The 71698-nt window shown below is 46.1% G+C and overlaps 4 protein-coding genes across 4 annotated transcripts; 2 read left to right on the top strand and 2 right to left on the bottom strand.

Annotated features, from left to right (window-relative positions):
* The first annotated feature begins 3790 nt into the window (after positions 1-3790).
* Positions 3791-6670, top strand: LOC109735036 (uncharacterized). Its single transcript, XM_020294228.4, has 3 exons — positions 3791-4299; positions 4972-6060; positions 6160-6670. The coding sequence occupies exons 2-3, from the start codon at positions 4989-4991 to the stop codon at positions 6375-6377; spliced, it is 1290 nt and encodes a 429-aa protein (XP_020149817.2). The 5' UTR covers positions 3791-4299; positions 4972-4988; the 3' UTR covers positions 6378-6670.
* Positions 6671-29818: 23148 nt separating this feature from the next.
* LOC109735039 (uncharacterized) lies at positions 29819-36157 on the top strand. The gene is made up of 12 exons (XM_020294231.3): positions 29819-30159; positions 30518-30792; positions 30905-30985; positions 32156-32251; positions 32375-32458; positions 32545-32614; positions 32690-32772; positions 34747-34826; positions 34915-35013; positions 35246-35342; positions 35669-35758; positions 35857-36157. Exons 2-12 carry the CDS (start codon positions 30541-30543, stop codon positions 35893-35895), a joined length of 1071 nt encoding a protein of 356 aa, XP_020149820.1. The 5' UTR covers positions 29819-30159; positions 30518-30540; the 3' UTR covers positions 35896-36157.
* A 3172-nt stretch (positions 36158-39329) lies between these two features.
* On the bottom strand, positions 39330-40384 carry LOC109735035 (protein SMALL AUXIN UP-REGULATED RNA 51). The gene has a single exon (XM_020294227.3). It carries the CDS (start codon positions 40259-40261, stop codon positions 39887-39889), a length of 375 nt encoding a protein of 124 aa, XP_020149816.1. The 5' UTR covers positions 40262-40384; the 3' UTR covers positions 39330-39886.
* Positions 40385-53783: 13399 nt separating this feature from the next.
* LOC109735034 (transcription initiation factor TFIID subunit 14b) lies at positions 53784-57418 on the bottom strand. The gene is made up of 7 exons (XM_020294225.4): positions 57108-57418; positions 55632-55714; positions 55266-55487; positions 55001-55188; positions 54796-54920; positions 54220-54298; positions 53784-54100 (listed from the first exon to the last, which is right to left on the bottom strand). Exons 1-7 carry the CDS (start codon positions 57306-57308, stop codon positions 54072-54074), a joined length of 927 nt encoding a protein of 308 aa, XP_020149814.1. The 5' UTR covers positions 57309-57418; the 3' UTR covers positions 53784-54071.
* Between the last annotated feature and the right edge of the window lie 14280 nt (positions 57419-71698).

Below are 71698 nucleotides of genomic sequence, written 5' to 3'. Positions count from 1 at the left end.
TTGTTACTTTAGCATAAGAAATTATATGGCATTATATGTTGTTGTTCTAAAGATGAACATGATGCCCTCATGTGCGTATTTTATTTTATCGACGCCTCTATCTCTAGACATGCAGACGTATTTTTCGATTTCGGCTTTCGCTTGAGAACAAGCGAGGTCTAAGCTTGGGGGAGTTGATACGTCCATTTTGCATCATGCTTTTATATTGATATTTATTGCATTATGGGTTGTTATTACACATTTTATCACAATACTTATGCCTATTCTCTATTATTTTATAAGGTTTACATGAAGAGGGAGAATGCCGGCAGCTGAAATTTTGGACTGGAAAAGGAGAAAATATTAGAGACCTATTTTGCACAACTCCAAAAGTCTTGAAACTTCACGGAGCATGTTTTTGGAATATATAAAAAATATTGGGCCAAGAAAGGACCAGAGGGGGGCCACCAGCCAGCCACAAGGGTGGAGGGCGCCCCCCCCCACCTTGTGGGCCCCCTGGCAGGCCTCCGGTGCCCATCTTTGGCTATATGGTGTGTTTTGACCTGGAAAAAATCAGAAGGAAGCTTTTAGAATGAAGCGTCGCCATCTCGAGGCGGAACCTGGGCAGAACCAATCTAGAGCTCCGACGGGGCTGTTCTCCCGGGGAAACATCCCTCCGGGAGGGGGAAATCGAAGCCATCGTCATCACCAACGATCCTCTCATCGAGAGGGGGTCAATCTCCATCAACATCTTCACCAGCACCATCTCCTCTCAGACCCTAGTTCATCTCTTGTATTCGATCTTGGTCCCAAAACATTGGATTGGTACCTGTGGGTTGCTAGTATTGTTGATTACTCCTTGTAGTGGATGCTAGTTGGTTTATCCGGTGGAAGATTATATTTTGAGATCCTTAATGATAATTAATACTCCTCTGATCTTGATGATAAATATGTTTTGTGAGTAGTTACGTTTGTTCCTGAGGACATGGGAGAAGTCTTGTATAAGTAATCATGTGAATTTGGTACTCGTTTGATATTTTGATGAGATGTATGTTGTCTTTCCTCTAGTGGTGTTATGTGAACGTCGACTACATGACACTTCACCATTATTTGGGCCTAGGGGAAGGCATTGGAAAGTAATAAGTAGATGATGGGTTGCTAGAGTGACAGAAGCTTAAGGCCTAGTTTATGCGTTGCTTCGTAAGGGGCTGATTTGGATCCATATGTTTCATGCTATGGTTAGGTTTACCTTAATTCTTCTTTCGTAGTTGCGGATGCTTGCGAGAGGGGTTAATCATAAGTGGGAGGCTTGTCCAAGGAAGGGCAGCACCCAAGCACCGGTCCACCCACATATCAAATTATCAAAGTAACGAACGCGAATCATATGAGCATGATGAAAACTAGCTTGACAACAATTTCCATGTGTCCTCGGGAGCACTTTGTTTATATAAGAGTTTGTCCAGGCTTGTCCTTTGCTACAAAAAGGATTGGGCCACCTTGCTGCACCTTAGTTACTTTATTTACTTGTTACCCGTTACGATTTATCTTATCACAAAACTATCTCTTACCGATAATTTCAGTGCTTGCAGAGAATACCTTGCTGAAAACCACTTGCCATTTCCTTCTGCTCCTCGTTGGGTTCGACACTCTTACTTATCGAAAGGACTACGATAGATCCCCTATACTTGTGGGTCATCATCGTAGCGCCCCCGCCTCCCTTGACCTAGGCTTTATTGAGAGTGATATCAGTATCTCTTGGATGCCCGGTGTGCTCTCCGGAGGCGCGCTACATTTAATCTTTACGCACAATGCTCATCTTGGTGTACTTAAGTATGACTTGGAAACGTCTTGCCTACTAGAGACTGAGCCGCCGTTTGAGATCCAGATCGCCCGCTTTGACTCTCATGCCCTGATTGCGCTGGAGGACGGTCAGCTGGGGATTGCGAGGCTCAATGGCTTCAATCTCTCCGTGCACTAGAGGGGGTTTGCCACGACCAGGTTGCAACATGGACAAAATCTGAAGTCATTGACCTAAAGAAGCATCTCCTTTGCAGGCGATCCCATGATCCCACATACTGAGTTGGTTGGCTCTGTTGAAAGAATGGCTATCATCTTTGCAACCACAAATCTTGGCACCTACATGATCGATCTCAAGTCACTAAGGACGAAGAAGCTCATGAGCGAGCTTCGTCTTTTCAACAATCCATGGGCTCTATTCCCCTATTTTAGCTTCTACAATCCAATCGGTATGTAATTCATTTACCTCTAAGTCGTCTATTGTAATACTACCAGTTGTTATTTGCAAGAAGGTGTTAGTAGTAAGAAACTATTATATTTTTCTCAGTGGGACAGGTTAACAACATGGCTGGTTTAGGAGAAAGTGAAATGGGAAGCATTGATGAGGAATCGGGAGAGAGTGCTGGAAGTAGTGACAGTGAATCAGGAGAACATGATGCTGGAAGCAGCGTCGTGGAAATGATAAAACTAATGATGGAAGCACCGATGATGAAGCAGAAGAAGCCGAACCTAGAAACAACAATGACGAAGCATAGACCTTGAGCAAGGGCTTGAAGTAAGGTCATTCTGGCTACCATTTTGATATTGGTTCTCGTTCAAGGCCCTACCAGTCAGTAAGTAAAGTGTACTTATAAACCTGGAAAGTTGTTGCCTGAATCCCAAATAAGTAGACTTGTCGTGGAGTAGTTGATTGTTGTTTTGTGTCAGAATCGAAACAGGGTGCTTTCAAATAGAGTGGGCTTGCATTCATATAAATTATGTTCGTGTGTGGGCAAGTATATAAATCATCTAATCCGATATTACTCTATAGATCATATATAATTAAATAGGTATTTTGCAATAATTATTATCTCTTAATATGTAAACGTACTATCTGAACATAGAACCATGAATGAAAATGGCCTATTTCAGTATGCAACCATGCATGGTAAAAGGACCATCACAACATGATATTCATATTCAACAAACATTTTACAATTATATAATAACTAACAGAGTGGCCCTCGCACGTGCGCAGGCAACGTCTTTAATTGCCATTAATTGTATTTCCTAAGAAGGGCCTCCCTTGATGCATATAAATGCCTCAATATGCTTCCAAATTACTTAGTTGCACTAAACAATCACTAAATATATAAATATAAATATAGTGGATTATATATAGGTGAATCAAAATTTAAAATGGGCTAAGGATAAATGAGCATTGTACAACAAAATGAAGATGGCATTTGATAGAAAGAAATGAATGATAACCATGAACGATGACGAAGGTGTGTTTGAAGTTTGCATTTTGGAAAGGACTGGGGACACATAAGTAATGTACACCATTTTGGAAATTTCCAGGAATCAATGAAAATTTCGTGTGCCATTAATAACTTAGTTTCCTATGTGGCATAGCTCATAAGAGAGATAACTAGTGTTTTGTACCTAATGGAAGTAAAATAATGTAGTTCAAATTATTATATTTAAATCTCTGAGCCAAGATGCCAACAAAGGTTGATAGAAGAGATATATCTAACCTCGATGAATATAAGTTTTCTATATGCTAATAAAGGTTGATATAAGGGATACAACAATAAAATCTAGCAGGAATAACAGTACTTCTGGTTTACAAATTTTAGGGCCAGAGATTCCTTTTATTGCTTCATAGTTCACAAATTCTAGTAACGATAAAAAACAAGGAAAATACAAAGACAATATCAGCCCATGCCATCGACGCACGGCCCGGTAGTCTCACACAGATCTTCCTCATAAACCCAAATCCGCCGCTGCGGTGCCCTAGACACTTAGGTTGTGTTTCGTCCGGAACCCCCTGCTCGATCCCCATACACCCGAGCGGCCGCTAGGGTTCCTAGCCGCCGCCGCCCCTCCACCGCCGCGTGCCAAGCCGTCGGTGCCGCTTCCCCGCCGTGACCTCCTCTTCCTACACTGCTCGTCGGACCTCCTCCCTTCCCCCACCTCAAAACAGGAACACAACAAAAATCCCCATCCTACCCATCGTCGAGCGGCTCGTTGCCACCGGGGCCGCCTGTGCCACGGGAGTACTACGCTGGAACCGCCGCAGCCGTCGTGACCGCCGCGACCTCCACTGCCATCCCACGCCGCGCCTCTTCTTCTCTTGTCCCCGATCTCGAAGGTGGGATTGTAGTGGGCGTAGTGAAGTAGAGGGGAGATCTGGGCGTCAGAGCGGAGGAGGAGCAAGGTGGACCAGGCCACACACAAAGCAGAGGTCATCCTACCCGCGCCAGGCATACCCATGTCTGGTTGCTGTTGATCTGACGCCATAGTGCACACAAGGTGTTTGAGGTAATGTCCCTTAATTATTGTAGTTCATTCTGCTTTCACTTTTTCTTTGTGCTAGATGGTCTACGGGAAGAATCATTTTGCTATAACATCATGGAGTGTGCTACTTGTCCTGTTGAAATTTGAGCTTGTTCGCTGTGTCCTTCTATGTATGGTGAGCCTTCTGTTCATGTTAGAAAAATGCACACCAGGAGTAAGCTATATATACACATTGGTAATCAATCTGCGGGGGAATTTGGCATTTATATATAGAACATCCCTACATGTTATCTAGTGTACTTGATCTTATCTTAAATCAATAAACTAATTGACAACTTTTGGCATTTCTCCTTGTCTATTATTATATAGATTCTTCAAACATTCCATAAAAAAAATTGAAGGCAATTTGAAAAGCGCCACAAAACTTTTTTGGAGGCGGCCTGAGAAAGGCCACATTTGAACTTTTGAGGCATTCTTTATAATGCCACAAATTATGCTTGTAGGCATTCTGAAGATGCCTCCATTGTGTGTTTCTGAGGTGTTTTAGAAAAACGGCTCGAAAGGTCTTTGCTTTCATGAGTATCTCCACCATTATTTAAAACACCTTTAGTTGTATAGGCTAGCATTTTATAGGCCTTTGGAGGCATATGAGAATATCCGCTAACAGTTTACGTGTTTTGGTGCCAACACCCGCAGGCTGCCGGTCCAGCCATATGGAAGATGCGTTGGAGATCAAGGACGTGGAAGAAATCGTAGAGGCAATCCTCATCCGCCTCCCGCCTGGTGAGCCTGAGAATTTCGTCCGTGCATCCCTCGTCTGCAAATTGTGGTGCCGCCTCCTCTCCGACAATGGCTTCCTCGGCCGCTATCGAGCCTTCCATAATATACCACCTATGCTCGGCCTTCTCCATAGTTGGTTCTGCAATGACCCCTTCATCCCCATCACCAAATTTATCCCCCGTGGTCACCCTAAACACAATAATGTGGCCGACTGCCGCCACGGCCGTGTCCTATTTTCAGATTGGGTCATCTGGTTCCCCATGACGGGCAACACTAGGGAGCTACCAGCACCACAGAGAGGCGACAATTGGAATACTGATGAATGTGCAGCTGTGCTTTGTGCCGTTGACGGTTGCGACCATGGGGCTTGCCAATCGGGCCCATTTTTTGTGGTCTCCATCAGCCTTGATGAGGAGAAGGTGGCCACGGCGATCGTGTATTCTTCGGAGACGAGTACTTGGAGCGCCCCAACCTCCCTCGACCTAGGCTTTATTGAGAGTGATATCAGTCTCTCTTGGATGCCTGGTGTGCTCTCCGGAGGCGCGCTACATTTTATCTTGATGCACGATGCTCGTCTTGGTGTACTTAAGTATGACTTGGGAACATCTTGCCTATCAGAGATTGAGCCGACGTTTGAGATCCAGAGCGCCCGCTATGACTCTCATGCCCTGATTGCGCCGGAGGACGGCCAACTGGGGATTGCGAGGCTCAATGGTTTCAATCTCTCTGTGTACTGGAGGGAGGTTTGTCACGACCAGGTTGCAACGTGGAAAAAATCTGAAGTCATCGATCTAAAGAAGCATCTCCTTGCAAGCGATCCCATGATCTCACATACTGAGTTGGTTGGCTCTGTTGAAAGAACAGCTATCATCTTCGCAACCTCAAATATTGGCACCTACATGATTGATCTCAAGTCACTAAGGCCGAAGAAGCTCACGAGCGAGCTTCGTCTTTTCAACCATCCATGGGCTCTGTTCCCCTATTTTAGCTTCTACAATCCACCAGGTATGTAACTCGTTTACCTCTATGTTGTCTATTGTAGTACTACTAGTTATTATTTGCAAGAACGTGTTAATAGTTAGTAACTGATATATTTTTTATCAGTGGGACAAGTTGAGAACGTGGCCGATTTAGGAGAAAGTGAAATGGGAAGCATTGATGAGGAATCAGGAGAGAGTGAATCTAGAAGCAGTGACAGGGAATCAGGAGAAAGTGATGCTGGAAGCAGCGAGGGGGAAATGAGAAAACTGATGCTGGAAGCACCGATGATGAAGCAAAAGAAGCCGAAGCTAGAAACATCATCGACGAAGCATAGACCTTGAGTGAGGGCTTGAAGCAAGGTCATTCTGTCTACCATTTTGATATTGATTCTCGTTCAAGGCCCTACCAGTCAGTAACTAAAGTGTACTTATAAACCTGGCAAAGTTGTAGCATGAATCCCAAATAAGTAGACTTGTCGTGGAGTAGTCAATTGTTGCAACTAAGCCATGACTTCAGGTTTTGTGTCAGAGTCGGAACAGGGTGCTTTCAAAATAGAGTGGGCTTGCATTGGTACAAATTATGTTGGTGTCTGGGTAATTATATAAGTCATCTAATCCGCTATTACCGCTATAAATCTTATATAGTTAAATAGGTATTTTTGACCAATTATTATCTCTTAACATGTAAGCATACCATCTCAACATACAACCATGAATGGAAAGGGCCTATTTCAATATGCAACCATGCATGGTAAAAGGACCATCACAACATGATATTCATATTCAACAAACATTTTACAATTATATAATAACTAACAGAGTGGCCCTCGCACGTGCGCAGGCAACGCCTTTAATTGCCATCAGTTGTTTTTCCTAAGAAGTGCCTCCCTTGATGCATATAAATGCGTGAATATGCTTCCAAATTACTTAGCCGCACTAAGCAACCCCTAAATATATAAATATAGTGGCTTATATATAGGTGAATCAGAAATTTGAAATGGGCTAAGGATAAATGAGCATTATACAACATAATGAAGATTACATTTGATAGAAAGAAATTAAAGATAACCATGAACAATGACAGAGGTGTGTTTGAAGTTTGTGTATTGGAAAGGACTGAGGACACATAAGTAATGCGCACCATTTTGGAAATTTCCTGCAATCAACGAACATCAATAAAAAAATTGTGTGCATCATTAATAACCTAGTTTCCTGTATGGCATAGCTCATAAGAGAGATAACCAGTGTTATTAACCTGATGGAAGCAAAATAATTTAGTTTTTAAATTACTATATTTAAATCTCTGAGCCAAGATGCTAGCAAAGGTTTTTTCTCGAATATGCACGAGTGTGCATATTATATATTAAAGAAGAAAGGCAAAAGAGTGCCTCCACCAAGATTACACTAGTTTCTTACACTTACTCCTCACTACTCGTCCACCTATGCAAACTATGGAAGAAAGGGTCGACATTCCCTTTAAACTTCCCAGCTACCGCCCATGACAAACCTTCGGTACGAACTCTACCTAGAAGCACCTCCCTCGACGGTGATGCTCCATTAAACACAATAGCATTACGATGCTTCCACAGTTCCCAGAGCGTAAGGATAAAGATGGTATGGAGATCCTTGCGCCGTAGGTTATTCGGCCCATGCTTATCTCGAAGCCAAGTGTGCAGGGAGTCTTGCACCGTCGGCGTCCACTCCGGTTTTCCCAACGCCGCACATACCACCGCCCATGTTGATCTAGCAAACACGCAAGTAAGAAGCACGTGGTTGATCGTTTCGTCCTCCTGGTCGCACAGGGGGCAAGCATCTTGATGAGGCAGCCCTCTCCTCGCAAGCCTATCCGAGGTCCAGCACCGGTCTCGAAGGGCCAGCCAGGTGAAGAACTTACAAGTGGAGGGCGCCCTAGAAGTCCAAGTCATCTCCGCCATTGGCTCCACCGTACGGCCCCAAAACTTTGCCGCGTATGCCAACCTCATTGAATAGTTACCATTGTTCTCCCAAGCCCAAGATATCTTATCTGGCACGCCCACGTCCGGCACCCACATGCTCACTCTAAGCCATAGAGAGAGGAACTCCGTCAGTGCCTCTTCACCCATTTCCGGTCCAATGTCTAGCGCCCATGATCCTTCCTCGACTGCCGGGGCAACAAGCCTCGTAGATTTTGCGCGCGGCGGTACCATGGCATAAATCCTTGGCGCCAGGTCTTGCACCCTCATGCCATCAATCCAACGGTCCTCCCAAAAGAGTGTGGTAAGACAGCAGTGCACGTCACTCGTGGTCGCAGCCTGGAACAAAAGTCTTGATTCCGGTGGAGCCCTAATCCTGAACTCGCTCCATGGTCTGCTCGTGTCTGCTACCTCTTGAGCACTGCGTTGGTTTTCCCTTGAAGAGGAAAGGGTGATGCAGTAAAGTAGCGTAAGTATTTCCCTCAGTTTTTGAGAACCAAGGTATCAATCCAGTAGGAGGCCACGCTCAAGTCCCTCGCACCTACACAGACAAATAAAAACCTCGCTACCAACGCAATAAAGGGGTTGTCAATCCCTCCACGGTCACTTACGAAAGTGAGATCTGATAGATATGATAAGATAATATTTTTTTGGTATTTTTATAATAAACATTGAAAGTAAAATAAAAGGCAATAAAAATAGCTAGGTGTTGGAAGATTAATATGATGGAAAATAGACCCGGGGGCCATAGGTTTCACTAGTGGCTTCTCTCAAGAGCATAAGTATTACGGTGGGTGAACAAATTACTATTGAGCAATTGATAGAATTGAGCATAGTTATGAGAATATCTAGGTATGATCATGTATATAGGCATCACGTCCGTGACAAGTAGACCGACTCCTGCCTGCATCTACTACTATTACTCCACACATCGATCGCTATCCAGCATGCATCTAGAGTATTAAGTTCAAAGGAACAGAGTAATGCTTTAAGTAAGATGACATGATGTAGAGGGATAAACTCATGCAATATGAAATAAACCCCATCTTGTTATCCTCGATGGCAGCAATACAATACGTGCCTTGCTGCCCCTGCTGTCACTGGGAAACGACACCGCAAGATTGAACCCAAAGCTAAGCACTTCTCCCATTGCAAGAAAGATCAATCTAGTAGGCCAAACAAAACTGATAATTCGAAGAGACTTGCAAAGATAACCAATCATACATAAAAGAATTCAGAGAAGATTCAAATATTGTTCATAGATAAACTTGATCATAAACCCACAATTCATCGGTCTCAACAAACACACCGCAAAAGAAGATTACATCGAATAGATCTCCATGAGAATCGTGGAGAACTTTGTATTGAGAGCCAAAGAGAGAGAAGAAGCCATCTAGCTAATAACTATGGACCCGAAGGTCTGAGGTAAACTACTCACACATCATCGGAGAGGCTATGGTGTTGATGTAGAAGCCCTCCGTTATCAATGCCCCCTCCGGCAGGACGCCGGAAAAGGCCCCAAGATGGGATCTCATGGGTATAGAACGTTGCGGTGGTGGAATTAGGTTTTCGTGGATGCTTCTGTTGGTTTGGGGGTACGTAGGTATATATAGGAGGAAGAAGTACGTCGGTGGAGCAACATGGGCCCCACGAGGGTGGAGGGCGCGCCCAGGGGGGTAGGCGTGCCCCCTGCCTCATGCTCTCCTGGTTGATTTCTTGACGTAGACTCCAAGTCCTCTGGATCACGTTTGTTCCGAAAATCACGTTCCCGAAGGTTTCATTCTGTTTGGACTCCGTTTGATATTCTTTTTCTGCATAACTCTGAAATAGGCAAAAAACAGCAATTTGGGCTGGGCCTCCGGGTAATAGGTTAGTCCCAAAAATAATATAAAAGTGTATAACAAAGCCCATTAATCATCCAAAACAGAATAGATATAGCATGAAGCAATCAAAAATTATAGATACGTTGGAGACGTATCAAGCATCCCCAAGCTTAATTCCTGCTCGTCCTCGAGTAGGTAAATGATAAAACAGAATTTTTGATGCGGGATGCTACTTGGCATAATTTTTTAATGTAACCCTCTTAATTGTGGTATGAATATTCAGATCCGAAAGATTCAAGATAAAAGTTTAATATTGACATAAAAGTAATAATACTTCAAGCATACTAACTAAGCAATTATGTCTTCTCAAAATAACATGGCCAAAGAAAGTTCATCCCTACAAAATCATATAGTTTAGTCATGCCCCATTTTCATCACACAAGAATGCTCTCATCATCACAACCCCGATGACAAGCCAAGCAATTGTATCATACTTTAGTAATCTCAAACTTTTTCAACCTTCACGCAATACATGAGCGTGAGCCATGGATATAGCACTATGGGTGGAATAGAATATAATGATGGGGGTTATGTGGAGAAGAAAAAAGGAGAAAGTCTCACATCAACGCGGCTAATCAACGGGCTATGGAGATGCCCATCGATTGATGTTAATGCAAGGAGTAGGGATTGCCATGCAACGGATGCACTAGAGCTATAAATGCATGAAAGCTCAACAAAAGAAACTAAGTGGGTGTGCATCCAACTTGCTTGCTCACGAAGACCTAGGGCATTTGAGGAAGCCCATTGTTGGAATATACAAGCCAAGTTCTATAATGAAAAATTCCCACTAGTATATGAAAGTGACAAAACAAGAGACTCTCTATCATGAAGATCATGGTGCTACTTTGAAGCACAAGTGTGGAAAAAAAAGGATAGTAGCATTATCCCTTTTTATTTTCTCTTTTTTTCTTTTTCTTTTTTTGGGCCTCCCTTTTTTTATTTGGCCTTTCTCTCTCTCTCTTTTTTTATTGGGACAATGCTCTATGAATGATGATCATCACACTTCTATTTATTTACAACTCAATGATTACAACTCGATACTAGAACAAAGTATGACTCTATATGAATGCCTCCGGCGGTATACCGGGATAGGCAATGAATCAAGAGTGACATGTATGCAAAATTATGAACGGTGGCTTTGCCACAAATACGATGTCAACTACATGATCATGCAAAGCAATATGACAATGATGAACGTGTCATGATAAACGGAACGGTGGAAAGTTGCATGGCAATATATCTCGGAATGCTATAGAAATGCCATAATAGGTAGGTATGGTGGCTGTTTTGAGGAAGATATAAGGAGGTTTATGTGTGACAGAGCGTATCATATCACGGGGTTTGGATGCACCAGCGAAGTTTGCACCAACTCTCAATGTGAGAAAGGGCAATGCACGGTGATACGTCTCCAACGTATCTATAATTTTTGATTGCTCCATGCTATATTATCTTCTGTTTTGGACATTATTGGGCTTTATCATACACTTTTATATTATTTTTGGGACTAACCTATTAACCGAAGGCCCAGCCCAGAATTGCTGTTTTTTGCCTATTTCAGAGTCTCGCAGAAAAAGAATATCAAACGGAGTCCAAACGGAATGAAACCTTCGGGAACGTGATTTTCGGAACGAACATGATCCATAGGACTTGGACCCTACGTCAAGAAAGCTACCAGGAAGCCACGAGGTAGGGGGCGCGCCTACCCCCCTGGGCACGCCCTCCACCCTCGTGGGCCCCACGTTGCTCCACCGACGTACTCCTTCCTCCTATATATACCTACGTACCCCCAAACGATCAGATACGGAGCCAAAAAACCTAATTCCACTGCCGCAACCTTCTGTACCCGTGAGATCCCATCTTGGGGCCTGTTCTGGAGCTCCGCCGGAGGGGGCATCGATCACGGAGGGCTTCTACATCAACACCATAGCCTCTCCGATGATGTGTGAGTAGTTTACCTCAGACCTTCGGGTCCATAGTTATTAGCTAGATGGCTTCTTCTCTCTTTTTGGATCTCAATACAATGTTCTCCCCCTCTCTTGTGGAGATCTATTCGATGTAATCTTCTTTTGCGGTGTGTTTGTTGAGACCGATGAATTGTGGGTTTATGATCAAGTTTATCTATGAACAATATTTGAATCTTCTGAATTCTTTTATGTATGATTGGTTATCTTTGCAAGTCTCTTCGAATTATCAGTTTGGTTGGGCCTACTAGATTGATCTTTCTTGCAATGGGAGAAGTGCTTAGCTTTGGGTTCAATCTTGCGGTGTCCTTTCCCAGTGACAGTAGGGGCAGCAAGGCACGTATTGTATTGTTGCCATCGAGGATAACAAGATGGGGTTTATATCATACTGCATGAGTTTATCCCTCTACATCATGTCATCTTGCTTAAAGTGTTACTCTGTTCTTATGAACTTAATACTCTAGATGCATGCTAGATAGCGGTCGATGTGTGGAGTAATAGTAGTAGATGCAGGCAGGAGTCGGTCTACTTGTTTCGGACGTGATGCCTATATACATGATCATGCCTAGATATTCTCATAACTATGCTAAATTCTGTCAATTGCTCAACAGTAATTTGTTCACCCACCGTAAATACTTATGCTCTCGAGAGAAGCCACTAGTGAAACCTATGGCCCCGGGGTCTATTTTCCATCATATTAATCTTCCAACACTTAGCTATTTCCGTTGCCTTTTATTTTACATTGCATCTTTATCACAAAAATACCAAAAATATTATCTTATCATATCTATCAGATCTCACTCTTGTAAGTGACCATGTAGGGATTGACAACCCCTTATCGCGTTGGTTGCGAGGATTTATTTGTTTGTGTAGGTGCGAGGGACTCGTGTGTAGCCTCCTACTGGATTGATACCTTGGTTCTCAAAAACTGACGGAAATACTTACGCTACTTTGCTGCATCACCCTTTCCTCCTCAAGGGAAAACCAACGTAGTGCTCAAGAGGTAGCAAGAAGGGTTTCTGGCGCCGTTGCCGGGGAGGTCTACGCAAAAGTCAACATACCAAGTACCCATCACAAACCCTTATCTCCCGCATTACATTATTTTCCATTTGCCTCTCGTTTTCCTCTCCCCCACTTCACCCTTGACGTTTTATTCGCCCTCTCTTTTCCGTTTGCCTTCTTCATTCCTTTTTGCCCCTCGCTCTTTCTGCCGTTATGTCTGAAATTGGGGAAATTATTGTCGATATGGACAATAATAATATCATGGAAAATTCTGATGCTCCTGCTGAAGAACCCCCTACCTTGCATACAAAAAAAATCGAATTGGCAATGGTAATATTATTGGAAAAGGGGTTATTCAAAATTTCTTTACTTGTGCCGGTGCTTTGCCTTCTATGGGCAGTTCCATTCTTCATAGAGCTAGTAGTCTTGCTGATGCTATTGCCATGCTTATAGTTGAACTTGAAAGGCAATTTATGCACTTGCACCCTTGCATACAAAGGATTTTCCTAGAATTTTCTAATATAGAGCATTCTTCTGTTAAGCGTGCCGCTACTATCTTTTTGGCTCATGAGTTCAGATTTATAATAAAAGAGGCCAAGGAAATCTTTGCGCATTATAGGGTGGACGCTGGCCGTCCTCCCATAGAGGCTATCCTCTTTGATCAAGAAGAAATAATGCGTTTTCAATCTCTAGACTATGTTGCTTTCAATGAAAACCTTAGAAAAAAGGTCCCTACCAATGTTCTAGTTGATAGAATTTCTGAACTTAATGATGAATTGGTTGTGCAATATGAAGGGCCGAAGGAGGAACCGATACCTCCTAAAATTGATCTTGGGGACTTTTGTCCCATTAAATTTAGCCCTTTTGGTTACTTTTGCTTGCCTCAAAGGAAACTTGTTGCTGAACGTAGAGAATATGAAATGAGTTTTAATGATCTATCCTATTACGATGGCAATACCTAGATCTATCCTTGCTTTTATGCCTAGCTAGGGGCGTTAAACGATAGCGCTTGTTGGGAGGCAACCCAATTTTATTTTTAGTTTTTTTGCTTTTTGCTTCTGTTTAGGAATAAATATTTGTTCTAGCCTCTGGTTACATGTGTTTTTATGTTTTAATTAGTGTTTGTGCCAAGTTAAACCTATAGGATCTTCTTGGATGATAGTTATTTGATCTTGCAGAAAATTCCAGAAACTTACTGTTCATGAAAATAATTGTTAAAAATCACCAGAACGTGATAAAATATTGATTCCAATTGCTTCTGATCAATAAACAAATTGTCTAGGTCGTCCTATTTTGGCTGATTTTTTGGAGTTCCAGAAGTTTGCGTTAGTTACAGATTACTACAGACTGTTCTGTTTTTGATAGATTCTGTTTTTCGTGTGTTGTTTGCTTATTTTGATGAATCTATGGCTAGTAAAAGAGTTTATAAACCATAGAGAAGTTGGAATAAAGTAGGTTTAACACCAATATAAATAAATAATGAGTTCATTACAGTACCTTGAAGTGGTCTTTTGTTTTCTTTCGCTAACGGAGCTCACGAGATTTTCTGCTGAGTTTTGTGTTGTGAAGTTTTCAAGTTTTGGGTGAAAGATTTGATGGATTATGGAACAAGGAGTGGCTAGAGCCTAAGCTTGGGGATGCCCATGGCACCTCCAAGATAATCTAAGGACACCTAAAATCCAAAGCTTGGGGGTGCCCCGGAAGGCATCCCCTCTTTCGTCTACTTCCATCGGTAACTTTACTTGGAGCTATATTTTTATTCACCACATGATATGTGTTTTACTTGGAGCGTCTTGTATGATTTGAGTCTTTGCTTTTTAGTTTACCACAATCATCTTTGCTGTACACACCTTTTGAGAGAGACACACATGATTCGGAAATTATTAGAATACTCTATGTGCTTTACTTATATCTTTTGAGTTATATAGTTTTTGCTCTAGTACTTCACTTATATCTTTTAGAGCACGGTGGTGGATTTCTTTTATAGAAACTATTGATTTCTCATGCTTCACTTAGATTATTTTGAGAGTCTTAAATAGCATGGTAATTTGCTTAAATAATCCTAATATGCTAGGTATTCAAGAATAGTAAAAACTTTCTTATGAGTGTTTTGAATACTAAGAGAAGTTTGATGCTTGATGATTGTTTTGAGACATGGAGGTAGTGATATTAAAGTTGTGCTAGTTGAGTAGTTGTGAATTTGAGAAATACTTGTGTTGAAGTTTGCAAGTCCCGTAGCACGCACGTATGGTAAACGTTATGTAACAAATTTGAAACATGAGGTGTTCTTTAATTGTCCTCCTTATGAGTGGCGGTCGGGGATGAGCGATGGTCTTTTCCTACCAATCTATCCCCCTAGGAGCATGTGCGTAGTGCTTGGTTTTTGATGACTTATAGATTTTTGCAATAAGTATGTGAGTTCTTTATGACTAATGTTGAGTGCATGGATTATAGCACTCTCACCTTTCCATCATTGCTAGCCTCTTCGGTACCGTGCATTGCCCTTTCTCACATTGAGAGTTGGTGCAAACTTCGCCGGTGCATCCAAACCCCGTGATATGATACGCTCTTTCACACATAAACCTCCTTATACCTTCCTCAAAACAGCCACCATACCAACCTATTATGGCATTTCCATAGCCATTCCGAGATATATTGCCATGCAACTTTCCACCGTTCCGTTTATCATGACACGTTCATCATTGTCATATTGCTTTGCATGATCATGTAGTTGACATCGTATTTGTGGCAAAGCCACCGTTCATAATTTTGCATACATGTCACTCTTGATTCATTGCCTATCCCGGTATACCGCCGGAGGCATTCATATAGAGTCATACTTTGTTCTAGTATCGAGTTGTAATCATTGAGTTGTAAATAAATAGAAGTGTGATGATCATCATTTTCTAGAGCATTGTCCCAAGTGAGGAATAAAAAAGGGAGAGAAAGGCCATAAAAAAAGAGAAGGCCCAAAAAAATGAGAGAAAAAGAGAGAAGGGACAATGCTACTATCCTTTTTTTCACACTTGTGCTTCAAAGTAGCACCATGATCTTCATGATAGAGAGTCTCTTGTTTTGTCACTTTCATATACTAGTGGGAATTTTTCATTATAGAACTTGGCTTATATATTCCAACAATGGGCTTCCTCAAATGCCCTAGGTCTTCGTGAGCAAGCAAGTTGGATGCACACCCACTTAGTTTCTTTTGTTGAGCTTTCATGCATTTATAGCTCTAGTGCATCCGTTGCATGGCAATCCCTACTCCTTGCATTAACATCAATCGATGGGCATCTCCATAGCCCGTTGATTAGCCGCGTTGATGTGAGACTTTCTCCTTTTTTTCTTCTCCACATAACCCCCATCATTATATTCTATTCCACCCATAGTGCTATATCCATAGCTCACGCTCATGTATTGCGTGAAGGTTGAAAAAGTTTGAGATTGCTAAAGTATGAAACAATTGCTTGGCTTGTCATCGGGGTTGTGCATGATGAGAGCATTCTTGTGTGACGAAAATGGAGCATGACTATACTATATGATTTTGTAGGGACGAACTTTCTTTGACCATGTTATTTTGAGAGGACATAATTGCTTAGTTAGTATGCTTGAAGTATTATTATTGTTATGTCAATATTGAACTTTTATCTTGAATCCTTCGGATCTGAATATTCATACCACAATTAAGAAGAATTACATTGAAATTATGCCAAGTAGCATTCCACATCAAAAATTCTGTTTTTATCATTTACCTACTCGAGGACGAGCAGGAATTAAGCTTGGGGATGCTTGATACGTCTCCAACGTATCTATAATTTTTTATTGCTCCATGCTATATTATCTTCTGTTTTGGACATTATTGGGCTTTATTATACACTTTTATATTATTTTTGGGACTAACCTATTAACCGGAGGCCCAGCCCAGAATTACTGTTTTTTGCCTATTTCAGAGTTTTGCAGAAAAAGAATATCAAACGGAGTCCAAACGGAATGAAACCTTCGGGAACGTGATTTTTGGAACGAACATGATCCATAGGACTTGGACCCTACGTCAAGAAAGCTACCAGGAAGCCACGAGGTAGGGGGGCGCCTACCCCCCCTGGGCGCGCCCTCCACCCTCGTGGGCCCCACGTTGCTCCACCGACGTACTCCTTCCTCCTATATATACCTACGTACCCCCAAACGATCAGATACGGAGCCAAAAAACTAATTCCACCGCCGCAACCTTCTGTACCCGTGAGATCCCATCTTGGGGCCTGTTTCGGAGCTCCGCCGGAGGGGGCATCGATCACGGAGGGCTTCTACATCAACACCATAGCCTCTCTGATGATGTGTGAGTAGTTTACCTCAGACCTTCGGGTCCATAGTTATTAGCTAGATGGCTTCTTCTCTCTTTTTGGATCTCAATACAATGTTCTCCCCCTCTCTTGTGGAGATCTATTCGATGTAATCTTCTTTTGCGGTGTGTTTGTTGAGACCGATGAATTGTGGGTTTATGATCAAGTTTATTTATGAAAAATATTTGAATCTTCTGAATTCTTTTATGTATGATTGGTTATCTTTGCAAGTCTCTTCAAATTATCAGTTTGGTTTGGCCTACTAGATTGATCTTTCTTGCAATGGGAGAAGTGCTTAGCTTTGGGTTCAATCTTGCGGTGTCCTTTCCCAGTGACAGTAGGGGCAGCAAGGCACGTATTGTATTGTTGCCATCGAGGATAACAAGATGGGGTTTATATCATACTGCATGAGTTTATCCCTCTACATCATGTCATCTTGCTTAAAGCGTTACTCTGTTCTTATGAACTTAATACTCTAGATGCATGCTGGATAGCTGTCGATGTGTGGAGTAATAGTAGTAGATGCAGGCAGGAGTCGATCTACTTGTTTCGGACGTGATGCCTATATACATGATCATGCCTAGATATTCTCATAACTATGCTCAATTCTGTCAATTGCTCAACAGTAATTTGTTCACCCACCGTAAATACTTATGCTCTCGAGAGAAGCCACTAGTGAAACCTATGGCCCCCGGGTCTATTTTCCATCATATTAATCTTCCAACACTTAGCTATTTCTGTTGCCTTTTATTTTTCTTTGCATCTTTATCACAAAATATACCAAAAATATTATCTTATCGTATCTATCAGATCTCACTCTCGTAAGTGACCGTGTAGGGATTGACAACCCCTCATCGCCTTGGTTGCGAGGATTTATTTGTTTGTGTAGGTGCGAAGGACTCGTGTGTAGCCTCCTACTGGATTGATACCTTGGTTCTCAAAAACGGAGGGAAATACTTACGCTACTTTGTTGCATCACCCTTTCCTCTTCAAGGGAAAACCAACGCAGTGCTAAGAGGTAGCACACGGTACCGAAGAGGCTAGCAATGATGGAAGGGTAAGAGTGCGTATAATCCATGGACTCAACATTAGTCATAAAGAACTCACGTACTTATTGCAAAAATCTACAAGTCATCAAAAACCAAGCACTACGCGCATGCTCCTAGGGGGATAGATTGGTAGGAAAAGACCATCGCTCGTCCCCGACCACCACTCATAAGGAAGACAATCAAAGAACACCTCATGTTTCAAATTTGTTACATAACGTTTACCATACATGCATGCTACGGGACTTGCAAACTTCAACACAAGTATTTCTCAATTTCACAACTACTCAACTAGCACAACTTTAATATCACTACCCCCATATCTCAAAACAATCATCAAGCATCAAACTTCTCTTAGTATTCAACACACTCATAAGAAAGTTTTTTTACTAGTCTTGAATACCTAACATATTAGGGTTAATTTCCCAATTTAAGCAAATTACCATGCTGTTTAAAACTCTCAAAATAATATAAGTGAAGCATGAGAGAATAATAGTTTCTATAAAACAAAACCACCGCCGTGCTCTAAAAGATATAAGTGAAGCACTAGAGCAAAAACTATATAGCTCAAAAGATATAAGCGAAGCGCATAGAGTATATTCTAATAAATTCCGAATCATGTGTGTCTCTCTCAAAAGGTGTGTACAGCAAAGATGATTGTGGTAAACTAAAAAGCAAAGACTCAAATCATACAAGACGCTCCAAATAAAATACATATCATGTGGTGAATAAAAATATAGCTCCAAGTAAAATTACCGATGGAAGTAGACGAAAGAGGGGATGCCTTCCGGGGCATCCCCAAGCTTTGGGTTTTTGGTGTCCTTAGATTATCTTGGGGTGCCATGGGCATCCCCAAGCTTAGGCTCTTGCCACTCCTTGTTCCATAATCCATCAAATCTTTTACCCAAAACTTGAAAACTTCACAACACAAAACTTAACAGAAAATCTCGTGAGCTCCATTAGCGAAAGAAAACAAAACACCACTTCAAGGTACTGTAATGAACTCATTCTTTATTTATATTGGTGTTAAACCTACTGTATTCCAACTTCTCTATGGTTTATAAACTATTTTACTAGCCATAGATTCATCAAAATAAGAAACAACACACGAAAAACAGAATCTGTCAAAAACAGAACAGTCTGTAGTAATCTGTAACTAACGCAAACTTCTGGAACTCTAAAAATTCAGCCAAAATAGGACGACCTAAATAATTTGTTTATTGATCTGCTGCAATTGTAATCAATATTATATCACGTTATGGTAATTTTTAACAATTGTTTTCGTGAACAGAAAGTTTCTGGAATTTTCAGCAAGATCAAATAACTATCATCCAAGAAGATCCTATAGGTTTAACTTGGCACAAACACTAATTAAAACATAAAAACAAACCTAACCAGAGGCTAGATCAAAGATTTATTCCTAAACAGAAGCAAAAAGTAAAAAAAACTAAAAATAAAATTGGGTTGCCTCCCAACAAGCGCTATCGTTTAACGCCCCTAGCTAGGCATAAAAACAAAGATAGATCTAGGTATTGCCATCTTTGGTAGGCAATCCATAAGTGGCTCTCATAATAGATTCATAAGGTAATTTAATATTCTTTCTAGGGAAGTGTTCCATGCCTTTCCTTAATGGAAATTGGAATCTAATATTCCCTTCCTTCATATCAATAATTGCACCATCGTTCTAAGGAAAGGTCTACCAAGAATAATAGGACATGAATGATTGCAATCTATATCAAGAACGATGAAATCTACGGGCACATAGTTCCTATTTGCAATAATAAGAACATCATTAATTCTTCCCATAGGTTTCTTAATGGTGGAATCCGCAAGGTGGAAGTTCAAAGAACAATCATCAAATTCACGGAATCCTAGCAAATCACACAAAGTTTTTGGAATCGTGGAAACACTAGCACCCAAATCACACAAAGCATAGCATTCATGATCTTTAATTTTAATTTTAATAGTAGGTTCCCACTCATCATAAAGTTTTCTAGGGATAGAAACTTCCAACTCAAGTTTTTCTTCATAAGATTGCATCAAAGCATCAACGATATGTTTAGTAAAAGCTTTATGTTGACTATAAGCATGTGGAGAATTTAGCACTGATTGCAACAAGGAAATGCAATCTATCAAAGAGCAATTATCATAATTAAATTCCTTGAAATACAAAATAGTGGGTTCATTAATATCTAGAGTTTTGATCGCTTCAATCCCACTTTTACCAATTTTAGCATCAAGATCTAAAAACTCCGAATTTTTGGAACGCCTTCTAGGTAAAGGTGGCCCATAATCAGTCCCATCATTATCAAGATTCATATTGGAAAACAAAAATTTAATAGGGGACACATCAATAACTTTTAGATCTTCATCTTTATTCTCAGGAAAAAATTCCGGTTTAGCGGCCATCTTATTAACTAAGGTAGCCTGCTTATCCGAAATTTCAGCAATTAATTTCTCGAGATGAGCAATCTGGGATTTCAACCCATAAAATTCCTTAGACATATCGTCGAGCTCTTTATTCATGTAACCCATAAAGCTTTTTTTGTTCTTTAAGCTCGTTTCTAAAGAAATTGTTATGCTCAAATTGTAAAGTCATGAAACTTCTAACGTTGTTTTCAATCTCCTCTAACCTTTTAAGGTGAAGATCACCAAATCTAGGTAGAGCCATAGTGGCAAGCAAGCAATCCAACACACGAGCAAACAGAACGCAAGCGAAAAAGAGGTGAACGGAAAAGAGAGGGCGAATAAAACGACGAGGGTGAAGTGGGGGAGAGGAAAACGAGAGGCAAATGGCAAATAATGTAATGCGGGAGATACGAGTTTGTGATGGGTACTTGGTATGTTGACTTTTGCGTAGACTCCCCGGCAACGGCGCCAGAAATCCTTCTTGCTACCTCTTGAGCACTGCGTTGGTTTTCCCTTAAAGAGGAAAGGGTGATGCAGTAAAGTAGCGTAAGTATTTCTCTCAGTTTTTGAGAACCAAGGTATCAATCCAGTAGGAGGCCACGCCCAAGTCCCTCGCACCTACACAAACAAATAAAAACCTCGCAACCAACGCAATAAAGGGGTTGTCAATCCCTTCACGGTCACTTACGAAAGTGAGATCTGATAGATATGATAAGATAATATTTTTTGGTATTTTTATAATAAAGATGCAAAGTAAAATAAAAGGCAATAAAAATAGCTAAGTGTTGGAAGATTAATATGATGGAAAATAGACCCGGGGGCCATAGGTTTCACTAGTGGCTTCTCTCAAGAGCATAAGTATTACGGTGGGTGAACAAATTACTGTTGAGCAATTGATAGAATTGAGCATAGTTATGAGAATATCTAGGTATGATCATGTATATAGGCATCACGTCCATGACAAGTAGACCGACTCCTGCCTGCATCTACTACTATTACTCCACACATCGACCGCTATCCAGCATGCATCTAGAGTATTAAGTTCAAAGGAACAGAGTAATGCTTTAAGTAAGATGACATGATGGAGAGGGATAAACTCATGCAATATGAAATAAACCCCATCTTGTTATCCTCGATGGCAACAATACAATACGTGCCTTGCTGCCCCTGCTGTCACTGGGAAAGGACACCACAAGATTGAACCCAAAGCTAAGCACGTCTCCCATTGCAAGAAAGATCAATCTAGTAGGCCAAACCAAACTGATAATTCAAAGAGACTTGCAAAGATAACCAATCATACATAAAAGAATTCAGAGAAGATTCAAATATTGTTCATAGATAAACTTGATCATAAACCCACAATTCACCGGTCTCAACAAACACACCGCAAAAGAAGATTACATCGAATAGATCTCCATGAGAATCGTGGAGAACTTTGTATTGAGATCCAAAGAGAGAGAAGAAGTCATCTAGCTAATAACTATGGACCCGAAGGTCTGAGGTAAACTACTCACACATCATCGGAGAGGCTATGGCACTACTAGGAAAAGGCCTACCAGTGGCACACCAGTTTTGCCTACTAATGGCGCACTACTAGTGCACCACTAGTACCACGCCACTAGTATTTTTTACTAATGGCGCACCAGGCAGTGCGCCATTAGTATAGGCCACGGTGCGCCATTAGTATGCCTCCCAGGGGGCCATATTTACCCGTGTGCTTTGCCATACTAATGGCGCACTGCAGGGTGATGCGCCATTAGTATCCTTTGGCATACTAATGGCGCGCGTTGGGGTGATGCGCCATTAGTATGTATATTAGGGATTTTTTTTTATATTTGCACAGATTACAAAATATATTATTGGACAGAATATAAACAGCACCACACAGCAACAGCAGATTCATCGAATACAATAGAAGATTAGTCTCCGAATACAATTCACCATATTAGTCTCCGAATTCAAAAGACCGAACAAAGATAGAACATTACAAGTCTCGAGACCGCGAGTAGCGAGTTTGTCGAAAGTAATACTAATCCTAACAAGTCCTACTAATCATCATCATACAACTTCTACTCGTTATTAATAACAAGTCATACGATCATCATCCTGATAGTCATCGAACCAACCCTACTTAATTGTTCTTAGCACATGATCATCAGCATTAGGTAGGACCTAAATACCCTATTTAAGGTAAAATAGCATAAAACAATATAGACCCTGACTCTCCATTATGGAGAATGGAGATCATCCTGTCTCCAATTCTTGCGCGGCGCTTCCTTTTGCTTCCAAGAACCTCCTTACGACTATCCATACATTTTTTCCATTCTCTGATTAGCATGTCTCCACTTCTTCTAGAAATCCAGTATGGACAGTTGAGATTCGTAGGATGACCTGGATATAAGTTCAAAACACGAAGGCTGCCATTCTGATACATAAAATGAGGCACACAATCCTCTGGGATTCTCTGTTGAAAAACATAGTAATAACTTCATAGTTAGCAACGATGTACTAGTTTTAGAAGTATGCAAAAGATGCACGGATGTCGTAATAGTAAAAAATCTTACCAGGGTATCTCCATGGTAGTTACCGTAGTTCAACACGTGCACTAGTGGCACGTATTGACCATAATGTTGAGGAGTTTGATTGTAGATATTGTAATTCTCAAGATCAGTACAAAATCCGACCAGATGATTTTTCTCCTGATAAGTTAACTCGGAGCCATCGGTGTAGTGGGTTTTGTCTACCATGTTCCGGACATTTTTTGAACAATCAAAATAAGCTGTCAATGGAAATAAGTTGTCAACTATTTTGAAATAAACAATATAAATTAGTTAATAATTAACTATGTTTGAGAAACTCACATAGCGGTAGAACTCGAGGCGTATCAACAAGGACCCAAATGTCCATACTGTCTTGGTCGATGTCAGGATCACCAAGATCCATGGTGACAAGCATACCCTCATCAAAACCATACATCTTGCAAAATGCTTCCCAATTTTTGCAACCAAAATGGGTTACGCTCTCAGCATTATACAAATTTACTTCAAAATCCACATCATGATGTGTCCTTAGGTGAATTTTCTTCGTTTCAAAATTTTCATGATCTTCAAAATCCATCCTCTCCAAGACATAGCGTCTTGCATGGCATGGGATAAACTATACTCGAATTGTAAAAGATGAAATTACACGTTGAAATAGTTGAAGTCATGCTTAATTATGAAAAAAACACTTGTCGTCGTTGCGTACCGTTTCAACTTCGAAGGTCTCCTCGAGCTTAATGCTGAAGCGCCGATCATCATCCAGGTGAGGCCTGTCGCACAGACCTCGACCGTCGTGGCACCAGTCGCACTCCCCCGGGAGACTTTCGTCGTCCGATGACGACATTTCCTATGTTCATAATTCAAAACTACATCATCTCTGTTGGGTCCAATAAGATAATCCACAGTGTGGTGAAAACATGCCCTTCGAACTGGTTTGAGCAATTGGTGAATGGAGATGGTCTAAGATTTTCAGTAGTAAGCAGTGAAGTGGTAATTTTGAGAGCAAATGGTTAGGATGAGTGGTTCCTCTTTCCTGTTTAGCTTTACAATAGAATATTGTTAGTCATGCATACTTGTGCATTTTCAGCCAGGCCCAGTGGAGTTGGCCTAAAAACATTTCTTTCTTTAAGCCTGCTACATCCATCTCAAGTATTTATGGTCAAGGGTTAGCAGGGCCATCCAAATAGAATATGTGGTATGGGCTTTTTTAGTAGGTCATCCTACCAGATTAGGGTTTATCAATGACGAGCAACTAACATTAGTAATAACTATGAGTAGATATCACACTTCTATATGTATAACACAAGAGGCAGTTGATCCTACTTAATTAAGTACTAAGACCCCGACCCATGCATTAGTCACAAGTACCCCATATGTCCTATTTTTAGCAAAGTCATGCTAAAATTCATGGAAAATTTCAGCATGACCTTTGCTGAAAATAGGACATATGGAGTACCCGAATTTGCCGGAACGGAAGTTAATCGACATTCCAGCAAACTCAAGGGCCTCTCGGGGTACAGCAGCAGCATCACAAGTTGACAAAATTCCCAAGTAGTACAGTAGCAGCATCACAAGTAGTACCAATGAACATATAGTCCCGCACATTCTGAATTTCGATAAATGACAGCAAGTTAACTCATGCTGACAGCAACAAACTTATAACAACATAAATGAAATTGCAGTTGTACGATCATAAACTTATAACAACATAAACTCATGCTGACAACAACAAATTGCAATGATCAAGCTATCTGAAAACAGAGTACTTGTTGATTAACTATCAAGCTATCTGAAAATAGAGTACTTGTTTATTAACTGGCAGGGTAGATAAGAGACTGCAAATTAAATAGCCATATATCCATCTTTTGAGCTATGAGCCATGGACCATCCACCCCATGAACTAGGAGTGTCATGCAGCATAAAAACTGCCAGTGGCCAGAAGAACTGCACCAAAGCAACTGGAGTTTTGCAACTATGTGATAGTGAACAACACAAGAGGTGTTGCTGCTCAGGGCTTCAATTTGAAATACTACTGGAAGATAACTAACTAAAAATATGTGGAAGTGGGGCATTACTACTCTACAGAAAGATAACGCAATGTAACAAAAAGTGGACATGTACAATAGGCTAGGCAAAGCAGGATGGGGAACTGGCAAAAGCCTCTCTACTGAGCAGGGTTACTTTATTAGGTGAGAACCTGCAGATTGTGTATTGGTCCTTGTTTGCTGACCTCTTGTTTGTTTCCTCTATGCCAAAACTTACTGTCTGGTTCTGAAACTGATACAGTGACAAGGGAAAAAGAAAATGGGCATCAAAACCAAACAATGTGCTAATAGTAGTAGGAGTACTAACATGACTAAAGTCACTTCTGCAAAAAAAAGGGAAATGAGCTCTTGCCCCCATTGCTAAGAATCTTTGGTGCTTGAGAGGGAAGCTTGGTCACTTTACAAAACTGAACCCCCCACACCACCAGTAGAACACAGCCATTCTTAAAGCTAAAGTTTTTATGCTTAAAACCTTCTTAAATAGCAGTGCTTAGAACAAGATAGTCCGAAGTCTAGGCCACCTCCCCCTCCCTAGTTACACCACAACATCCATCCAAACTCAAGTATTCTGACAAAGCAAAATGTGATTTCAAGGTGGGGTAGAAGTAGGAGCGTGAGAGTAACTGTTTTCATTTTCTTCCTTCTTCGTGTTTGTTGTGTGTTGACACTTATCACAGTACCCAAGTGTGTATCAAAGAAGAGAATGCAGCTTGTGGAAAGGATGCCACTGCTTTCTTCAGTTTCAGTTCAGAAGGTTGGTGTCTATCTGAATCTGTGTGTTTCTTTTGCAGGCTCCCAACGCAATGGTGGATCAGATGGGGCTAACAGTGGTGCCATCGGCATATGATTCGTGCAGGGGAAAATGAGCAGGGATTTTGATAAACAAAGAGAAGTGAATTTGGTGGAGGGGTGAGACCTGGAACACTGGAGGCCGGAGGGGGTCGAAGCAGAGGTTGAGTACGCGAAGCTTCGTCAGTTCCCGGAGCCCCTTGACGTTGGCGATCTTGTTCCTGACAAACTGCACACACGCACGCATGAGATGCGGGAGACGAAGAAGAAAACTAGAAAGGGAAGAAGAGAAGGGGAAGATGGACAACTGCGGGGTGGTGCTGCTGGAGATGCTGTCGGGGCGGCGGGCGCTGGACAAGGAGGAAGGAGGAGAGGGACCTGGGCGGGCGCGGCCGATCGCCGGAGGGGTCGGGGTCGGGGTTGGCGTCGGGGTCGGCGGCGGCGGCGGCGTCGAAGGGATGGCTCGAGGGCGTCCGAGCTCGTCCGGGTCCTCGTAGTCGAAGAGGAAGACGGCGGCGGTCCTCCTGGGCGCCTCGGTTGGTCGTGGGGAGGCCGGCGGCCACGTGCTTCGCGGGTCGGCGCGGGGGAGCTGCAGTGGTGGGGGCGCGGGGGCGCGGGGGCGGCGGCGCGGGGGAGCTGCAGTGGTGGGGGCGCGGGGGCGGCGGGGGTGGAGTCCGGCGGGGGTCGGGGAGTTACTGGCGAGGGAGAGGGACGAAGGGGATCTGGCGAGGGAGAGGGAGGAATTAGCTAGGGGGGAAACTTACTAATGGCGCACCCCGAAGCGGTGCGCCATTAGAATGTTTTTTTTTTATAGCAATGGCGCACCCACGATCGGTGCGCCATTAGTAATCTTTTTTTATATAGCAATGGCGCACCGGCCAGCGGTGCGCCATTAGTAATCTTTTTTTATATATAGCAATGGCGCACCAGCCAGAGGTGCGCCATAAGTAAAAAAAAATTATTATTTTTTGTTGCATCTAATAATTTTTTAGAAAATGAATATGAATATGAAACAGTAATAATTTTTTATAAAAAACAGTAATAATTTTTTGTGACGGTGGAGCGGGCCGGGGAGGGTGCGGGGGTCGGCGGCGGCGGTGGAGCGGGCCGGGGAGGGTGCGGGGGGTCGGCGGCGGCGGTGGAGCGGGCCGGGGAGGGTGCGGTGGGTCGTCGGCGGCGGTGGAGCAGGGGAGGGTGCGGTGGGTCGTCGGCGGCGGTGGAGCGGGGGAGGGTGCGGGGGGTCGGCGGCGGCCGGTGGAGCGGGGTAGAGGGTGCGGGGGGTGCTCAGCGGCGAGGGGGACCGGATCTGGCGAGGTGGGATAGCGATCGAGATGGAGGGGGATCGAGATCAAGTGTCCATGAAATATACACTAATGGCGCACCGGGGAACAGTGCGCCATTACTAGTTTAAACTAGTAATGGCGCACTATACACAGGTGCGCCATTAGTAGTTTTGCAAAAATAAAAAATAAAAAAATAGTAGTGGCGCACTATGAGGCCGGTGCGCCATTACTAGTTAGAACTACTAATGGCGCACTGTGCCCTGGTGCGCCATTAGTATGTTTGGAAAAATAAAAAATAAAAAAAATTGTTACTAGTGGCGCACCGTCTGTCCGGTGCGCCATTAGTGTCTTTCACACTAATGGCGCACCAGCACATGGTGCGCCACTGCTATATAGTAGTGGCGCACCACATGTCTGGTGCGCCATTAGTGGCCATTCCATCTATAGCCCTTTTCCTAGTAGTGTGGTGTTGATGTAGAAGCCCTCCGTGATCAATGCCCCCTCCGGCAGGACGCCGGAAAAGGCCCCAAGATGGGATCTCACGGGTACAGAAGGTTGCGGCGATGGAATTAGGTTTTCGCGGATGCTTCTGTTGGTTTGGGGGTACGTAGGTATATATAGGAGGAAGAAGTACGTCGGTGGAGCAACGTGGGCCCCACGAGGGTGGAGGGCGCGCCAGGGGGTAGGCACGCCTCCCTGCCTCGTGCTCTCCTGGTTGATTTCTTGATGTAGACTCCAAGTCCTCTGGATCACGTTTGTTCCGAAAATCACGTTCCCGAAGGTTTCATTTCGTTTGGACTCCATTTGATATTCTTTTTCTGCGAAACTCTGAAATAGGCAAAAAACAACAATTTGGGTTGGGCCTCCAGTTAATAGGTTAGTCCCAAAAATAATATAAAAGTATATAACAAAGCCCATTAATCATCCAAAACAGAATATAATATAGCATGAAGCAATCAAAAATTATAGATACGTTGGAGACGTATCAGTGTCCACCCTTTGCAACCAAAGCCATCTAGCCTGCATGGCCACATTGAGCCATCTGAGGTTAGGGAGTCCCAATCCACCAGCCCATTTCGGCGTACAAACCGAGTCCCAGGCGACAGCACAGTTTCCACCGTTGGCAGTGGCCCTCCTACACCAAAGGAAACCTATGCACACCTTGTTCATCGCAGCGATGGTCTTCAATGGGAGGTCCAGCGCCATCATTGCATGTATGGGCATGGCGCATAGCACAGACTGAACCAAAGTAAGCCGTCCACTCTTCGGCATAAGGGCTGCCTTCCACTTAGGCAGGCAGTTAGCCATCTGATCAACCAAGTACTGCAACTGAGCCGGCGTTTGCTTTCTCAAAGTCAGAGGTAAACCCAGGTATTTGATTGGAAACGACCCTCGTGGACAGCCCAACTCCTGACTCGCCATGTTGATTTCCTGATCATTGCATCTTATTGGGAGGGCAGCTGATTTCCTCATGTTAATCCGCAAACCTGGCGCCTCCCCAAACATGGTGAGTATACGCTTGCTAACCTCAAGCTCCACCGGTGTAGGCTTGATGAACACCACCACGTCATCCGCAAAGAACGAGAGACGCTGCCTCAAACCTCTCCGGGCCAAGGGTTCCAAAATATCCCTCGTTGTGGCCCGATCAAATAGCCTCTGCAGTGGCTCCATCGTAAGAATAAAGAGCATCGGCGAAATTGGGTCACCTTGTCTCAACCCTTTGCAATTGTATATGGTGTCTCCGGGGTCTCCATTCACCATGATCTTCGTGGAGGAAGTTGCAAGTATTCCACATATCCACGATCGCCACCTTGGGCCGAAACCAAGTTGTTGCATCACCTCGACCAAGAAGGGCCATTGCACAGAGTCGAATGCCTTCGAGATATCGAGCTTAAGCAACACTGTAGGCATTCTTAGAGCATTAAGCCTTCGAGCCGTGCTTTGGACCAACATGAAGTTGTCATGCAACGATCTTCCCTTGACGAAAGCACTTTGGTGATTTCCCACGAGCTTCGGCAGCTGCGTCACCAACCTGCAAGCGAGAACCTTCTCAAAGATCTTTATTGCCCCATGGATGAGGCTAATCGGCCTAAAATCAGCCACCTCCAAAGCACCGTCCATCTTGGGCAAAAGAGTGACCATTGCCTTGTTGATCGCAGCTAAGCCTCGGATGTCCCCATTGTAGAAGCAGTTCATAGCCTTCATAAAGTCTCCCTTAATGATGCTCCAACAAGATGCATAGAACTGACTTGTAAACCCATCCGGCCCCGATGCTAGCAAAGGTTGATAGAAGAGATACCGAACCACGATGAATATAAGTTTCCTATATATATATGCTACTAAAGGTTGATATAAGGGACACAACAAAAATATATAGAAGGAATAACAGTACTTATGGTTTACAAATTTTAGGGGTAGAGATTCTTTTGATTGCTTCACAGTTGACAAATTTTTTTTTAGAAACAGTTGACAAATTTTAGTAACCATAAAAAAGAACAAGAAAAAAAATACAAAGGCAATATCAGCCCACGCCATCGATGCACGGCCCAGTAGTCTCACGCGAGTCTTCCTCTAATCCCAAACCCGCCGCCGCGGTGCCCTAGGCTGTGTTTCGTCCAGAACACCCCTGCTCGATCCCCATAAACCCGAGCGGCAGCTAGGGTTCCTAGCCGCCGCCGCCCCTCCACCGCCGCGCGCCAAGCCGCCGACGCCGCCTCCCGCGTCCGCCTCACCGCCGCGACCTCCTCCTCCGCCACTGCTCGCCGGACCTCCTCCCTCCGCCTCCCCGCCTCAACAACTCGCGTGGACCACTGAACCAGCAAGGGCCGCCGGCGACGCATCCCACTGCCCCGCCGCGACCCCCTCCCTCCGTTCTCCAAGGTAGCTGCTCCCCCTTCCTCCCGCTCCCCATTCCCCTCCCACCTCCTGTACAGATAGAAAGAGGATGGATTTTTTATATATTTTTGCTCTGTCATATTGTTGTCTAATATTGATGATGTAAAGTGGATGAAATTTTGATGGGATGATGCATACTGCTTGAGATATTGTTGTATATTGATGTGAAGCGGATGAAATTTTGATAGCGTTGCCACACATTGTCATGTGTTCCTGTACGGTGGCTATTTATTGATGAATACTTGCTGCATTTTGTGCTCTACATTGCATGATTGCTTGCTGCAGATTGCTATGCCTGGACCATATATACTGATGTTCTATTGCTATGTCATCCCCCGCGCAGAACAACCTAGAACGGCGAAGGCGATGGCAAGGGAGGACAGGAAGCGGAGGCAGCCCGACGGCGACGAGGCGGCAGACGAGGGGGAGAGGAGGGGGCGGAGGGACAAGAGGCCCAAGGAGGAGAAGCCGGCACCGCCCCTGCCGTCGGAGATCAGGAACAAGGAGAAGCGCAGCGAGGTGTACGCCAAGCTCAAGCGCGAGAAGAAGGCCCAGAAGCGCAGGCTCGGCCGCGAGCGCGGCCAGGCCGCCCAGCGCGCCGCCGAGCTCGGCGAGGAGGCAAGCGTCATCTCCTCCCCCCTTCTTCCCCTCCCCAGAAACGAATTTTCCCGTGGGGCGCGAGGCTCTGGATGGATTCTGACGGTCCTTGGGCGCGATTGGGTGTTTGCAGGTGCCGGAGAAGCAGGTGCCCCGGACGATCGAGAACACCAGGGAGCCCGACGAGACCGTCTGCCGGCCTGACGACCAGGAGGTTTGTACGATGCCTTCTCTGCTGCTGAATTTATCAGTATAATCAGTGCAACTGTTGGTACTATTGAAATGATTGGAACATCGAATCTAAGGGTGCTTATGCTATGTTTGGTTTAAGCGAACAACAGAACTAGTAGCTTCTTATTTCTGATAGCATGACTAAATATGAGGGAGTAGGTATGGACATGATTTTGGAGGGAGAGATTTCTTTGGATCATCGAATCTAAGGGTGCTTATGCTGTGTTTGGTTTAAGCGAACAACAGAACTAGTAGCTTCTTATTTCTGATAGCATGACTAAATATGAGAGAGTAGGTATGGACATGATTTTGGAGGGAGAAATTTCTTTCTTTGATATGGCTGGGTGATGTTAGGTGTGCATTTGGGTGGTTACCGTTCGTTGACTGGGCTGCTTTGCTTAGTGGATTGTTTTCAAGCTCAAGTAAAAGCAAACATTTGGCTGCTGGAGATTTTGGTCAGAATTTGTGTTTTGGTGCTGCAGTATTGTGCTTAATTCTTGTTATTAACCTGCACAATTGGTGTACACATGTCACTTTTATAACATTAACATGACACATATGGTACCATTGCATTGCGATAGATAGAGTACTTATGGATTTCCAGAATCTCTTCTCTAGTAGCATGTTAATAATACAGATTGCTTCTGTAGTATTCAGATGTTTAGTAATATCACACTTATAATTACATATATTGGGTGAACAATTACAGCAGTTATTGTTAATTAACAGGTCCGAAGTTAGATTTGCTATGCTTGTGATGCTGTTATAGTGGGTGTCATTACAATTGACAATTTTTTTGTATGATGCAATGTACACATTCACATTCTTCTGTTATTATTAATATCAATACAGTACAATTATATTTATAGCTGCTTTGTAGTTGCTGAATACTCCATTTTCATTGCTTTAGAACCAAAACCAGTATTTTTCTGATCATCTTGCTGACTTCTTACCTCAATGTCAGTGAAATACGCTATGAAAGCATTAAGCATCTCTGTTAGGTCTGTTAGGACATGTTATATTTTGATCACTACCACTGTCTTGACTCTGATATATCTATTACGTAATTCTCTCTGTGGACGAATGCTTATTTAGGCTAGTGTCTCAGCTCTACCAGGTTTGCATATGTTCTAATAATAGTTCCTGTGTGCAGCTGTTTGCAGGGAATGATGCTGATGAATTCAATGCAGTGCTTAAACAAGTAGTAACCCCGAAAGTATTGATTACCACATGCCGCTTCAATTCAGGGGTATGCATTTTTTACCTCCTCATCACTGATTATGTGCTCGATATTCTGAATCTGTGATAATTTGATAACTTGTAACAAGATTTTGTTATCTAACGTTGTACTTTCTGCTCCGTATGTTGACAGAGAGGACCTGCTTTTATTAAGGAGTTAATGCAAGTGATTCCAAATGCTCAATATGTTAATAGAGGAACTTATGACCTCAAGAAAGTATGATGAGTTCTCATGTTACGTTCCATTCATTTAGTCCAGTTAGTTATGTCTTCATATCCATAGTAACACACTGTTATTGTCAGATTGTGGAATATGCAAATAACAGAGAGTTCACTTCAGTCATGGTTGTCCACACAAATCGACGGGAACCTGGTTAGAAGTCATCATTTTTTTTGTCTTTTTTAATGTTCTTGTTTCTGACATCTTGTGTTGGCATTTGTGTAACAGATGCGCTGCTGATCATCAACCTACCTGAGGGCCCTACTGCACATTTTAAGCTATCCAAGCTCGTTCTGCGGAAGGATATAAAGGTACTATATCTGTACTTTTTATACTAATATTAACACCGTAGTTTTTAGTATATCTTCTTTCATGTCAAGTTATTACATGTGTGATTTCCATTTTTGTTTGCTTGTGTGCATTTCCTTACTTATGTCTTCTTTGCAATCCATAGTTCTTGAGTAGAGGTTTACTAGTCACTCAACAAGATCTAGTCAGCTAGTGAGCATAACTGCATACTCTCAGTCTCTTACTTAGATAAACTGTTTGAGCTTTTACTGGAAATACCGAAATAAGGAGTTCTTGGGTAGAGGTTTACTAGTCACTCAACAAGATCTAGTCTAACTGGTGAGCATAACTGCATACTCTCAGTCTCTTACTTAGATAAACTGTTTGAGCTTTTACTGGAAATACCGAAATAAGGACCCATAAATTTGTGAAGAATTTGTTGAAGTGCTGTATTGTTATCACTTACTGACATCTAGCAGTTCAGCAGTCATAATGACTGAGACCTAGTCTTGAGCATTTCTCTTCCCTCTACCTTATTGCTATGAAACTACTTAGTATTGTTAAACATGATAACCAAGTCACCACTAACCATTTTTTGTAGTCACCTAGCATAATCTTTCTCCAAAGGGAACAGTGCAGGAATGCTGTGCCCTGCGTGCTAAGCTGTCTTCTCTTGAAATTTTAGTTGCTGTGTGAAGAGCGGGACCTTTAATTTCTCCTCTATAATAACTAGTGCGCACAAGGGCAAGCTAGTGCTAGTTGATTGTTGAAAGGACCCATCTTCTGTGCTGATAATCCCATATTACTTTTATATTTTTATAATTGGCATGACTATTTGATGTGTTAAAGCTGTCAATTGTGACCCCATAAGCAACTTCTGTGTACTGCATAGAAGGACATAAAGCCTCTCCTTCCTGTTCCGGGTTTTCAAACCTGTGCGGCAATTTAGAAAATGTGAAGTGGCTTATCTTGTCAGATTGATTTTTTACAACAAGATGGTTGTTTGCTTACTGTTTTGTCTGTTATAGTGACTAAAGATCAATATATATGCTACTTTCTGCTTGTCCTGGGTTATATAAGATCTTCACCTTGTTAGCTGCATATAAGAACATTGTTTTTGTTTTTATAGATTTAGAAAAAAGTCCTATTGTTCTCCGTTATTCTAGATTTATTAGAAGGAACTGCATTATACATTTATAATAGTATTCTATGCGCTGGAAGGAGGATTGCTTTATTCGACAATGCTATGTTCTCCGTTTTCTATGAGACTCCTGCTGTGTTAGTACTTTGTAGTTAGGCAGAAGTGTTAGAATCAACTGTGCAATGTTTTTGTTAATAAGTCTTTGTTTGATTCTTCGAAAAACAAGTCTTCAAATTTGATCGTGTGGCTCAGATAGCACCCGCAGTTGGGAACGGTTATGTCACAAATACATATATTACACCGCTTACCTTTTGAACTAAAGGTTCATTTAACCTAAACAAAAAAGTCAAGTTGCCATCAATTGATCATCCTCCTTGTCTCTAGCTTGTCTCTTGTCTCTAGCCTGTCTCTAGTTTGTCTTAGACGTGTTACTTTTGTCTACGCAAGACAGATTTGCATATGTCAATGTTCGGTGTCATATGGCATGTCTGCTAGAGACTTGTCCATGTCTCTGTCTGACATATCCACGTTGCCGTTTTAATTTTGCCATGCTTTACAGCTTTTGATTTGTACTTATTGCAACGGAGTTGGGCTCATCAGTTCATGGCTATGTAGATGATCTTCTAGATTGATGGGACACTGAAAAGTGTAATAAGATAGGACATCTTGATATTCACTAATTTTCTGTAATCACAATATTTGTATTTTTGTGTGCTCTTGTTATATATGACAATATGTCTTGTTGGGTATTTTGCAGTTTATTGCTGTATAAAGCTAGTTTACTTGAAACTTTTACTACTGACCATTCAAGATTTCCTTCATTTAACATTTTGGTTTATCTCTCTTTGTACGACAGAACCATGGGAACCCTACAAGTCATAAGCCAGAGTTGGTGTTGAACAATTTTACTACGCGCCTTGGTCATCGTGTTGGGAGGTGATTCAAGAATATGCACTCCTTTTACAAAAGGACGGCCTTATATTCATGTTGTTAACACGTCTACTTTCCCCTGTTGTTTATTCAGGATGATCCAATCTCTCTTCCCTCAAGACCCAAATTTCCGCGGCCGCCGAGTTGTGACCTTCCACAATCAGCGAGACTATATATTTTTCCGTCATCACAGGTGAATATATATATATGAAAACACAATAGAGTCAAAAGCATGGTATTATCATTTTAGAGATGTGAAAATTTTGGTTTTCATGATATACAATAGTTTATATACTTGTAGCACCACAGGCGCAAATGTGCAATGCAAGCAGTAGTGTGTTATAACGGTGTCGCAAGTTTGTTCTTCTGCATACTAATTTACCTTCAGCATTTGAATATTAATGATCTGCAATTCCTCACTATAGGTACATCTTTGAGGAGAAAGAAAAGAAAATCGTTTCAAAGGACAAGAAATCGAAGGGTGAAACCAAAACTGAGAAGCAAATAAACTGTCGCCTTCAGGTACTTGAGATACACTACTCCATACCAGAGTTTTTTATGTGGTTGCAAGAATTTTCATTGACAATACTGTAATCGACCAACCTTGAAAGGACCAAGTCCTCGCAAACTTTCTATGTTGCATATGTTTAGATAGTGATGGTTGTTTTCCAAAGAAAAATGTTCATACTAGGTGAAAACCCACAAGTCCATGAACCTTGACTATCTTGCCCGTAACATGTTAGCGATGACGCTATTTGACTACTGCTGATGGAACCCATTGTAGAATAGCAATCTTTCTCTACCTCGTCCGCTTTTATCAGTTACCCTGAACTTTATTGATGGTATAGGAATGCGGCCCTCGGTTCACCCTCAAGCTGCTCACATTGCAACACGGCACCTTCGACACGAAAAGCGGGGAGTACGAGTGGGTTCACAAGGTACTACTACTATCATCATCATCCACTCACCATTCCATGCTCCTCGCTACACTATGAATCCCCGTGACATAACCCGGAACCTTGTTTGCCATTTGCAGCCCGACCTGGACACGAGCAGGAGAAGGTTTTTCCTGTGATTTGGCGCCGCGCTCGCTTCACCCACAAAGTTCGTCTCTGTTTCTGTTCCGTTCCGTTCCTCGGAAATTACTTGCTGTAGAGTAGTATCATGTTCGAGTCCTTGGCCGGTGTAACGACGACATTCCCGAATCGAACCCCCTGATTTGAAGCGATTTTGCGTACCCGTCAATCAAACGAGTTGGTCCATCAGTTTTGAGTTGGACAATGGTACGAAACTGCAGCGATGATGCACACAGTGCAAAAGAGTTTGTTGTTGTATTACACGTCCGTTTCTTGCCTAATTACGACCCCGACATGCGATCAGGCGGGAATAAATCTCTTGTACAAGGGTCGTTGTCGCCCAACCGCCGCAGGAAGAAGGAACGATCACATCGTCGTCGGGTCTCGTCTCGTCCCGTCTCCCTGGCCATCCGTCGAGCTCTGCCCACCCATCTCATTGCGTCCAAGAACTTATCATTGCCGGGGTCCCTGTGCTGCCTTGCCTTGCTTGCCCAGGGCCTCGCTCGGGTCAGCATCCCCATGAATGAATCTCCCGTGGTAGGAGTTATGATTGCCGTTGGCGCGCACGCAGATTTTTTCACTGGTTGGGCTGGGATGGCCTGGCTGAGGTGACTAGGGGAGGTGAGGTGCAGGCTGGCGGACGGCTACACATGGCGCTGTGGGGGAGGGGTCCCGGGTAGGGTAGGTCTATAGGGGGCGGCCGTGCTGGGGGTACGTCCGTGCAGGCCGGGGCGTACGACAGTGCGTGTGCACCGCTGCTTGGAGGAAAGAGAGGGGTGAGTGATGGGTGCGGCATTATTGCCATCCCCTGCTGCTTTCCCCTGTTCCTGCCGGCCTCTGCCTGTGTTGGTCACGAGCTGCTGCGGCTCTAGAGCGAGCGGCACATGGCCCGCCTCGGCCGAGCTCCCTGCATGCCATGTTATCCGATTCATTCAACATTCAACATTCAATCCTGCCTGATATCGTTACTTTACTACTCCAACTACTTCTCCAAAGATTAAAACAGTTAAACCTGGTAGCTCCTCTAGCCTTCATGCCGCTGCTGCTTTCTGCTGTGTGGAAAAGCTGTTGTGCGTCCAAGGGTGGTGATCAAGTTACTGTGGACAGACAGACACACCGGAGTAGCTAGCTAGCCAGTCACTGGGTTGGGTTCTGGTCTCTGTGCTGCATGCATGCCTGGCCTGCGCATGCATGTGTTACTTACTGCAACAGTCCTGGCTCTGGGCCTACGCTGGACCGGTCAACGCGACAATGCACGCCTCACTGCATGAAGTTTTTTCTTTAAAAAAAAATGAAGCCGTGCACGCACTGTGGCACTGTGTCCGAGTCTACGTACACCATAACACGAAGATATATTGCAACTGGAACGAGAGAGAGAGAGAGAGAGAGAGAGAGAGAGAGAGAGAGAGAGAGAGAGGCAGAGAGTCGGATCGATCGCGCTGGTGGAAAGCGACTGTTCGTTAACTCGACCGACCACCCATCGTCTACGTACATACTGGTACACCATAGCACATCATACGTACGCTATAGTAGTCCCTGAGATTTTTTGAAATGATATAGTAGTCCCTGAGATTTTTTGAAATGATAATGCACGAACGGCACGCGCCACATTGTCGCGCTACTGCCCACAACGTACGCGCGCGCCCATACTGGCACCGTCAATTGCATGTTATTTTTGCTACTGGCTACTGCCCACTACGCATGCGCGTGCATGTCCGTGCAGTACTGTTGATATTATATAATCAGCTAGAGCTGTTCCGGCACGTACGTGCGGATGCATGCAAGTACATGTACAATTGGCCACCCGTTGGCACGCAAGTGCACATATGGAAGCACGTACGCGTATAATGCACTAGCAAGGTACCACTGCCTGCCTAAACCGGTGCTTGTAGCTAGCCACATCAATGGCGCTGGCGGGTACGTAGATGCATGGGGCGTAAGTGGAGACGACGGCTGGGCGCTTGCTCACGTTCACGCTAGGTACGTACGTGCGCGCATGCAGGTGGTGGGCGTCGCATGCGCATGCATCTGTGCTTGCATGCCAAGCGCCACCGTGATCCCTTCCGTGAACGAAGGAACAGCGGCAGGGGAGGGGAGCGCTCGTGACCGTGCATGTGGACGTGTGGCGCCCGCGCCTGCGCTGGGCGCGTGCTCCGGGCCCCCGGCCGGCAGCCAGCCCCCATGCGGCGCGGCGGAGCGGCAGTCACGTCGTGGGGTTGCCGGCCGGGTGGTTGGGTCAGGTTACCCGGCCAGGTAACTCACGAGCGTGAGATTCATGCGGCCGGCCGATCGCCGGAGGGCGGCCGGCGGCAGGGGCTAACGCACACCAGTGACAGCCAAGCTCCGACTACGGTCGCACCGTACGTACGTGCTCGACCATCTCCTCCCTCCGTGCGGACCAGCAGCCGCAGGTTCGTACGTGACGTACGTGCTCAAGTCAGTGCTCCAGCTCTGCCGGCCTCGCTGTAGTGTGCGCCGCGGTCGATGGAGCTGGCCCGCCGTCCGTACCGGACGGATCATGGGCGGATTCGTGGCCGCGCAAGCTCGCCCTCCGCAGGGGCCAGGGGTCCCGGCGGGCCGATCGGACAGGCGACGATCGATCATGGCGTGCCGACCGGTCTGCGCGCGTAACATGGTAAAAAAGTTGTAAAGCGAGGGACAGGCATGGTGATGGGCGCGTTTCACATGGGGATGGGGACGGCCGCATGATGGCGGTTATACGGCCGGGGCCGGCGTCCATGTGACCCCGGCAGAGCAGAGCACGATCATGGCACTGCGCGGCGGGCGGGCGAGCGGTTCGATTCAAGCCGGGCTGCCAGATTACTCGTCATCATACAAATAAGGATGGGATTACTGATAAAGTTGTATCCTTTTGCATCCTTGGCTTTTGGTTTTGTGACGGAATTAACGAAGCCAGCTTGTTTCGCGCAAGCTGTCTAGTGCACATTTGTACAGACAGCCTCAGGGGAAGCAAGTGTCGGTAACACAGGAACCTAGCTAGAAGGTGTACTTTCAGTTATTTGTTTATCAGTTTAGCTAAATCTTAGTCGACTGAGATATCTCTCTGTCGATATTATATTCGTGAGATCTTACATTCAGATCCGTGCATAACAATGTGGTTTTTTCTCTTCCTTTCTTACATGCTATGTTACTTGACCGAAACTTAGTTAAGTCTCGGTCGACTGAGACCTAACCACAACCATCAGAAGACTGAGAAGCTCACGCATAGAAATATCACCAAGCATCATATATACTGCATGCACGTACCATATATTCAAGCATGGCTTCTCAAGCAAATATACAGTCCGGCATAGCAGCTACCCGCCGTAAAAAGAAGAAGAAGATAGTACGACAGTTTTGGTAAAGCACATCCAGATATGCCATAAGTATTGCACATCTAGGTCATATATCATCGACCTTATAGCACAGAGTATGAGAATAACCACCATTGTTTATTTCCCAAACCATGGGAGGAGAAGAAACATGCACGTACGCATTATTTCGTTCGCTAGAGCTAGCTTAGCTTAGCCGGCCAAACACATCTTAACTTGCATGTACAGAGTGAAAAAGGGGGTGTAATGACGGTTCGCCTCGCCTAATCACGCACTCTTCCAGTCCAGTCCCGGAGAAGGCTGAGGGCAGAAGGACTCCAACACGTCACAAACAACGTACACGCAAATTAACTCACACACCGGCCGGTAATTAAATCGTTCACTAGCTCTAAAAATATCTCTCTCCAAAGCTCTCCTCCTCTTCGTCTTCCTCGATCTTCTTCTGTCTCCACAGCCCACACACGGTGATCAAATCAATGGCGGCTCCAAGGGCGCGCGCTAATACGCGCATGCGCCGCGTCGAATCGATGGACCCGTATTTACACGCACACTGCACCTCACCGGCCGTCGGCCCGCCTGGCAATGGCGCCAGGCCGGACCGACGGGCCGAACAAATGGCCTGCCGCCGTCCAGGTCGAGGCAGGTTGGGGCCTCGTCCTCAGCGGGCGGCGGTGCAGGGGAGGGAGGAGGCGGAGCAGAGGGAGCGGAAGGCGAGCTCCTCGCAGGGGAGCACGAGCAGGTCCCCGGCGCCGCCGAAGCCGAACTCCTCCTCGGCGCGGCGGAGCAGCGAGCGGAACTCGGGCCGGTCCAGCACCGCGATGGGCACCACGAACCGCCGCCGCGACTCGCCCACGTATACCGCGAAGTGGCCCCGCGGCACGTCCGACGGCGCCGCCTCCTCCTCCTCCTCCCAGTGCTGCTGCTGCTCCCCGTGGCCCTGCTGCTGCTGCTGCTGCTGCTGCCGCCGGCCCAGGCTCGAGCACCGCTTCAGGATCTGCTTCAGCCCCGCCGCGCCTCCCTTCTTGATCGCCATTTATGCAACGAAGCCCGGCGTGGAGCTCGTCCGTCGCTCGTTAGACTTGCCCGGTGGCTGCTGGCTGGAGATGGAGGTGGAGAGGTGAAGGAGGAGGAGGGTGATGGGACGGTGGGGAGGGAGGGGGAGGAGTATATATAGGGGCGAGGTGGGAGGGAGGCGGGCGGATGGATAGCAGCCATGGTTGGTGCCGTGGTGGTGGACCGGAGGTGGTGGAGCAAGAAGGATCACGTACTCACGTACGAGCGGGCGGGCAGGGGTGGGGCCGCGGCGCCCGTGGGCTTGCCGGGCGGGCCTGGGCCCGGCCGCACCACCTGTCTCCCCGTGGTTTCACCGTACGTACGTGAACCAGCGGCCGTGGTGGGCTCGAGCAGAGTAGTGGTGAATCTTATGATGGTCCGGATCTTGTGGTGCTGGGTGGGTGCTGCACTGCTCATCCAGGGGACCTCTCCTCTCTGTGTGCGTGTGGGTGTGTTCGTGCAGGAGTTCATGGTGAGTGAGGGATACGGTTTACATTTGTAAACGTCAGATTCCACATGCTACTTTTTATGTTTTCATTTTGATGCGGGAGTGCATTTCTGATAAGAGGAGAAACCGATCTTGCCGACGGCATTCTCTTTGCACTCGAAATAGTCATCATAGCCGACCACCCCCTCTTTAATACGGTTGAAAAGATGCCTACTCATACGGAAACGGCGGCGGAATTTTTGATGTTTGAACAACGGGTTTGTTGTATCAAAGTAGTCCTTCCAAAGAAGGAAATGCCCGCTCTCTCAGTTGCGATTCAACGCCGGAAGGTGGCCCGGAATGGAGCCACGGAACAACGGCCGCTGGCTGTTGAGGTGGTGATGGACAAACACGGCAGCCAATATCTCCTCCTCGTCGGAGTCGCAAAGGAAATTGTGGAAAAAAACTCGTCGGCGGAGTCCATTTTCGTACCTTGGCAAACTGTCGAACGCTTGCGGGCGTCGAAGAAGGAGACGACCGGCGAGGGGAGTCGCGGCGCGCACGGACCAGCTAGCTGCCCTGCCGATGTCCGACGAGCGTGCCGGTGAGGATCTGGCCGGGGCGGCGAGGCGGCCTCTTGGTCGCGGGGCGGTTGTGAGGTGGGCGGAGCGGCGGTGGGAAGCAGTTTGCTCCCTGGCGGCAAGACGACGGTGGCGGGCGACGGGAGGAGTCGCCGGCAAAAAAGGACGGCGGCGGCGACGACGAAGGAGGCGGGCGAGGGTTGCTGTTTGGCTGGGGGGTGAGGGGGGAAGCCAATGAGCCACCGACCAGCGGGCCCGGGGAGAGGAGAAAGCGAGCGTGCGCGCGTCCGTCGCGTGTCCGCGCCGACGCAAATCCGGCTCAAAAATGGACCAGGAATGGGTCGCCCGCGGACGCGCGTCCGTTTGGGTCGGCGCGTTTGGCCGACTTTTTGTCCGCGCCGACCCAAACGAAATGAGTCGCCTCATTGGAGTTGCTCTAACTATGAGGGTGCTCTCTTCTAAAAAAAACTAGATGGGTGCTCAAAGTCAATGCTAGAACACCTGTTCAAAAAGAAATAAGGTCAATGCTACTAGAACTTAACGGGACCTGATCATCTCCAAGTGGGGAGGCTGAAAATGAGAGAGGAGCTTGAGCGGAGGAGAACCAAAGGAGCCAGCCGGCCAGGGTTGACATCTTTTGTAGAAAAGTGTGGCGTGAAATGGAGATCCGGAACAAAATCCTCCACTCAAAGTGCATCCTTTACAGATGTAGCCGCACAAAAAGGAGAGATCAAACTGGGCAGGCAAGGATACAATAGATGCGGATGCGGAGTCGTGGAGTGGAGAGAACACGGCTTTCAATGCCCGGGCCGGACCAGCCAGTGTCGCTAGCTACAGTGGCTATAGCAGCTGCTGCAGACACGATCAATCATGGCCATATCTCCCTGCCCTGAAAACGTATCTCTGCCCACTGTACGGACGCCTTGATCGATCCATCCATAAAATTAACGACTTTTTTTTTTGACTTTGTAGAGTATCGTGCATCGGAAATGACTAACACCAGGAGCGGTACTTATATTTCTCTACGGAGGGAGTATGCCTTAATTCCGAACCTTGCTCAGCAGATGTTTATTCTGTACCAGGAGTAGTAGAGTAAATTATAAAAAACCACCACAGTGAAGACTAAATTAGCAGAAAACACTACAATACATATTTTTGACAGGAAACGCCATTTGTCATAAACACATTTAACAAAATCAAATATGCCGATCAATGTTTTTCTGCAAAACGATTACACAAGACCTTGTGTTTTCTGTAAAAAAAAAATTGTGCAGTACTGTTTTCTACTAACCTAGCCTTCAATGTGGCGATCGATTTCTGGCAATTTACTCGGAGTAGTAAGATCAACCATGAGTGCATAACACAAACAGATTCACACCATATGTTTATCTGCCTATGTCCCACTGGCTAGTGGTTGCGTCTTCCGATGATAGGTGGTTCCATGCTTGAAGGATAGCCACCCCTTTCACCTAGCTTGGGAGCCTTTGGAGTGGACCATCTTTTTCAAAGATGAGGCACCGACGTAACCGGCACACTGGGGCACTATCTGTGGAGAAGAGGAGCAAATCTTAGCATCTACAGTAAAGATTTGACTTTGTGATATTTTTGCCGCGTTTGCTAAACCTCATGTTCCTCAAAAAAAAAAAAATCTAGCGCCAGTCACGATCACACTTTGCATGAGGCCAAAGGCGGGGACAGCGTGAGGAGCGACAACAACGAGCATCGGCCATGGTGAGGCCGAGCCGTCAACGAGCGGCAACTCGCATGAGCGAATCTGGAACTTGACGGGTGCGGGGTGGGGGATGTGCGGCGGTCGTCGTAGTTGCTGCATATCAGTGGGGCTTTAAGAGGGACGCTCGTCGCGGCGGCAACCAATGCGTGTTAGTGGTACGTTTCAGGGATTGGAGTTGTGGCGGCGAGTGGTGCGTGATAGCGGTCCCAGGGGTGGAGGCAGGTGGATGGTGCGGGGTAAAGCGATTGTTGCGCGAGAAGGATTGGATCGGATCGTACCTTGAGGTAGATGGTTAGAACGAGGAAGACGAATTGTGAGCCGTCGGATGCAGATCTAACGGTGAAAGAAGTGACCGATGCGAATCGTCTTTTAGGCACTCGCTATTTTTCCAAAGATGAAATGATTTCCTAACTCATTAAAACAATTGTGTTTCTAAACTGGCTGTGGAGCTACCGCGCGCAAACGCATCGCCAAGTTGGAGGTCGATCCGACATTCCTTCCTATCCTTTTATCACTTGGGAGTTGCGGAGGCTAATCGCCGTTGATGCAAGCACGCACATTTGGCTCCACGCTAGCCGTTACTTTGTGTTTTTTTATTTAAGACTCACATTATGCAACGCACTAGAGGACCCTTGTTTATGCGGCTCAAGAAAAAGAACCTCGTTTATGGAATCATCTTTTACGTTAATTAATCAGTAAATTAAGACGAGTGAGTACTCTGTTAGCACGTGGATATATAGGCCTCCATTCAAAAAAGTACTATAGCAACAAGAACAAATGCAAGATTGTTTGATTGCACCATAAGCAAAACATAAAACAGTTGTAAAACTGTGGAGGGGAATTTCCCTCTTTTCTTTTTTAATATATGATACGCACACTCGTGCGTATTCAAGAAAAAAAAGATGAAAGCCTCTATTTGTCAGGTACTTGGCACGAATAAATTTTCCAGGCATCTGAGATATAGTAAAGCCAAAAACACTTTCCCAGAGGTTTGGAGTTACTGAAAAATTCCTGTAAGGGTTATTGCAAAGAAGTCCTCGACAGATTGATCAAACAAACCTCATTCATGTAACTATTCAAATGCTAGAATCACCCAAAATAGCTGAAAATCATTTTGAATCAGTGGGACCCGTAATAATCCATTATATCCAAATTTACCTCGGTTGCTAGTTAAAGAAAGCTCTAGGTTGAGTTTGCACCAAACCTTTTCTCCTTTCAAAATTACTGTACTGCAAGCTGATCGATACTGCAGAGCTTCGCATCCCCACTGACACGATAACTGGGGTTAAACGTAGGGCCCAACTAATGCGTGAAGATCGACAGGCCGCTATTTAACAAATACTGCCACAGCCCACTACCGCCCAGCCAAGTTGGTTCTGGTTCAGGTCCAGTTGATGAGGATATTTCCCGGGACGATGTATGTGGTCAGCACTGGTCGATCAGGAGGAGCAGAGCGCCGGCCTCCCATCATCACATGCGTTTGCTCGTGTCCAGCATTTGTTCAGCAGGGCTGCATGGGCGCTCAACCTAGTGGCAGCATAATGTCGCCACTTATCGGAAATGGAAGCGGCAAAGTATGGACGCAGTAATGTCAACTCAAGCTGCAGCATGCGTGAACTATGGCCCGATCCTCTGCATTTTATTCTATGACAAGAGCTGGCTGCAGGCCCATTAGTCCAGCTTTCTGCACTAATTGACCTCCTAACCGGAGCTGGATCATATCCTTGTGCACACGTCACACGCATGGGTAACTAACCTTGCGTTCGTTTAAGCTTGACAGCAAACAATGGCGCGAGCATACGAGCGACCACCGATCATGCAACGTTTGCGAACCAACTTGTGATTGGATGGTTAGGAGGACAGTGGTATTCCTGCTCGCATTTTTCTGAATTTATTTCAGGATTGTCGGCGATGCGAAAAAAAAATCTTAAGATGATATGCGGACTCAGTCTCTCGAAATTGCATATAGGATAGGATGTGCGTGTGTGCGTTCATAGAGATGCGTGTATGCGCGTAACGTTGCGTACAGTGCGTCCTTACATGCATGGTCGTCCGGGTCATGCCCAAATCAGGACCAGCAAAGCAGGGTTCGAGACAAGCAGATTCGGACCTACTGACCTACACGTACCAGCATAGCAGGGCTCGAACAAGAGATGGTACTCCATCAACTGTAGCCTGTACCGGCAGTACACCACACAAGAAACACGAAGAGTCGTGCACGTACACACTGTACACTGCACAGACACACGAGCGCATGCATGCAGCCATGCAGGCACACACCTAACAAACTTATTCCAACGTCCTTCCGGTCTCCCGAGGGACGCTGGCGTCGACGACGATACATGCCATGCAATGCATGCGTGCACTGCACACACACAGAGAGAGAGAGAGAGAGAGAGAGAGAGAGAGAGAGAGAGCGCTCCGTCGACTCGCTTTCAGCGTAAATGAATGCTGGCTAGATTGGATTCGATATGGATGTTGAGATGGATTACCAGCTGCATGCATGCATTGCATGGACAGACGCAAGGAAGAGCACAGAGTTCGGCCAGACACCGGCCAGACAAAGCAGGCACGAATGGCTTGAAGGTTAGGCTGTCACCGGTACGTACCGCGAGTTGTCTGCGGCGGACAGCGAGCGCGGCGCCGCCGTCGCCGTCGTCGCCAAAGGCGGTCCGGGACGACGGCGACCCGCGGCTAGCTCCATGGAATCGACTGAACGTGCATCGTGCATCGTGTCATGCTGTCATGGACCGGTCAAATCGATCAAAGAGAAGCGGCCGGTAGAATTTCAGAGTCGGAGCGACCGAGCCTGCCTGCATGCATATGCATGCAGAGTGAGCACGTCCGTCCGTCCGTCCGTCGCGCGACCGATGGTGGCCGCGGCCCTTGAGGCGGGTGAGTGTGACGGCGGCCGGCCGGTCGTATCGCGCAGTGCCGCGGGGCGGGCGATGGACGGCGACGTCTGAGCTTCCACATGGCGAGCCGGCCGGTGGTTCGGAGCGATGTGGTCTCGATCGGCGACGTTGACGGGCCGCCGGGGGAATCCGTCGACGGAAATCATTGCGTTGCGTGTGTGGGGAGGCAGACAGCGCCCGAGCGGCAAGTTGCGGGTGCCTGTCCTGTCCCAACCAACGACTCCGATCCCCCCGTGTGCATGCCCATTGCCGTTGCAGCCCATCGCAAGTACACAAGTGTACGTACGTCCTCGATCGCCAGCTCCTGCCATCTTCTATCTATTATGATGCACACTTAATTATCATACGTCCCCATTAATTATTAATCAACTGCACGCATGAAAGAGAGAGCGGATCAAGGTCCCTAAACAATGCAGGCTTAATTATGGTGACCCGCTAATCATGAGGGTCTATGCCCAATGTGGTTTTACATCTGCAACTCAAGAACCAAGATCGACCTGGCCGGCGCAATTCGGAGAGAATCCACTGGATTGCGCTTGAGGAATTAGTTTTGCCGTAGATGAATCTGAGGGAAGGAGCTAGTGTGAACTGTGAAGTGGCTGGTACGTAGGTGCGTGCACGGGCGTAGCTCCAGTTCCGCCAGCTGCGTCGGATGATCCATATATATTCGTGAAAGGGAAGGGCCTATGATTGAGGAAATGGAGGGGGGACAGGGAGAGATCTTGCGAAGGCTCCTCCTCCTCGATCCCCTGGTCCTTGCCACCAGCCTGTAATATAAGAGCTAGCTAGCTGGACCATCTCCAGTAGATCGACCGGCCGGACGATCAAGTTGTGTGTGGTAGCTGAGATAACACAGGAGCATGCATGCATGCATGCAAGGGTTCGTTCGACAGTCCCACGGGAGCGTAGGGCACGCCTATCCGAATCATAGCCCGGTGGTTGGCGCCTGTATGTGTATGTGGATTGATCAAGCATCGCCATAAATCTATCCCTGCTGGCTGCTGCGGTCTGTGATATTGTCACTGTTGATTAAGGGCATCTTCAAGGCAAATACCTCAAACGGATGGCCCCATTTGTCCGCAAACACGACCAGACATGTCCACGGGCGAACGCCGGGCATGGCCCTCAGTTTCTCCTCAAAATGCAGCATCTTCAATATAATCGATGTTCAACATGACATTTACTCCCTCTGTAAAGTAGTGATATAAACGATCTTATATTTCTTTAAAGAGGGAATAGTAAACTGAAACTAATCGATCATCACCACGGCTTGAGCCCTAGAAGAGACACCTCCTCCTCGAACACATCGAAGGGGGCTGGTGTGGTATGGCTTCCTCTGCGGCATAGAAGCGGACGTGGTAGCGGTTCTCCCTAGCCTCTTTTACAAAGGCGCTGTGATGCGGATTTGAATACAAATCATACCTTTTTTTTAGACAACAACATCCATACCAATCAAATTTAATCATAACCGTACTGATTCAAACAAGCGAATATGTATTTTTTTTACAGGGAATAGGTGAGAGATGCCATGAGCGCAAATGCTATACGTCGCCTCTTGCGAGATGGACTCATCTCTCACCCCTGGCAACGGGTCGTGACCCACAAGCAGGACAGGTGGATCTAACGTTATGGTTTTGAAACCGGTTTTGGGAAGGTTCGTCCGTTTTTCCTTTGTTTTTATTGGTTTTTCGTACTATGTTTTGTTTTCTTGTTTGTTTTTTCGACTTCCCTTTCTTTTCCTTTTCATTTTTTTAAAACACACATTGAACATTTTTTAGATACATGTTGAATATTTTTTGAATACATGTTAAACCTTTTTTAAATACATTTCTGATTTCTAAAAATATATGGTGAGCATTTTTCAAATACACAGTGAACATGTTTTATATATTATGATTTTTTTCAAATTTTACATACAATCTTTTTAGATTTCATTAACATTTATTATAATTTTCATGAACGACTTTTCATATGCGAATATTTTTTCAATGCTATGCACATATTTCTAGGTACAAGTACATTTTGTAAATGCTATGAACAGTTTTGCGACGACCACTTCTTAACCAAACTATAACCTTTTTTAAATGCATGATAAACATTTTTTTAATACATGGAGAATATTTTTAAAAAACTTTGAACATTTATTAATGCATGCTAAACATTTGTAATATGTCGTGAATATTTTCCAACTACAATATAAACACTTTATAAATACTGACGAACATTTCTTAAAATGCATAATGAATCTCTCTTGCTCAAAAAAGAACATAAGTTCTATCGCCCACCTTGTCCTTCGTCCAACCTTAAGTAAGTCAATATGTTTGTTCTCCCCTCCTATATCCATTTTTTCTTCAACGATTTGTTTTAAAACCGCCTTAACTGACTAGCCTTTTATTGAGTTACCGAATAGAATTACATTTTCTCTGGTAAGCCAATATGTTCTTAGTAAGTAAAATCCTATAATTCCTTTAGGTAGGTAAATCAAACTAATATGGGCAGATAAATCACGGGATACCGTAATGGAAGTTTTATACCCGCTGCAATACACTTTTTAATACATGATGAAAAATTTCAAATACACTAATAAATGTGCAAAACACTTTAAAAATAATTGATTCTTTAAGAAAATTCTTCGGTGCATTTTTAAATCTTCTATATCTAAATAGCTAGCCCCCACTAACATATTTCTCTCAGCATGCAAGTATGCCACCTCACCACACAATATGCATGAAAAAAGGTCCATCCTCACTATCCTATTTCTCTAAACATGCAAGCATGCCACATCATCATGCAACATACATGGGAAAAGACTCGCCTCAACATGCAAACATGCATGGAAATTTCCATTCTATTGTGATATTATAATTTAATAAATAGTATATAACTATACAATAATCAAACACAATAATTTATATGTATTTTCAGTTCAAGCTCTCATATTATTACTCCAAATATTCATGTTTCATATTGTAACATCCCAAATTTTCAATTTGGTATGTTATACATAGATCATCATTGCATATCATGTTTTATTGCATTTTGACAAATCCTCGATAAATCCTAAGCAACTCAAGGACCCTCGGAGAGAGTTGGGGATTTTCTCGAATTTTCATATTTGATTTTCATCAAATTATAAGACGAGGATTTTGGTTTTAATTATTTTTCTCTCCGGAAAAATATTTCATTTCAAACATATATGAGAGGAGAAAATATAAATTCTCCAAAACAATTGAAATACTGGAGGAAAAATGTTAAAATCATTTATTGGAATTTATTTGGAGTTTTCTTGCAATTTTTATTGCATTAAAAATATTGCATGTTTTTCAAAATATTTATTTTGTGTTACAAAAATATTCACCCTATTCTAGATTTTCTAACAAGACGGGGAAAATTTATTTTATATTTTTCTGATTTGTATTTATTTTTCTATGAATTTTTCCGCGGAACGAATTTTAAAAAAAAAACCGCGCGACGCCCGACTGGGCCGAAGCCCAGCCGAGCGCCGGCCTGCCCGCGCCCCTCTCCTTCTCCCGCACGGCGCCGGAGCCGCCGCCGGAGTCCGCCGCGGACACGGGACGAGCCCGAGCTTGCCCCCTCCTCCAAGCTTGCTTCCCCCCCCCCTTTATATGTCCCCCCTCTCTCTCTCCCCTCACATCGCAGCCGCCGTCCGCACTCGCGCCCGCCGCCGCCGACGTTCGTCGCCTGGAGCCGCCACCGCCCTCGCCCGCACCCCCCGCCGAGCCCCGCCGGACCCCGCCGGAGTAGCCCCGACGAGGTACTGCCTCACTGCCGTTCGACGTTGCCGTTTTTTAAAAAAAAAACCCTTTGTTAAAAAAAACCTAGATCGGTTTTTTTTTCGGTTTTATTATTTTTCGAGCGTTCACCGAACCGTTCGTTTTACCGAACGCGGTCGTCGATTTTTCTCTGTTAACGAACATCCGTTCTTTAACCGTTCGTCCGTTTTTCCTTTTCGTCGGATTTTTCTGCGATTATCTCAGATTCGATTTCTGATCGAATCTTTGTTTTTGTTTAACTTCTCGCTCGTTTATCGGAATCAGGCGATTCAAGCGCCTAGAGTTTCGTCTCGAAATTCTCTTTCCGTTTAACCTACTCAAACAAGTTTTGCTACAGTAAAATTTGACCTAGATCCAGATTAGCGAACAAAGCTTCTTTCTTTCGCAGTTTGACTTTCGTTGCTTCTTTCGAGTTGATTCTTTTTGCAAACCGGAGTTCTTAAGTTGAACTTTCTGGTTGGATCTTTCATTCGAGTTTTACCTGTGCATTAGATGAGTACTGATTGTATGCTTGTTTGTTTTCGATAGAGTACCCGGAGTGTGCCGCTTGTTACTTCGAATCGCTAGGTTTTGCGGATCATCAGCAAGGCAAGTAACACTTTGATCATATACCTTTCGTATCCAGTTTTTATTGCATTAGATCTGTTTTCCTCAAACATTGCATGATTAAGATCTAATTAAATTGTGGGTATTGGGAAGTAGTTGAGGTAGTACCTATTACCTGTTTTCTTATCAAACCCTTGGGAGTTACTTCTACGTTTGCTATTATTATTGCCATGCTATGCTCGTAGACGTGGATTGGGTTTGAGTGAAATTCATGACAGATGTGAGATTGTTAAAAATGGTTTACTTAAGGTGGCAACTAAAACTCACATCTGGGTGGATTGAGGTACCTGGGTATTCCAGGATTGCCTGTTTTTCTTTTGGACCGCCACCCAGGTTCAAAGGGATCATGAGATTATTCATGCTAGAAACTTTCGTGTGCAGCCGCAAGCTATTATGGGCTCTAGCATAGTTGACTAAGTTGTGTGAACTCTTACAGTGGTAGACTAGCAGATGTAGGGGAAAGTAGGTGTAACTGTCTACCCATACGTAAGGTGCAAACACTTCTGAAAGTGCACAAACGTAAGGTGCAAACGGATGACTGTGTCTCGGTCATCCGTTTCTCCAACATCATGTAGTGCGAGAATCAAGCGGAGGCGATCGAGTCTTGTGGGGAAAGTGCACAAACCTCTGCAGAGTGTACAAACTAATCATGGTTAGCCGTGTCCCCGGTATTGGACAACTTGAGTATCTAGTACTTGGATTATCATGTGAATCTCATCACTATGTTACTTCTAATTAATTTTGTTGGGTTATTGATGACATTTAATTGGGATTGAGATGCTGTCAACCATCTCAATGTTTCACAACCACCATGATAGTTAAATAAAATTTATTCCTTTGAAGTAGGATAAAATTGGCTTTTCGCAAAAATGTAACCATAGAGCTTTTCCACCAGCCATATATGCATGTAGTATAGCATCATTATTGTTTATTATTCTCTATGTGTTATATTGCCAGCATATTCTATGTGCTGACCCGTTTTCAGGCTGCAACGTTTCATGTTGCAGACTTTTCAGACGACGAGTAAGGTGCCTTAGGTCGTGGTCTTATACTCAGTGATGCCGCTGGAGTTGATGGACTCACTTATCTTCCAAGTCTTCCGGTGTTATCGTTGTTAGATGGCCTTAAAATGCATGATAAACATTAAAAAGTACACTATGAATATTTCTTAATGCATGATAAATATTTCCTAATATTATGTGAACAGTTTTCAACTACACTATAATTTAAAAAAAAACACAACCCGGAATTATTTCTGAATGCACCATGATTTTTTGAGAAAAAAAACATAACATTTTCAATGCACAATGAATAATTCTGAAATACACAATCTTTTTTTACAAAATGTGTGAAGCACTTCAAAGAATACATTGTCACATTTTAAATTAAAAAATTTTACTTGAAAAAGTTCTCATGTGTTTCTAATATATATATATATTCATTTTAGTACAACTTTATACTAAATCAGCGACAAGTAATATGAAACGGAGGGAGCAGTATATATCCCTTTTGAGGGGTGTCATAGAAATCAATCAACTAATAATAAAAAAAAGAAAGGAAAACCGTTGCCTGAACGTCCCTCCTATCGGCCTATCCGTTCTCGCCAACTGCTCTCCCCTGCGCCCCGTGCGGCAGGCCGACGACTGGCTCCCCCGCCGGTTGCCGCGCCGCCGCCGCCGCCAGGGCTCCCGCCCGCCCCCTTGCCCCTCAGCACCGCCGCCGCCGCCCTCCCGCCTGCCCCCCATCCGTCCCATACACCTCTGCCCCGCATCCGCGCGACCGTGGCGTTCTTGCCTCCCCTTCCCCTCGCCGCCATCTAGGAACGCCAAATCGCGAAGATGAACAAGGTCGCCGCTTTCCGCCTCCTGCAGCGCTCGCTGTTCCGTGGGGAAATCTCGTCTCAGCCCACCGCGCTTGCCGCACCGCCGCCCCTGCTACATCGGCGCCACTACACCTTCCCATGGCGTGCGGAGGAGGCGCCGGGCACGACCCAACGCCGTCTGTTCCACGGCACCATCAAGCAGAGTGGTCGGCCGCCTGCATTGGCGCAGGCGGCGCTGCTCCATCGACGCCACCACACAACCCCATGGCGCGGGGAGGTCTCGGCCCCACCCCAGGGACGCCTGCCCCGCAACAGCATCAAGCACTACCTCAGCGCTTCGGCCCGGTGGGTGAGCTACATTTGGTGGCTGTGCAAGGTCGCCGCAGCGGCAGCTTGCGTCAACGTGATGTATTCAGTTGTCTACCACACCTATCTAGTCCGCGTTCCATACACAAGTGACACCCCCTATTTTCGCCTTGAGACCGTGCCGTATACCAATCGGACGCATTATGTCATTCGCTCTCCCCTAGACGACCGCGAGTACGGCGAGTCGTGCTTTTCTATGTTCAAGAGGAATTACCCATCCACGTTCCTCAGCCCGCTCCACCCAGACAGTGTATCTTATCACGGCGCAACTTCTCCCCGCCGTTCAACGCGGCCTTGACATCAAGAAGAGGCACGCAATTGAGAGCAAGAAACAGGGCAGGTCATGCGGGTCGCAGCAGCCACAGGTAACGCACCTTGATGGGCTCGACTGGGAGGTGTTTGTTATGAAAAACGACGGGCATGCCACAAGAATATATTTTCCATAGGACAAAAATTGTCGGCCATGGCTATTACTCCCTCGGTTCCTAAATATAAGACTTTGTAGAGATTCCAATATGGACTATATACGGAGCAAAATGAGTGAATCTACACTCTAAATGCGTTTATATACATCCGTATGTAATCCGTATTGATGATATCTCTAAAGGTCTTATATTTAGAAACGGAGGGAGTATCTATCAAGCGAGTGGAAATCCTGTTGGTGGTGTAGGTTCTCAAGAGTTGGGAGGGACCAGTGAGGCTGATTTTAACCCAATGCTGATGACATTTATGATCCCTGGTCTATGTTCCTGCTTCTACAAGGTTGCACCCATGGTTGATGATGCTCTAATGGTAGAGCAACTAGCTTTTTTTTAGCACAATCGGTAGAGCAAGTAGCTGGAAAATTAAATAGGGAGAGCTGTGTTGAGGTCCATCGTGCAAGAAATAATCACGGTGAGACGGTTTGCAACCTACCGAACACGTTATTTTGGGCCGTGTTTTGCCTTTTCGGATCTTTTGGCTGCCTCTTGGTCAATGAAAGATGAACGTTACTATTAGATGGGATCATTGAAATTTTGTATGGTTTCTTTTCGGCATTGCCCAGGGGAGGCCAACATGGTGGCGCACAACATTGCAAGACACACTAATTCGAATACGCTAATAAACATTGCAAGACACCGTATGGCATTCCCCTAAAAGAAACTTGTTAGACTTGTTCACCGCCAGATGTTTTAATATGTATCCACTTCAACTAACGGTCAGACTAGCGTCTCTTCATTTAACTGTTATAAATGATTTTGGAAATGAACACTTGCCGGTACGACACAAAGCAAGGCACATTCCATTATGTTAGTAAACTGGATTTTGCACCACTGTGCTATGCTTCTACTGGAACATAAAAGAAAATAACAGAGTGCAGTACATCATGCTCCCGTTGATTTCAAAATGCACAAAGGCGGTACAATCCATAGATTGCGCTTTACGCACACTGCCCAGCACTAAACATCAATTGCGAGCTTAAGACGTCAATGAAGATACATTCATCACATTCTGTTAGCGAGTTGTTGTCAGGTTTCGGCATCTTCCTTACAGCAGCTACCATTCCATTAGCCGTGCCCAAACTGTTGACCAGGACCTGGACATAAAACATTGTGAAGCTCGTCATCAATTCAAACCCTTTCAAACCCTTCAGCGAACGATTTACAAATGTGGTCACTGCTAATCCGAAAAAAAAAAGGAGTAAACTTTACTGACCAGAGATGACTCTGGATTGCTGGGGCATTCCCTCTATCATACTTAGCTGCCTTCTCAGCTTAGCGATGTGAGCCTGCACCTGGAGGAACAAAAAGGTAACGATTCAAATCACAGCATGCTGTTTTCCACGACTAACTGTTCTATGCAAATTCTATCAGGTTTGTATGTGAACCATTATATGCAACACCACGTAACTAAACAAGCAAAATGAAATAAAAGCCACAGGAAACACCATGTGGTTTCAAGGTCCCAAATAATTCCTAGTGTGACATCTCTATGAAAGTGACACCAAGAGCAAAACGTTTCCAGTTATACGGCAAGGATATGCATATCAGAACGAATGAATAATTCCACTACTAGACACTGGGTTTGCTGGCACACAGCTTATCCTAAAACAGATTCGCTGACCGAAATTCATATGAGGAAACTCTCAACAAAAGGGAAAAATTATAAGTCTCTACAGCAGTGAACCTTACAAGTGGGACTATGTCGCATGGGGAAATAATGCCTTCTACCGGCATTGCCAGCTATAATATACACCTAATAAGGACAAATACTACTAGCTCTGATTCTCACCTGTTGACGAGCAGCAGCCAGTTTTAATAGTTCATCTGCTTCAGAGAAGTTCGAGAACCACTGGCTCAAAGAATGATCCTTCGTGTCAAAACGCTTCTTATCATGTGACATAAGTTCCATAGGGCCTAGATGATTTAAAGATTAAGATGCTACTTTATCATTTCCCACTAAGAAAATAGGAAGTACAAGCCAGCAAGCCACATACCTGGAGAAGACAATGTCATACCAGGAGGTAGCCTGGGCACAGTAGCAGCAGGATGATTTTGCACTCGCAGGAAGAAGGCCTCAGTGGGCTCAGGGAAGACAACTTCATCATATGTTTCCACTACAACAGGTTTTTTTGTTGATTGAGGTCCGGCATCCTCTTCCGGATACAGCTTAAGTTGATGAAACCTGCACCAACTCTATCACCTAAGTATTCGCTCCCCAAAAAAAAAAAACACTGTTCAAAAAAGGACTTCAACACTTACAAGTCCAGACGCTTCTCACAGACATCACTGTGAAAATAAAGGGTTATTGCAATCTCAAACTCTCCCCATCCAGATTCGGACAACTCAAAAGGCGGTTGCTCTACAACTCTTGTTGGATTAGTGAAACTTGGGTGAAGCTGAAACACTACACGCTTAACTATGACACTCAAATCCTCATTTGTTGCAGAACGGATGTACACAGTCCACTTGTGAGAGTTGTACCTAGAAGGGAAAAATATTTTTTCTTCAGACAATTTTCGCTACAGGTAAGAACATAAAAATATGGCACTGTATTTACAGTTTGAAGTTGTAAAATTTTGGTTCAAGAAATTAACAAAAAAAAGTTTCTGTGAAGCAAATGCTTACTCGCTTGCTTTTTTGCCAAGCCAAAATGAAATGGTTCCATAGACAATTGGAAAACTGATCTCCACATCCTTGAGCTTCTTATTCTGTTCAAGGGATTTTTGCAACGGTTAATCAGAAAATCATTATAGATTACATATCAATAATGTCTAATCATCAAAATAACGATGGATGAAATGTGCAACATCCAATCCTATTGTGTGATTAATCAAACATCATACTTGAGTCTCAACAAAACCGGAAGGTGCACTTTAACGAATGCTTAGTTCTTGCCCTGCTTTTCAAGCACAGGAACCAGGTGATATTTTATATTGGGCCACCATACTTTAGGATAATCTGCCGTTGTTCTATGCAAGGAGGTGGTAGCATTATCATGACACGAGAATTCTTTACCAAACACAAGTTACTTGCTCAGTGACATGCCTAACAATTCTAGAGCTTTTCGAAGTGATTTTGGTAACAGTTAATCAGAAAGTAATTAGAACTTGAAGGACAACAAGGTCTAGCATCTAACTATGAAAACCACAACAGATGAAATCTGCCATAATTGTATCCTATCGTGTGATTCATCAAACATCATACTAACTATGAAAACCCCAACAGATGAAATCTGCCATAATTGTATCCTATCGTGTGATTCATCAAACATCATACAGGAGCCTTTACATAACTGTAAGATGTGCCCCGATAAATGCTTAGTTCTTGACACGCTCTTCATGCCTAGGAAGCAGGTAACCTTTATATTGGAGGCTAAGATGTTGTTCTACGCAAAGACATACTAGCAACTAGCATGACAAGAAGGATCCTCTGCCAAACACAAGGCATTCACTTTGTTACACGCCCAAATATTCTGACCCATTCTCTCAACCCTCATCAACTTAGTCATGGGAATGAGCAGAGCAAACCAACAAGACAGTCAGGTTAAGAAAACGGCAGGCACAGTTCTCAAACACATTATCAGATTACACAGCCTGTAACTTAGTGTTAAGAAAACAGCAGTTAAATAGAACTTTGTGTTGGATCCCGTTCTGACCGTTTCCCAACTGCAGCAGTAAACATTCTAGCATCATTCATTTTGTGATTTATTACTGACGGATGCCTAATGTCTTTGGATCAAGTAGGCCTGCACACTCTAGTCAAATCTGCCTCTCATAAGTCATAGTACTCATCAACTCAATTACAAGCACGGAGCAGAACAGATGAAACGTTCCAAATGAAAGTCCACTTGCACACATTTGCCGTCACTCCATTTTTCAACTGCAACAATGAGCATTCTAGCAGCTATTCATTTTTCAGAACACCACTTACGAATGATGCCGCATAATTCGTCTGCCCCAGGTTAGCCTAGCTACATACTGGCACAGACACGCAGACTACGGCCGTCAAAACCCTAGCTCCCCCCAACCCCCAATGCGGGGCAAGCACACCGTACAGAAGCTACTGCATATCGAATACACGAAGCGGGTGAGGGAGGGGAACCTTCTTGTCGGGGTCCTCGGGGGCGCGCGCCGGCTTGGAGCGGAGCGCCTTCTGCGCGGCGGTCAGCGCGGGCTCCGCCCCCGCGGCGGCCGCAGGAGGCGAGTCCGACAGGATAATGGGAGCGGAAGCGGGAGCGGGAGTAGGCGCTGCCGTGGCCGTGGCCGCCGCGGGGGGCGGCGGCGAGGACGGCGGCTGCTCCATCGGCGGCGAGGGTTTGGGGATGGTGGTCGGGTCGGGTCGGGTGGGTCAGTTCGCCGCGGCGGTGGAGAGGGAGACGACGGGAAGGTGGTTTGGTATGGTTTGGTTCGGATCGGTCGGTCGGTCGGTCTGGTCGGGTTGGGTTAGGCACGTTGGATGTTCTGGAGAAAAAGTAAACCTTTAGGGTCGTATACGTGGCGTGTTGGGCTGCGGAATGGCGCGGTACACATAGTTCGCACGGGCCCGGTCCATAGAGTGAGCCCATGGGTTGCCTCGCCTGGGCTTTGGTGGATCATTAATAGCCTGTAGGCCCAGTAAACATTAGCTCTGTCTCTGAAAAAAGAGGGCAGTTGCTCAAACAAATACATGAAAAAATAGGGCAGACAAATGCACTGAAACACAATACAGGATACTTGTGTTTCCTAAGAAAAAAGGTTTATTTCTGTTTGTTTTTCTTTTGTAATAATACAGCGATCCTCAGGCTTCTCTATTTTCTTTCTTTTTTTCATAGTACAAACGCATCCCTATGAACTCCTGCACGCACGCACACCTTACCCATATGAACACCTCAGAAATACTGAGTCGACAAAACATCTTGACACTGACCAGTCACCACACATGCCTCGCTCCCGACTGAACGAACGCCACCGAAAACAAAAGGATCCACCGCCGACACCGAACGGAGTCGCCGTAGCGAGCGACAGCAGCACGTACGTACATGGTGGGATGCATGAGACGCATCCGTCCCAGGAAATTGAAGGGCCGATCCGGCCGGCTGGCCACCAGCTGCTGCGCCCCGACATGCCACGCCCCGCGCGACGTGCGTCCGTGCACCCGACCCACCCCATGGACCTGACCCGAGGACGTACTGCACGATTGAGATTTGAGAACGCCACCCGTTTGTTTCAAAAAAAAATTTGTTTCAAAAAAGAACGCCACCCGTCGCGGTCGCCATGCTCCATCGGTCGCCGAGCGAGATGTCGACGAGACGGGATCAGAATCAGATACTGAGAGGCCAATGTGATGTTGGTGCAGAGAAGGACCTTTTCCCGGATCCGCCCGACAGTGTGCGTGCGTGTGCCCAAGCAAGCGTTGCTCATCATTCCTGGCAAACGCATTGATCGGTCGATCGCTCGCTCTTTCTGGCTGGATGGATTGCCATCTCGATCCCATGGGCCAGGGCACGTGGTGGATCCTTCCCGATCAAATCGATCGATCGATGATCTCCCCAAGGAGAGTTTTACAGCAGACCGTACGTGTCCATTGGGCAATGCTCTCCTTCCACTGCAAACTGTTGTGTCCAACACCGAATTCAGACTTGCAGGCTACGGATCCGTGGAGTCGATCCAGATACAACATGCCAGATCGGGCCAGCGTGTTTGCCGTCTGCTAACTGAAATCACGCATGGACGAGCAACGGACCCGCAGGAAGGATCCAAGGAGAAAAGGAATAATCTGCCGCTGGCTGCTGGCTGCTGGCTGCTTGCTGCTGGATACAGTATATAAGTTGAGACAGACAGCGACCGATGGCTGCTCTGGCACAGTGTCAAACTAATGGAGACTTGCACATAAGACCACTTAACAAAGAAGAAGGCAATGGAATCATTAAACAAGCGCGACGATTTTTCTTTGCTTCCTTGGACAGTTAGTCTCTGAATTTCATGCAGGCCACGAAGACATCCGTTGACCTGACAGCAGCCAGCCAGCCAACATGATCAGCATGCTCGCCGATGCCAATGGAGGAAGACGTGCCTCGTCCGATTGTTCTTACACCAAAAAACGAAGAGAAAAATATGCACGTACGAGACAGTTGTTGCATGACATGTGTTAGAAGGGAGAGAAGGGTTTGGTGGAATAGTTGTTGTATTGCTTGAGCCTTGTGGGCATATAAATAGGAGTACAAAGATCAACTTGGAGTACAAGACAAGGCAGGACCAAATCCTAGTCTATCCTATACTTCCTAATAATCCTTATACTCAACATCCCCCGCAGTCACAACGGTAGCGACGTAGACAGTGAGACTGGAGAAGAATCCAAAGGCAAGCCAACGGACACACCCCCCACAGTCGTAACGGTCGATGCATCGCAGAGTCGTGGCTGGAGTGCAAACCGACGAGGTTGCTCAAGCAGGCGGTAGCCCTTTGTGCCGTTTGTCGATGTAGCCGAGAGCGTGGGTGGTGGAGCCGTGGTCGAGGTAGCCGTGCGAAGAATGCCGTGGTCGATGTCGAGTCGGGGTGGCCGGTGTCGAGGAAGTCGCCGTGGAGCCGCGGGCGCAAGGGGGCGCTGAGTTAGCATGGGCGCAATGGTGTCGAAGTAGTGGTGCGCCGGGGAGAAGACGGTGTTGACGAGGCGTCGCGCCAGGGTTGCCAAACCCGGGGACACGTCGAAGACAAAGGCACACGTCGGTGTTGCCAGCACCGGGCATGCGTAGACGGTCGAAGACGAAGTTGACGAAGCGCCGCACCAGGCTTGCCAGGCCTGGGGACACGTCATGGTCGAAGGCACGCGACGGTGTTGCCAGCACCGGGTATGCGTAGGCTGGGACCTGCACGAGTTGTATGCCATGTCGAAGAGGTCGGAGAGGCCAGCAGAGAAGGACTCGACGATGGCTGCGGCGCCAATCGGCGTGGGGCCAATGTCGCCCGCGGTTGTCGGAGTAGATGAAACGGTCGGGGTAGATGACGGCGACGCTGGCGACGAGCTGGTGCTGGACGAAGAAGAAAGGGGTGGACGGGCGGCAGCGGCGGCTACGGAGGTAGCGGCGGCGGCAGCCAAAGAAGAGCGGCGACAACAGCCTGACGGTGGCGGCGGCGGTGCTCGAAGTAGGCGAAGAACCCTGACAGCGTGATGAAGACCGGCATGGACGGTGGCGTTCCCGCGCCAAGGGAGACGGCGTGGCGCATACCACGGGAGGTCGACGCGCGGGGACGGCGGAGTGGACCGCGGGCCGCGGCGCTACGGCCCGAAGGGGCGACGCAGCGGCGGCAGGCGGGTCGGGGCGACCGCGGGAAGACCTCGGGGCGGCGGCGGGGACCGCGGGCCGTGACGGCAGGAAGACCTCGGGGTGGCGGCGGGGACCGCGGGCCACGACGCTGCGGCCCGAAGGGGCGACGCAATGGTGGTTCGCGAGTCGGTGCAACCGCGGGAACAGCCTCGGGGCGGCGGCGGGGACCGCGTATCGCGACACTACGGCCCGAAGGGGCGACGCAGCGGCGACGCACGAGTCGATGCAGCCGCGAGGAGAACCACGGGGTGGCGGCGCTGCTGCCCGATGGGGTGTCGCAGCGGCAGCCCGATGCTCGATCGGCGGAGAGGCGCGCGGTACTCGGGACGATCTTCACGGGACCTCTGGAGGCACGCGTAACCGACAGGCCAGGTCGGTCGCGCGGCGTAGATGAGACAGATCGCGGCGGCGAGCGGGTGATCAAGCCGATCGCGCGCGAGGTCGGCGACAACGGACGGCGTGGGACGTCGTGCGGACGAGCTTGTCAGCGCCGGCACCCGGGCTGGCAAAGCAGCGTCGGCGCCCGGGCAGCGAGGCCCGAGTGACCAACGGAGCAGCGGCGTCCAAGTTGAGGCAGCCGACGAGCCTGACGTAGCCGTCCCGACGCAGCCGAGAACGAGGCCGGCGAGGTAGACCGCCAGGCCACCGTGCAGACGCGGCGGAGGCGGGTGACGTGGATCGATGGGCAGGACGGCGCGCGAGCGACGGGTATGATTGGCCGTCGCATGGCGCGAGGCCGCCGGGTCGGGGCGATGCAGGTGTCCCGGTGGGAGCAGGGCGGTGACGGCTGGCGCAGGGCGACGGGCGGACCGACACGCGGACGGCGGCTGGCCCTGACGGGCCGTCTCGGCGCGCGTGGCCGACGGGTTGGAGGAGAGGCCGGTTGGTCACGCCGGGGTCGGAGTAGAGGCGCACGGGGGTCGACGGCGGCGGCGGGCGACGCAAACCGATCAAGATTAGATCGGAAAACCAAAAAGAAAAACGCCGATCAAAACGACCGCGCGAGAGAGCGAAAAAACCCGGAGCAAGGGCTCGGGAAAAAGACTCTCTAGGGCAGCCGGCCAACACGGCCGACGGACGAACCCTAGGTACGGGCGGCGCGGCCCCCGGCGGCGGTCATGGAGGCCGACCGCCCCGGGGTCGGCGCGCTGGTGCGAAAGCGGCGGCGGCGGCTAAGGTTTAGTATTGACTTGTGAATGATACCATGTTAGAAGAGAGAAAAGGGTTTGATGGAATAGTTGTTGTATTGCTTGAGCTTTGTGGGCATATAAATAAGAGTACAAAGATCAATTTAAAGTACAAGACAAGGCAGGACCAAATTCTAGTCTATGCAATAATTCATAATAATCCTTATACTCAACAACATGGAAGCGAGTATGGATCGGATAAATGCAATTCCAAGCTAAGCTAACTGCTAGTCAAGCCAGCTATTTTGGCTGTCATGGGCACCACCGCTGCTCTCGTAGTCGTAGGCCTCGGCTAGCCCACAATCACGAAGGTCCCGCTGTTTCATACGTACAGAGTACCTACCAGTGCCCTGCTAGCACATCGGAATTTCTCTGCATATGTTTTGGCCGTACTCATCACTATATAACAGGAGGAGTTTGCTGTGACAGTGCAGAGCTGCTGCTGCAGCCACTAGCTTGGTCGCTTCAATGAATTATTTCGTATAGTACTTCAAATCAAACAATCCCCCCGCTCTATAATATAAGTTGCTATTACAACCAATGTAGTCATATATTGGTTGTAATAACATCTTATATTGTCAGGCCGAGGGAGTAGCTTGTTAGCTTCAAGAGAGTTTAAGCGATGTATGTATATATAATCACGAGAGACTGGGAACAGGAACCACGATGTTGATGTTAAGAGACGGAATGTATATATGTGCAGGGCTTGAAGAGGCAAGCATGATCATTAAGCTAGTATTAATGAGATGTGCGAGCTTAAATTAAGGCGAGAGCGATGTGGTGTCATTGTCTTGAACCTGCATGCATGTCTCTTTCCTGACTGAGAGTAAAATTTAAGGCAAGTAGATGGATGCATGGGTATGATGGAGTCTTGTACCAACCGCAGCCTAGGTAGCTACTAGATCTCTGTAGAAGAGCGTGACCACAATATGTGCGTACACAAAAACAAGAATCGATATAGTGGCTAGCTTGTCTGCTGGTGTAGCTCCTCAGACTGAAATTGCAACCCAAGCAAAGGCACCCACTTCATACATAGCCCTCCCCTAGCTAGCTACCATGCATCCTTTCCTTGCCCCAAACAATCTCTTGTCAAGTAAATCCAGGAGCGCCGTTTTAGGTGGTTGGTTACTACAGTTGCAAGTGGGCCGTATATATCCTTTCAGCAGATCGGCCGACCCACTGAAACATGGCACCAACTACTACTCAGCTAGCTTGATTTTAACGTTTGCTATGGCGGTATCCGGATGAGTCGACGTAACGTTGACGACGGCGGCAGGAATGTGGAACCATGCGTGCTGTTTGCCTCTGACGAAGAGCCGTGAGAGTGATAAATATGATTCTTCTTGGACCGTCTCCAACTCCAAGGACTGTGTACGTACAAGTGTAGTACTAGTAATGTAGAGTAGGAGAAGACTGCAAAGGTTCTCAAAAGTTGCACCCATTTTCAAACCACTTGCCCTCCACTCCACTCCGCACAAGCATAACAGGGCCTCGTCAGGTTATCAGTACTGAATCATCAACAACAGCCAGCCCTTTAACCTGCCTTTACCCCACCCCCAAACCCAGAGTTTGTGAGGGAGGGAGTGGAATGAATTCAAATGCCCGCCGTCTCTGGACCCTGGGTCCCACCTGCATGCACTCATCCAGACATCGAGCCAAAGCCTGCATAAAAAAGCCGCATGTGACCGGGGACCACGAAACGAAACCCAGTCACTGCCAGGTGGGACCAGCGGTCTCCGTGGCCCGCCGGAAAAGGTCGCCGGGAGCGGGCCCATACCAACCCAAGGAACAACAGATGCGGCCCGGGACGCGACACTGCTCGTGTTCGTCGCGTAGACTGTAGATAGAGGGTCGGCGTCCTCTCCAGCCTCCTCGTCCTCGTCCCCCCTTTGGCTTCGTCCTGCCACCAACCCAGCACGCGACAGCAACAGCAAGCCTCACTCCCTCGCTGCCGGTGCCGGGCCTCCGTTTCCGTGCTATGCTCTTCGCTCCTCTGTCGGCTCATCAATCATGGAATGCACGGCCAGGCGGCAAAGGATCGACGAGACGAGCGGGAAGAGGATGGACTGGACAGGCGTCCGCATAGCTCCACCGCCACGCCCAAGGCCGCCCGTACCGGCGCACCTTGCTCGGTAGTACGAAGCAGCCGATCGAGGCGAGGCGGCCGATCGAGCCGGCGCGGCCACGCCGCGTGCCTAAACTAGCCGTCGACCAACCAGCACCTCAATAATGGCAGCACTGCTGCACACATTGACGCGTACGTGAACAGCTAAGCTAGATATTGCTAGAATTTTATCTATTTATGGGCCTAGCCCACTAACAATTTCAGAAATTCCTAATAAATCCTAGAGGCCCACTTAGCCCATTCGTGCAAGGCAAGGGACGCTACTAAAGTTTAGTCCCACATTGCTAGTTTAGAGGGAGTTGGACCTCTTTATAAGGGAGGTTCTTTCCTCGTCATGACGCGCCGCGCCGCGGGTTGCGGGAATGATCCGAGCCGATGTCTAAATTTTTGCCACGCACTACGGGTATACGAAAGGTCACTCGGGAGCTGGAAAGTTTTTGTTGTAGTGGATATTGAATACGAATGCTGCACCCTTCGGCTGCTATCTGTTCGTTTCATCTCCCTCGTTCCCTTCAGCTCCCGACGCAGCCTCTCGCCTCCTTCTCTTGCGCCTATAAAAGGGAGGTCGTCCTCTCAGAGAGACGTACCAGAACTCATTCTTCCTCTCGCCACCGGTTCCTGAACACTGCGCTGCTGCTACGATCTTCCTCATCTCAGAGAGATGTAATATCCAAGTATGGAACCTTCGTTGGTAAAGGCTATGAGTCAGGAGGCCTGTTTTGTTTATCCTTATCAGACGTTTGCAATAAAGTTGTTAATCATATTTGCAACAATAGTGAATCAAATGTGTGGCATTCACGTCTTTGTCATGTTAACTTTGGTTGCATGTCGCGACTAGCGAAGTTGAACTTAATCCCTAGTTTCACCACTGTCAAGGGATCTAAGTGTCAAGTGTGTGTGCAAGCTAAGCAACCTCGTAAGTCTCACACGACTGCGGAAACGAGAAAACTTGCACCACTCGAGCTCATACATTCAGATCTATGTGAAATGAATGGTGTTTTGACAAAACGTGGAAAGAAATATTTCATGACATTAATTGATGACTCCACTAGATACTGTCGTGTGTATCTTCTGAAATCTAAGGATGAGGCTTTGAACTTTTTCAAGATCTATAAAGCTGAAGTGGAAAACCAACTTGATCGAAAAATCAAGAGGCTTAGGTCCGACCGTGGTGGAGAGTATTTTTCCAATGAATTTGATGCTTTTTGTGCGGAACATGGTATAATCCATGAGAGGACGCCTCCCTACTCACCTCAGTCAAATGGGGTGGCCGAAAGAAAGAACCGTACTCTAATTGATTTGGTTAACGCCATGTTAGACACGTCGGGTCTCTCCAAGGCATGGTGGGGGGAGGCGATATTGACGGCATGTCATGTCCTAAACCGAGTCCCCACAAAGAACAAAGAGATAACTCCATTCGAGAAATGGGAGAAGAAAAGGTTAAAACTCTCTTATTTGCGAACATGGGGTTGTTTGGCGAAAGTCAATGTTCCAATTCCAAAGAAGCGGAAGTTTGGACCAAAGACTGTGGATTGTGTTTTCCTGGGATATGTTTTTCATAGCATTGGCTATAGATTCTTGGTTGTAAAATCTGAGGTACCTGACATGCATGTCGGTACGATCATGGAGTCGAATGATGCGACTTTCTTTGAAGATATCTTTCCCATGAAGGATATGTCTACCTCGTCTAATCAGGAGATGCCTAGTTCATCGAATCAGGAACTAGTTACAATTACCGAACCTGCCATTTCGATGGAACACTTTGAAAATTCTGTGGAGGAGAACAATGAAGTTCCTACTAGGAGCAAGAGACTGAGGATTGCAAAGTCCTTTGGTGATGATTTTCTTGTGTATCTCATAGATGACACTCCCAGTTCTATTTCAGAGGCCTATGCATCTGAAGATGCTGACTACTGGAAGGAAGCGGTTCGTAGCGAGATGGATTCCATCTTGGCGAATGAAATTGGGAGATAACTGATAGTCCTTATGGGTGCAAACCTATAGGATGCAAATGGGTATTCAAGAAGAAGCTTAGGCCTGATGGTACTATTGAAAAGTACAAGGCTCGGCTCGTGGCTAAGGGTTATACCCAAAAGGAAGGTGAAGACTTTTTTGATACTTACTCACCTGTGGCTCGACTGACCACTATTCGAGTTCTACTTTCACTAGCTGCCTCACATGGTCTTCTCGTTCATCAAATGGATGTTAAGACTGCTTTCCTAAATGGAGAGTTGGACGAGAAAATTTATATGGAACAACCAGATGGGTTTGTACTAGATGGTCAGGAAGGAAAAGTGTGCAAGTTGCTGAAGTCTTTGTATGGACTCAAGCAAGCACCCAAACAGTGGCATGAGAAGTTTGAAAGAACTTTAACCGCTGCAGGCTTCGTTGTAAATGAAGCTGATAAATGTGTGTACTATCGCCATGGTGGGGGCGAAGGAGTTATTCTTTGCTTGTATGTTGATGACATACTGATTTTCGGAACAAATCTGAATGTTATTAAGGAGGTCAAGGATTTCCTATCTCGTTGTTTTGAGATGAAGGATTTAGGAGTGGCTGATGTCATTTTGTACATCAAGTTGTTGGGATTACATTGCTTCAATCTCACTATGTGGAAAAGATCTTGAGTCGCTTTGGCTATAGTGACTGCAAGCCCTCTCCAACACCATATGATGCGAGTGTGTTACTTCGAAAGAATCGAAGAGTTGCTAGAGATCAATTGAAATATTCTCAGATTATTGGTTCGCTTATATACTTAGCCAGTGCTACAAGACCTGACATCTCTTTTGCTGTTAGCAAACTGAGTCGGTTTGTCTCAAAGCCAGGAGATGTGCATTGGAAAGCTCTAGAGAGAGTTTTGCGTTATTTGAAAGGCACTGCGAATTATGGAATTCACTACACTGGGCACCCAAAGGTGCTTGAAGGGTATAGTGACTCAAACTGGATCTCAGATGCTGATGAGATAAAGGCCACGAGCGGTTATGTATCCACTCATGGAGGTGGCGCTGTTTCTTGAAAGTCTTGCAAGCAGACCATCTTAACGAGGTCAACAATGAAAGCAGAACTCACAGATACAGCTACGGTCGAAGCAGATTGGCTTCGCCGGCTCTTGAATGACTTGCCGGTTGTTGAGAAACCTGTACCGGGTATCCTTATGAACTGCGACAATTAAACTATGATCACGAAAGTGAGCAGCTCAAAGGATAACATGAAGTCATCAAGACACGTTCAGAGAAGGTTAAAGTCTGTCAGGAAAATGAGAAACTCCAGAGTTATTGCATTGGATTATATCCAAACGTCTAAAAATCTGGCAGATCCTTTTACGAAGGGTCTATTACGTAACCTGATAGATAATGAATCGAGGGAGATGGGTATGAGACCCACAATATGAGTTGTTCATAGTGGTAACCTATTATTTGTGATCGGAGATCCCGTGAATTAGATGTGGAAGACAAGCTGTTGATCAACTGAGAGGAGAGTATCCTTACTATTAACAATACCACTCCATGAAGATGCAATACTCTCCTAAAACTGTATGGCAGGTTGATGTATATCTTAATGTGTTCTAAGTGGCTCATTTAAGCAGAGATGTTGTCCTGCAGAACATCTTTTGAAGAACACACCTATATGAGTCTGATTGTTAAACGTCGCAATCTATGAGAGTAGGGTTCTCTCTAGTAAACTCATGAAAGGTCTCGGAGTATGACGCATAAGCTCCACTCGCGGGGAAGACCACGGTAGCCACGTATCGGTCAAGGCTTTATGTGAAGCTAGATTCGCAGAAAACTTGCAGTTCAAGGCCCAGTCCACTGTTCAAGTTGCTTACTAGTGTAGCATAGAGTTCTAAGTGGAAGTTCAACTTAACAGTCTCCACTGTAGTACCGGTATATAAAACCGTGTTTTGGAACTAAAGGCAAATTCTATGTGGCTCTAGGATCTGGTGGGGGATTGCTAGAATTTTATCTATTTATGGGCCTAGCCCAATAACAATTTCAAAAATTCCTAATAAATCCTAGAGGCCCACTTAGCCCATTCGTGCAAGGCAAGGGATACTACTAAAGTTTAGTCCCACATTGCTAGTTTAGAGGGAGTTGGACCTCGTTCTTTCCCCATATGTATGAGCATGAGAACAAGAGGGACATCCACGCGCGCTCCTCCTCCGCCGCCCACCTCGCCACGCCACGCCTCGCCTCGTCACGACGCGCCGCGCCGCGGGTTGCGGGTTGCGGGAATGAGCCTAGCCGATGTCTAAATTTTTGCCACGCACTACGAAAGGTCACTCGGGAGCTGGAAAGTTTTTGCTGTAGTGGATATTGAATACGAATGCTGCACCCTTCGGCTGCTATCTGTTCGTTTCATCTCCCTCGTTCCCTTCAGCTCCCGACGCAGCCTCTCGCCTCCTTCTCTTGCGCCTATAAAAGGGAGGTCACTCCTCTCAGAGAGACGTACCAGAACTCATTCTTCCTCTCGCCACCGGTTCCTGAACACTGCGCTGCTGCTACGATCTTCCTCATCTCGGCTTGCGGCGTGCACCGCAGGTCGGGACAGTAGGCCTCCGAAACCGCACCTCTTTGAGTCCTCTACGGGAGAAGGGTGATAAGGTTTTTGGGAGCGCTCTGCGCGACTACTAACTTCTTTGTCACGGACACCCCGGACTCCGACGACTACTTCCCCGACGTCGAGAACCTCCTCCACGACATGGCTACCGAGGACACCGACCCCAAGTCCAGTGCTACCGTTGCAGCTGCTGTCCTGTACGTGTTCGTGTTTTTCCTGTTAGAGATTCTGCCACAGTTCCTTGTTCTAGTCCTTGCCCTACACATGATAGGTTCTACTTCATATATGCTACTTGGTCTACTGTCTACTCTACAGATGTTCGGTTCTAATTTATATTTGCATATGTTATCTACCTTCTCTTTGTCAGATCGCATGACTTGCTTTATCTCAGTAACTTTAGTCATGATCTAGTATTTCCGTTAATAAAATCATATGGTAAATTGCTCATATTTCCAACAGATATAAGACGTTGGATGCATGATGATGATGCGATGCGTCCGCCCGGAAAGGGACCGATCCGCTGCCCACCCAGGCAGCTGCTCCCCCGCCGCCCCGACATGCCACGCTCACCCTCACCGCGACGTGGCCTCCTCGATCCATCCATCAACTTCCCCCCAGCGCGCGTCGCCGTCCTCTGCCCAGCTCAAGCAATGGCGATGGCATGGCGCACGATCGGTAGTCGGTTGCACACGACATACTAGTTCTTTTTATAATTTCTACTCGGTGGACCAGGGCATGCATGAAGATGCATGATCCCATGGATGGATCTGGTCTCGTCTCGTGCCCTGATGCAACTAGGGAATGTCATGCTCACAGCTCACAGATCTACTAGTTTAATGCGTGCCCGCGCCCGGCGCTGGCCGTCATGCGGATCCATACCTAGCAAACGGTTTCTGCCTCGATGTATGTCAGCTTCCAACCACATCCAGGTCGATCTTCCCCGGAGAGGCCCGACCGCGCGCGTGTGACCCGAGCGTTCCAATTATTTCTTTCTCGCCCAAGGAAAAGCATGGCTCGTTCTGGTTGGATCCCATTGGCATGGGCCGCGCACCAGCATGTCTGCTGCCCGGCCGGTCTCCCCAGACCTGCAGATCCAGACTTTCAAGCTTATGAAACAGCAGTGTCCATCGATCCAAGTGGGAAAATGCCACCCCTCAACAACAAAAAAAGTGGGAAAATGCCAGATCCTATTCCTATGTGAGCTAGAGGTTCAATGCTAGCTAGCTTGTACTATAACTGTAAGCATTGAGCAGCGGACCAGGAAGAATCCATTCCAAGCAGAAAAAGGAGTGCTCCACGCTGCACTGCCGCTGAATGCCTGCCTGGTGCCTGGCGGCACTTGGAAATGGCCTGATAAATAGTAGATGAAGAATTTCCTCTGTCTGTTTCGTTGGACAGTTGGTTGATTTCTCTTATATCATGCGCCCAACTCAGCCCGTCAGCTTGACCTCAAATCACTCAGCATTTCCTTTGCTTTGCAGAACATATGTCTTCGAAAAAAAAGACATGAAATAGTTTTATAAAGTTGGCCAAAGAGCTGCTAAGATTCCATTAAGAAGAAGCGGCCGATAGCTGCTGGGTTTATCCAAGGGATCCATGACAGGAAAGCTAGGTACGGATATAACCAGATTTGAAGATATAGCCCGGCTCTCAACCATACCAGCACGCACCGGCCACTTTGGCCGACATAGCCACGCACTGCTCATAATCTAGCTCAGCCACACGGGCCCCGGACGCCTCGCTATCATTATTTCACAACAGGAGTACTCTGCTGCGACAGTGCGGAGACGGTGCTGCAACCGACCAATTATTGTGCACTTTGCCAGTTTAGCAGAAGCACGTCTGGATTTTCTTGTATGTGTTATGAAAGCAACTTATATTATTAGGAGGCCAATGCCAACATATATACACATACATGAGGATGCCAAAAGGCTACAAGAGGATGCCAAGAGACTAGAATGCAAAAGGCCAAAAGACATCACTTAATATAACTCCAACACCCCCCCCCCCCTCCCCCCAAACTCATGGTGGATCCACAACACTGAGTTTGGAGAGATGAAATCCATGTTGCGCTCTAGTCTGAGCCTTTGTGAAGAAGTCCGCTAGCTGTAACTCAGAAGGCACATACTGAAAAGCAACAACATGATCCTGCACAGCAGCGCGCACATAAGAAGCATCAACACCAATGTGTTCGGTAAGCTCATGCTTCACGGGGTGCCGCGCAATACTGATAGCACCTATGCTGTCTGACAGGAGGGTGGTAGGTGTAGTAACAGAAACACCAAAATCCTCCAGTAACCATCGTAACCAAGTCACCCCAGCCGTCAGAAAAGCCATAGCTCGCAACTCGGCCTCTGCACTCGAACGAGAAACTGCAGTCTGTTTCTTCGTCTTCCAGGAAATGAGGGAACCACTCAGAAAGACACAGTAGGCAGAAAGTGAACGGCGATCCGAAGGATCACTAGCCCACGTAGCATCCGAGTTGGAACGGGGAAAAAGAGACGATGAGAGATCGTGCCACGAAGATATCGTAGAACGCGAAGAAGGTGACTATAGTGAACTGAAGTGGGAGCAGAAACAAACTGACTCAGAATATGGACAGGATAGGAGATATCCGGACGAGTGACAGCAAGATACACAAGACTCCGAACAAGATGACGATAACGTGCCGGATCAGACAAGGGCTCACCATCAGAAGCACGAAGGTGAACATTGAGCTCCATAGGAGTCTCAGTAGTGCGCTCATCACTAAGAGCCGCACGAGTAAGAAGACCCTGGATATACTTTTCTTGGGAAATAAAAAAGCCAGCAGAGGTGGAGGAAACCTCAATCCCAAGAAAGTAACGAAGAGGACCAAGATCAGACATAAGGAACTGCTCATTAAGACGGGCCTTGACAAAGGCAATGTACTCAGAATCGTCGCCGGTAATGATCATGTCATCAACATATAGAAGAAGAAGAGTGCGACCACGAGCAGAAAGGTGGACAAACAACGCTGGATCGTGATCACTGGGTGAAAAACCAGCAGCAGTGACCACAGAGGCAAAACGCTCAAACCAAGCGCGAGGGGCTTGCTTAAGGCCGTAGAGAGAGCGATGAAGACGACAAACCATTCCATTGGGAACTGAATACCCAGGTGGTGGCTACATATAAACCTCCTCACGCAACTCACCATTAAGAAAGGCATTTTTAAAATCAAGCTGTGACACGGACCAGTGGCGAACAGAGGCCACGGCGAGAAGTGTGCGGACGGTGGTCATATGGGCCACAGGAGCAAATGTCTCATCATAATCACGACCATGCTCCTGCTGAAAGCCGCGATCCACAAGACGAGCTTTATAACGCTCAAGAGAACCATCAGAGCGAGTCTTAATCTTATAGACCCACTTACAAGTGATGGGACGAACACGGGAAGGAAGAGAAACCAGATCCCATGTGCCGTTGCGCTCAAGTGCGGCAATCTCCTCTGCCATCGCAAACTGCCATTCAGGATGAACAACAGCATCACGATAAGAGGTAG

The sequence above is a fragment of the Aegilops tauschii genome, chromosome 7 (genome assembly GCF_002575655.3).
Source record: "Aegilops tauschii subsp. strangulata cultivar AL8/78 chromosome 7, Aet v6.0, whole genome shotgun sequence".
Lineage (NCBI taxonomy): Eukaryota > Viridiplantae > Streptophyta > Magnoliopsida > Poales > Poaceae > Aegilops > Aegilops tauschii.
The sequence above is the reverse complement of the archived record's forward strand: the minus strand, read 5'-3'. Positions and strand labels throughout refer to the sequence as shown.

Bases quoted from the DNA above. Each gene is read 5' to 3' on its own strand.
- LOC109735036 (XM_020294228.4), top strand. From the start codon at position 4,989: ATGGAAGATGCGTTGGAGATCAAGGACGTGGAAGAAATCGTAGAGGCA. The intron at 6,061-6,159 runs GTATGTAACTCG...ATTTTTTATCAG, and splicing joins TAGCTTCTACAATCCACCAG to TGGGACAAGTTGAGAACGTG.
- LOC109735034 (XM_020294225.4), bottom strand. From the start codon at position 57,308: ATGGAGCAGCCGCCGTCCTCGCCGCCGCCCCCCGCGGCGGCCACGGCC. The intron at 55,715-57,107 runs GTTCCCCTCCCT...TCCCTTGAACAG, and splicing joins CCGAGGACCCCGACAAGAAG to AATAAGAAGCTCAAGGATGT. The intron at 54,921-55,000 runs GTATGTGGCTTG...TAAATCATCTAG, and splicing joins TATGACATTGTCTTCTCCAG to GCCCTATGGAACTTATGTCA.
- LOC109735035 (XM_020294227.3), bottom strand. From the start codon at position 40,261: ATGGCGATCAAGAAGGGAGGCGCGGCGGGGCTGAAGCAGATCCTGAAG.
- LOC109735039 (XM_020294231.3), top strand. From the start codon at position 30,541: ATGGCAAGGGAGGACAGGAAGCGGAGGCAGCCCGACGGCGACGAGGCG. The intron at 30,793-30,904 runs GCAAGCGTCATC...GGGTGTTTGCAG, and splicing joins CCGCCGAGCTCGGCGAGGAG to GTGCCGGAGAAGCAGGTGCC. The intron at 32,773-34,746 runs GTACTATATCTG...TTTGTACGACAG, and splicing joins TTCTGCGGAAGGATATAAAG to AACCATGGGAACCCTACAAG.